At 42.8% G+C, this 71109-nt stretch overlaps 4 protein-coding genes across 8 annotated transcripts; 2 read left to right on the top strand and 2 right to left on the bottom strand.

The window, feature by feature from the left end:
• The first annotated feature begins 20073 nt into the window (after positions 1 to 20073).
• Positions 20074 to 24580, top strand: LOC109872149 (secretogranin-2-like). Its single transcript, XM_020463263.2, has 2 exons — positions 20074 to 20177; positions 22361 to 24580. The coding sequence occupies exon 2, from the start codon at positions 22372 to 22374 to the stop codon at positions 24163 to 24165; it is 1794 nt and encodes a 597-aa protein (XP_020318852.1). The 5' UTR covers positions 20074 to 20177; positions 22361 to 22371; the 3' UTR covers positions 24166 to 24580.
• Positions 24581 to 25794: 1214 nt separating this feature from the next.
• Positions 25795 to 37934, bottom strand: LOC109872393 (AP-1 complex subunit sigma-3). Of its 2 annotated transcripts, XM_020463605.2 has the most exons (6): positions 37412 to 37606; positions 28378 to 28556; positions 28060 to 28168; positions 27728 to 27865; positions 26584 to 26643; positions 25795 to 26395 (listed from the first exon to the last, which is right to left on the bottom strand). In XM_020463605.2, exons 1-5 carry the CDS (start codon positions 37412 to 37414, stop codon positions 26596 to 26598), a joined length of 477 nt encoding a protein of 158 aa, XP_020319194.1. In that variant the 5' UTR covers positions 37415 to 37606; the 3' UTR covers positions 25795 to 26395; positions 26584 to 26595. The 2 variants fall into 2 exon arrangements, with proteins under 2 accessions (XP_020319194.1, XP_020319195.1); XM_020463606.2 differs by lacking the exon at positions 26584 to 26643 and having other exon boundaries at positions 37412 to 37934.
• LOC109872392 (dehydrogenase/reductase SDR family member 12) lies at positions 37591 to 43637 on the top strand. 2 transcript variants are annotated; one of them, XM_020463604.2, is made up of 11 exons: positions 37591 to 37704; positions 37982 to 38141; positions 38679 to 38812; positions 38932 to 39014; positions 39628 to 39723; positions 39869 to 39950; positions 40034 to 40095; positions 40315 to 40419; positions 42440 to 42530; positions 42835 to 42972; positions 43130 to 43637. In XM_020463604.2, exons 2-11 carry the CDS (start codon positions 38086 to 38088, stop codon positions 43279 to 43281), a joined length of 999 nt encoding a protein of 332 aa, XP_020319193.1. In that variant the 5' UTR covers positions 37591 to 37704; positions 37982 to 38085; the 3' UTR covers positions 43282 to 43637. The 2 variants fall into 2 exon arrangements, with proteins under 2 accessions (XP_020319193.1, XP_031662903.1); XM_031807043.1 differs by lacking the exon at positions 37591 to 37704 and having other exon boundaries at positions 37935 to 38141; positions 43130 to 43636.
• Positions 43638 to 43751: 114 nt separating this feature from the next.
• On the bottom strand, positions 43752 to 59206 carry LOC109872391 (cullin-3). 3 transcript variants are annotated; one of them, XM_020463601.2, is made up of 16 exons: positions 58841 to 59206; positions 54822 to 55019; positions 54400 to 54513; positions 53349 to 53509; positions 52615 to 52729; positions 51876 to 52104; positions 48782 to 48927; positions 48303 to 48479; positions 47809 to 47979; positions 46624 to 46731; positions 46208 to 46332; positions 45955 to 46051; positions 45688 to 45822; positions 45325 to 45511; positions 44930 to 45075; positions 43752 to 44295 (listed from the first exon to the last, which is right to left on the bottom strand). In XM_020463601.2, exons 1-16 carry the CDS (start codon positions 58898 to 58900, stop codon positions 44164 to 44166), a joined length of 2301 nt encoding a protein of 766 aa, XP_020319190.1. In that variant the 5' UTR covers positions 58901 to 59206; the 3' UTR covers positions 43752 to 44163. The 3 variants fall into 3 exon arrangements, with proteins under 3 accessions (XP_020319190.1, XP_031662901.1, XP_020319191.1); XM_031807041.1 differs by having other exon boundaries at positions 57593 to 59181; XM_020463602.2 differs by lacking the exon at positions 58841 to 59206 and adding an exon at positions 57107 to 57187.
• Positions 59207 to 71109: the final 11903 nt, after the last annotated feature.

Here is a 71109-nt window from a genome sequence, read left to right as displayed (position 1 = left end):
TGGGGCCCCACAAGGGTGCGTTCTGAGCCCTCTCCTGTACTCCCTGTTCACCCACGACTGCGTGGCCACGCACGCCTCCAACTCAATCATCAAGTTTGCGGACGACACAACAGTGGTAGGCTTGATTACCAACAACGACGAGACGGCCTACAGGGAGGAGGTGAGGGCCCTCGGAGTGTGGTGTCAGGAAAATAACCTCACACTCAACGTCAACAAAACTAAGGAGATGATTGTGGACTTCACGAAACAGCAGAGGGAACAGCCCCCTATCCAGATCGATGGAACAGTAGTGGAGAGGGTAGTAAGTTTTAAGTTCCTCGCCGTACACATCACAGACAAACTGAATTGGTCCACCCACACAGACAGCATCGTGAAGAAGGCGCAGCAGCGCCACTTCAACCTCAGGAGGCTGAAGAAATTAGTCTTGTCACCAAAAGCACTCACAAACTTCTACAGATGCACAATCGAGAGCATCCTGGCGGGCTGTATCACTGCCTGGCACGGCAACTGCTCCGCCCACAACCGTAAGGCTCTCCAGAGGGTAGTGAGGTCTGCACAACGCTTCACCGGGGGCAAACTACCTGCCCTCCAGGACACCTACACCACCCGATGTCACAGGAAGGCCATAAAGATCATCAAGGACAACAACCACCCGAGCCACTGCCTGTTCACCCCGCTATCATCCAGAAGGCGAGGTCAGTACAGGTGCATCAAAGCTGGGACCGAGAGACTGAAAAACAGCTTCTATCTCAAGGCCATCAGACTGTTAAACAGCCACCCCTAACATTGAGTGGCTGCTGCCAACACACTGACTCAACTCCAGCCACTTTAATAATGGGAATTGATGGGAAATTATGTCAAATATATCACTAGCCACTTTAAACAATGCTACCTAATATAATGTTGACATACCCTACATTATTCATCTCATATGTATACGTATATACTGTACTCTATATCATCTACTGCATCTTTATGTAATACATATATCACTAGCCACTTTAACTATGCCACTTTGTTTACATACTCATCTCATATGTATATACTGTACTTGATACCATCTACTCTATCTTGCCTATGCCGCTCTGTACCATCACTCATTCATATATCTTTATGTACATATTCTTTATCCCCTTACACTTGTGTCTATAAGGTAGTAGTTTTGGAATTGTTAGATAGATTACTTGTTGGTTATTACTGCATTGTCGGAAATAGAAGCACAAGCATTTCGCTACACTCGCATTTACATCTGCTAACCATGTGTATGTGACAAATAAAATTTGATTTGATTTGGATTTGGACCATTGTAAATACAACCCATATTTATGTTTTTTTCCCCCTTTTGTACTTTAACTATTTGCACATTTTTACCACACTGTATATGTCTGTATTATTTTGGAATGGTTGTGAGTGTGTGTTTCTCAGTTCATGGTGTGCTACATATGTATGTCAGACTGATGGATAGTCAGACAGGATAGAGTACACAAAAGGATGTTCATGAATATGTTCATCGATGGGTAAGATCGTAACCATGAAGGCTATATACGTAGGTGTCACGCCCTGACCTTACAGAGCCTTTTTATTTCTCTATTTGGTTAGGTCAGGGTGTGATTAGGGTGGGCATTCTAGGTTTTCTGTTTCTATGTTGGTGTGTTTGATTCCCGATCGGAGGCAGCTGTCTATCGTTGTCTCTGATTGGGAATAAGATATAAGTTGTCAGTTTCCTTTTGGGTTTTGTGGGATCTTGTCTTTGTTTGTTGCTTTATGCACGACTAGCTTAACGTTCGGTTTGTGTTCATTGTTTTTTCCCAGTGTTACGTTTTCAAATAAAGAGAGAATGTACGCCTACCACGCTGCACCTTGGTCCGGTCATTTATCATCCGACGACGAGCGTAACAATAGGGTACACACTCTTCAATACCCATGGTCATATAACTTTTCATAGATAGTAAGAAGTCAAAGTATGTGGCACAAAGGTTTACAGATTCAACACATCATCAACGATTGTTTCTTTTTTTAGGATGTTGAAAGTAAAAGATGACAAAGATGACACTGTGCAATTTAGCAAAACAGGTTTAGAATTATTTATTTATTTTGATGGGCATAGTTCGCTGGTTGTCTTTGTGGGGAGGGATTAAGACGATCAAGTGACAGCGTCGCGAGTGAAGCACAATGATGCCTCTAAACTCTCATTTCTTGCATGACAGACTAACTACTGAGTTAACCTATTTTAGCTGATTAGTTACAAAGCTGCGACAGTTTCCAAATGAATTACATCAGTAGAAACAGGACCAAACAAGCAACTTGTTAATTGGCTATGTGACAGCTGAGGTTGAAGTATCGCAAGGGCAACCCAAATTTACCGCCACGCACAACTAGCTAGCTAGCTATAACAAGCAGCTTGGGAAGTTTCCATTGGAATTGCATCGGTAAAAACAAGACCAAACAACCAACTAGTTAGATGACTATATACAGCTAAACACTGCAACTATTTCCATGAAACGGAGAGGAATCATTCAAGTTCCTGCTCCACCGCTGATGTGTTCGCCTGTACCAACCAAGTGATCATGACAGGATTTGCTAATCTGAGAGCTATTCCCCAAGTTTCACAGCATCCAACATCAACAACACCAAACATATATCTGCTGTTTACTTATTTCACTCATCTCGACATCATCGCTTTCAAAGTGCAATGACGTATCCGAATCCGCATCATTAACCAACAAAGATACAGTCAAACTTTTTTTTTAAGGTCAAATGACAGTATACCCTGTTTCCAGTTTCTGGTTGATGACAACAGCCACACGAATACGACAACAGGTTGTTAGCAACTTAGTTTAGCGATATTGACAAAGATATTATTGTTAGAAAAACAAGGCTGTCCGCTGCCCCTATAGTAATTTTAAGAAATGCTGTTGACGGCCATTATGGATTCTATAGGGTTATTCATTTATTACATTTTTGTACTTTTAAAAAAGTATAAAAATATACTGCTTCTTGGGCCCACCGAAGGCCTGGGCTACGTGGCTTCAGCCCCAGTAAGCCCTCGCTGTCACGTTCTGACCTTAGTTCCCTTGTTTTGTCTTTGTTTTAGTATGGTCAGGGCGTGAGTTGGGTTGGGCATTCTATGTTCTTTTTTCTATGATTTGGGATTTCTGTGTTTTCCCTGGTATGGTTCTCAATCAGAGGCAGCTGTCAATCGTTGTCCCTGATTGAGGACCATACTTAGGTAGCCTGTTTTCACCCTTGAGTTGTGGGGGATTCTTTTCTGTTCTGTGTTTTGTGTATTCACCGTACAGGACTGTTTCGTTTAGTTCGTTGTCGCTTTATTGTTTTGTTTCAGTGTTCGATTGTTCTATTAAATCAATATGGACACTTACCACGCTGCGCATTGGTCCTCCTCTTCTTCCACCTCCAACAACGGCCGTTACACCTGCATTAATCTGGCCCTGGGTGGGAGAGAGTCAAGAGAGCTGAATTGTGAGAAGAAGTCACCATGGATACCTTTGTTCAAAGGAAAGTGAACCATGGCAACTGTGTGCCATTCATTCCTCAGTCCTCTCGCTCTCTCCCTCACTCCTTTTTCTCATCCTCTGGTCTACAGAGACGACGAGAGCCACATTAGTGATCAATTCACCCAATGAAAGAGAAATGTAATCTCTCTTTCTCTCTCTCTCTTTCTGTCAACACACATTCAATTTGTTACAAATAAAGGCAGAATAACTTAATAGAACATAATGACATCAGAGACGGGAACCGAGGTCACCACAAATCATAAAAATTTTGCCCGACAAAGAGCTTATACTCCTACCTTGGCTCCTAGGCAGAAATATGAATGTCATGAATCCCAAGAGCTGTGACGCACACACACACACACACACAGTGATAGCAGCAAAAGAGGCCTTGAGCTCTTGAGCTTTATTGTCTGTGCGGCTGTGTGTGCGTGTGTTGTGTGTGCGTGTGTTGTGTGTGCAGGAGCTGACTAATACTCTGTAGGCTGTGACTGGCATCCGAATAAACACTACTGGTGAACCAGTTTACTGTAGAGACTTTGGAGAGCATGATGAAGCAAGTAGATGACAGAGAGAGACGGGGAGAGAGAGAGAGAGGAGGAAGAGAGATGGAGATATGACAGGGCGAGGGAGAGACAGAGGGATATAGATGGAGATATGACAGGGAGAGGGAGAGACAGAGGGAGGGAGAGACAGAGGGAGATAGATGGAGATATGACAGGGAGAGACAGAGGGAGATAGATGGAGATATGACGGGCGAGGGAGATAGATGGAGATATGACAGGGAGAGGGAGAGACAGAGGGAGATAGATGGAGATATGACAGAGAGAGGGAGAGACATAGATGGAGGGCTTATAAAGGGATCAGGGAGAAGTAATGAGAGGAGGTGAGAGAGAGAGGTTGTACAGTAATAATGAGAGCGAGAGAGAGACATGAGGATGAGGTAACTATGTGCATGACACGATGAGCACTTTTCATAATTACACTAATTTACTGTGACTCTCACTGCCATGGGTGCAGCAGCCTATCTGCTCCCTGCACCCCCCCCCCCCCCCACACACACACACGCACACATTTGAAATACTTTTATTTGAATCCACCAATCTAATTTACATTAAAAACACATCTACACGCAAATGCATAGATTTAAATTCCAGAGAATGTATATACATCATTGTGTGTGTGTGTGCCTTCATGCCATTACTATGTGGGTATGTATGGAACATTTCACAGCACAGGCCTGGATGACTCTGAAGAGACATCACAGGCTCAGTCATCAGTTTGTTATGAAGAGGCTTTAAGGGGAACTGAGATGGCAGCTCTATGTTGCACTGGGAACACAGCATATCACACATATCACACTACCATTTTGTATTTCTTAAAAGTTTGTAAAAGCGATTGAGGAATTGATCATATCTGTAATCTGAAGGCAGATATTCTAATGTAAATAATTAAACGCAGATCAACCTAAGAGCTGGCTGATTTGGCTATAATAGAATAACAACTTTAGATATAATTCAGCTAATTAACTCAAACAAGTTTTACTCACACCCCTTGTCACAGTCTTGGGAGTATCCCCTGTGTCGTTGCCTTTGATCCAGTCCGTTTCTCTCTCTAGTAAAGGTTTCTGTAACAAGTCATATTTTATGTGGTGCTGGAGTTGGAGGGTCAGGGACTAATTTGTCTGCCTCTTACCACTTCCCTCACACCCAGCTAGGAGTTAAATCAGTATCCTTGCCGATCTCGACACCAGAGTCCCGATCTCTATCTCCTGTACTCAACTGCTAACCTCCAATCTTTTTGCAACATAAAATCTGTACTTCATCCGGTTCAAAGAAAGAGAGTGCCACTTTCAACTGCTCTTTAACAAATTCTAATTCTCATCAAGCTCCCTTTTTCAAGGTTTTACCGCCTTTTTTAAAAAGATGCAAGTAATGTTTCGAGAAAATCCCTAGCAGAGCAGTCCCTCCCACACACACACTCAGTCAGACAGCTGCATCTGTTACACACACACAGATTTTTTTGTGGACCGGGTGAAAACAAGCTTGTCATGTCAGAGAGAGTCATAGCATCAAACCTCTCCATCAGCGTCAGGAAGACATACGTACGCACACACACACACAGGGGTGTCCTGTGGTCTGCCTCTTGAGGGTCAGAATACCGGGAAAGTGTCATGTTCTGTAAGCTTTGACAACAAAGTACAATACCCCTCCTAATCTCCCCTTACCTCTCTCTCATTCTATTTGTCTCTTTCTCCTGAGTCCCAATTATTCTTCATAAATTAACTCTCAGCCCCTGACACACACACACACACACTTATTTTCAATGACGGCCATCAATGACAGCCTGTTCAGGGGCAGAACGACAGATTTTGTACCTTGTCAGCTCGGGGATTTGAACCTGCAACCTTTTGGTTGCTAGTCCAATGCTCTAACCACTAGGCTACCCTGCCGCCCCTATTGGTTAGGGCATAATGAAGAACTCACATAACATATACATGAGTAATGCAGAAGATTGCATGTTTCCATCACCCCCGTATCACCTAATCTCTGTCCCACTGGATAAAAGCTGTATTTTTATGAATGGAGGGAGTGATGATGTCAGAAACATGATGCGGAGGTATTATACAATCATCAACCTTATCACTCTCTCTCACACACACACACACACCTCCTCCCAGACATAAATAAGAGCCAGGCTGTATGATATTATCACTAATGCCACATCTTTACCAGACTGAAAGTTTAAGCGTGTTGTAGGCTAAATGTCCATGCCAAGTTTCGGTTCTAACTGGTTATTGCTGTAGCCTTACAGAAAATGTTCTTGGTTGTCAAAAAGATAAAGGATCCACTCTCGGATATAAATTACCACTAAAGAACATTAGGACTCACAGTGAGTATAAATGAGTCAACAGTTGAGTCATCTACTTTTTAAATTAGAGGGTGAAGCGTTCGCATCATTACAGCCTGATGCTGCTTGCATCTGTGAATTCAGCTTCAATTGCGCTGCTTTCGTCTATCGCGCTGCTTTCGTGTGTCGCGTTCACAGCGCACAGCGGAGGGGAAGTGTACTGACACACGCCACAGTCCTAGCTAAGCTACTAAAATGTTGCAGTCTGACTTCGGTTTTTAAAGTTGGACGATGAATAACCCAAAAACGAAACACCATGCAAGTGGGAAACATGTAAGCCCGTTACATCTACATTTGAACAGTAGCCTGAAGTAGGGATGACCAGGGAAGTTCTCTTGATAACTGTGTCAACGGAAAATGTTTCCTTTCTTGCTAAGCATTCACAATGTAACTAGTAAAAAGTATATTTTCTTTAGGACAGTGGAAGAGTGGATTCACCATGAAACTGAGAAAAAAATGTCAACGGTTCTGTGCCAAACAGTCAATGTAGGCTCCAAGTCCACAGACACCACAGTAGGTATATTTCTGGTATATAATATAATACAATTAAATAAACCTGACCTCAGTAGATGGAATAATATCCCCAGTTGCTTTAACCGGCAGAATGTATATTATAAAAATGAATATTGCCACGGCAGAATTTCTGCAGTTCCATACTTCCCCCTAATGGCTATTGGGATACAATCCATAGTGCGGTTTCAAAATGTATATGGCAAGGTAAACGCCCCGTAAAAAATGAACACATTTACAAAGAGGGAAAGATCTAATTGACTCTAAGCCACGCTTTAACTGGAACAGAATATGGAAAAATATGACCTTGGCATCTCGTAATCTGAACCATCAATTTATACATTTTAAATTTGTTCACAGACTGTATTTAACACCGAGGAAACGTTTTACGATGAAATTAGCCCCAACTCCCAACTGTTCACTGTGTCCCCTAAATCAGGTAGACACATTCCTCCATATGATGTGGGAGTGCCCTGCAGTGAAATGCAAAGTTACAGAGTTCATTTCAAAGCTCATTCATTTAAATATTCAATGCTTTCCATCTATTATGTTACATAACGACGATAGCCCCTTGAATCTCTAAATCAACCAGAGATGATTACTGATGGCAGGCTGTTGCAAAAAGAATGTGGGCTCTAAGATGGCAACCACCTCGTTCTCTTACATTTAACCAGTGGATACAGTTTCTATTAGATACGGAAGTCCAGAGAGGACATTACGTCGAGATCACAACTTATAGCTAGCTAGTTAGGTAGTCTGGTTAGCAAGCTAGCTAGCTAGTTAGGTCGTCTGGTTAGCAAGCTAGCTAGCTAGTTAGGTAGTCTGGTTAGCAAGCTAGCTAGCTAGCTTGTTATCTCTGATGGCTGTTAACTTGCTTAACTGATATGTGTATAATTGTAAGGCACACTTAATGTTTTATAGATAATATTAAAATGCACAGAGTGAGTGAGCTCAGTCCTTTGTCACCAAAGCCCCATATGCCACCCTCCACTGCGACCTGTATGCTCTCGTCGGCTGGCCCTCACTACATACTCTTTGAAAACCCCACTGGCTCCAGGTCATCTATAAGTCTTTGCTAGGTACCTGGCGAAGCCAGGTAGGAGACCTGCGCCAACTTCCTGTGCTTACCGGGGGGGCTGGAGAGACCGGGCAGGCACCGTGTTATGCTGTGAAGCGCACGGTGTCCCCAGTGCGGGTGCATAGCCCGGTGCGGTACATTCCAGCTCCGCGTATCGGCCGGGCTAGAGTGGGCATTGAGCCAAGTGCCATGAAGCCGGCTCTACGCATCTGGTCTCCAGTGCGTCTCCTTGGGCCGGCTTACATGGCACCAGCCTTGCGCACGGTGTCCCCGGTTCGCCTGCATAGCCCAGTGCGGGCTATTCCATCTCGCCGCACTGGCAGGGTGACCGGGACCACTCAACCGGGTAAGGTTGGGCAGGCTCGGTGCTCAAGAGCTCCAGTGCGCCTGCACGGTCCAGTCTATCCGTCACCACCTCCACGCACCAGCCCTCCGGTGGCAGCCCCCCGCACCAGGCTGTCTCTCCGTCTCATCCTTACAGGGGCTCCCGCCTGTCCAGCGCTGCCGGAGCCTTCCTCCTCTCCAGCGCTGCCGGAGTCTCCCGCCTGTCCGGCGCTGCTGCCGGAGTCTCCCGCCTGTCCGGCGCTGCTGCCGGAGTCTCCCGCCTGTCTGGCGCTGCTGCCGGAGTCTCCCGCCTGTCTGGCGCTGCTGCCGGAGTCTCCCGCCTGTCCGGCGCTGCTGCCGGAGTCTCCCGCCTGTCCTGCGCTGCTGCCGGTGTCTGAGGCTCCAGAGCCCCTCAGCCCAGAGGCGCCTCATCCCAGAGGCGCCAGAGCCCCTCAGCCCAGAGGCGCCAGAGCCCCTCAGCCCAGAGGCGCCAGAGCCCCCACCCCTCTGTCCCGAGCATCCGCCCCTCTGTCCCGAGCATCCGCCCCTCTGTCCCGAGCATCCGCCCCTCTGTCCCGAGCATCCGCCCCTCTGTCCCGAGCTTCCGCCCCTCTGTCCCGATATAATCGATCCTTGGGGTTTCGCCTGCCAAATAGGTTCTGTTATACTCACAGACATCATTCAAACAGTTTTAGAAACTTCAGAGTGTTTCCTATCCAAATCTACTTATACGCATATCCTAGCTTCTGGGCCTGAGTAGCAGGCAGTTATTTTGGGCACGCTTTTCATCTGGACGTGAAAATACCGCCCCCTAGACTTAACAAAATGTGGAAAAAGCGAAGGGGTCTGAATACAACATCGATTGGACTAAATTGTTTTTGGTATCTTGATGTTTTTTTTCACTGTATTAAACTATTCATATTGCGTAGTTGATCTGATGATGCTTAAATGTTTAAGTTGAAAGGGTGCTGAAATAGAGGAGGCAGTGTTCCTGTTGTCTTTGTGCTGACTTGCGTTAACTCTGTGGTTCTAAATCAGAAGGTGTTTAGGGTGTGTTTGTAAATTACCTCCAGTGTGTCAGCGTGTGCTTTTGGTTGTTCGTAAATTCAGAGGGTTATCAGATTGACTGTTTGTAAATTCAGAGCCTTTCGATCTCGGCGTGTTCCGCGCAAACACTGATCCGAGCGTTCTGACCTCAGCTTGGGTGCTTGACAGCCATTGTAACTGGCTAAAGCTGGCTAGCTTGCTAGCTACTCCCAGACACAAACGAGCGAACACCTCACTCTGACCCTTTTACTCGCCCTAGCAGAGCTGGTTAGGCTATTTTCATGTTATCTAGAGCGTTAGTGATAGTAATTGTGCTGCTGGCAACAATTTAATTATGTTTTTTTTGGCGACGTTTCCTGACACCGGTCATATTCAAAGGATGTTGCGTGTTAGTAAACTCAAGGTATTCTACGCTCTGGCACACTCAGATGAGAGTGCTCTGAAAATGGAGTAGATAGCCAGAGTGAATTTACGAGCCCTTAGTAAACTGTTGAAAACATGAACTTGCTTGACCATGCTGTAGGTCATGTAGGCCTAACTGCTTGTTACATGCAATATTTGCTTTGTGGAATTCACGGGACAGACGTTGTTCTCCGGTTTTGTGATGAATCAAACATATGTGTAGTTTTAATTTATTCCGTCACTGAGTGACTATTGACTTTTTGTTGTCTCTGCCTTATTGTATATCATGGTGGCGTATGAAGGAATGGGTTGTTGAGAAGAATGTCATTATGGTTTCAATATGTATTTTTTACTGGTTTGGTTTCCCCAGTTATTTTACCCCCGCACCCCCCCACTGATCAAGACTGGGTGAGCTCTATTCCTGGCAGGCTGATCAGATTCTATAGCAGCCTCAGAGGCTGCCTCGTAGGCTGTCTGCAAGGGGCCGTACATTTGAAATAGCCTAGAAGGCAGCATCCTGATTTATCAACCTCTGAGGCTGCTATTGAATCTGACCAGCCTTCCACGAATAGAGCTCACCCACTCGGGATTATATGTATCAGCCTATAAAGCTCTGACAGATAATCTGCCTGCAAGGAGCTTAACCTATGAAACTGCCTACAATGCAGCATCCTGACTTATTAGCCTCTGAGGTTGACATTGAATCTGATCAGCCTGTCAGGAATGGAGCTCACCCACTGTAAATGTAAATATTATCCACAAAACATGTGTTCCTTGTAATTATACACATATCAGTTATGCAAGCTAACAACCAGCATAGATAACAAGCTACAGTACCAGTCAAAAGTTTGGACACACCTACTCGTTCAAGGTTTTTATTTATTTTTCCTGCATGGTAGAATACTAGTGAAGACATCAAAACTATGAAATAACACATATGGAATCATATTGTAACCAAAAAGTGTTAAACAAATCAAAATATATTTTAGATTCTTCAAAGTAGCCACCCTTTGCCTTGATGACAGCTTTGCACACTATTGGCATTCTCTCAACCAGCTTCATAAAGTAGTCACTTGGAATGCATTTTATTTAACAGGTGTGTCTTGTTAAAAGTTCATTCGTATTTTCTTCTTAATGCATTTAAGCCAATAAGTTGTGTTGTGACAAGGTTGGGATGGTATACAGAAGATAGTCCTATTTGTTAAAAGATCAAGTCCATATTATGGCAAGAACAGCTCAAGTAAGCAAAGAGAAATGACAGTCCATCATTACTTTAAGACATGAAGGTCAGGCAATGTGGAACATTTTGAAAGTTTATTTAAGTGCAGTCGCAAAAACCCTCAAGCACTATGATGAAACTGGCTCTCATGAGGACCGCCACAGGAAGGGAAGACCCAGAGTTACCTCTGCTGCAGAGGACAAGTTCATTAGAGTTAACTGCACCTGAGATTGCAGCCCAAATAAATACTTCAAAGTGTTCAAGTAACAGACACATCCGAACATCAACTGTTCAGAGGAGACTGCGTGAATCAGGCCGAATTGCTGCAAAGAAACCACTACTAAATTACACCAATAATAATAAGAGACTTGCTTGGGCCAAGAAACACGAGCAATGGACATTACACCGGCCTGATGCGTCCAAATTTGCGATTTTTGGCTCCAACCGCCGTGACTTTCTGAGATGCAGAGTAGGTGAACGGATGACCTCCGCATGTGAGGTTCCCACCATGAAGCATGGAGGAGGAGGTGATTTTCTGGTGAAACTGTCTGTGATTTATTTAGAATTCAAGGAACACTTAACCATTATGGCTACCGCAGCATTCTGCAGCAATACACCATCCCATCTGGTTTAAGCTTAGTGGGACTATCATTTGTTTTTCAACAGGACAATGACCCAAAACACACCTCCAGGCTGTGTAAGGGCTATTTCACCAAGGAGTCTTGAAGGATTTCCCACATATACTGAGCACTTGTTAGCTGCTTTTCCTTCACTCTGCGGTCCAACTCATCCCAAACCATCTCAATTGGGTTAAGGTTGGCTGATTGTGGAGGCCAGGTCATCCGATGAAGCACTCCATTACACTCCTTGGTCAAATAGCCCTTACACTGACTGGAGGTGTGTTTTGGGTCAATGTCCTGTTGAAAAACAAATGATAGTTCCACTAAGTGCAAACCAGATGGGATGGCGTTGTAACGGTTCTCTTTAGGTGAAGGAGAGGCGGACCAAAACGCAGCGTGGTGGTTATTCATGTTTTTTAATAAAGACACTAGACATGAATAAACTAACAAAAACAATAAACGTGGAAAACCAAAAACAGCCCTATCTGGTGCAAAACACAGAGACAGGAACAATCACCCAGAAACACACAGTGAAACCCAGGCTACCTAAGTATGATTCTCAATCAGAGACAACTAATGACACCTGCCTCTGATTGAGAACCATACTACGCCGAAACATAGAAATACCCCAAAACATAGAAAAACAAACATAGACTGCCAACCCATCTCACGCCCTGACCATACTAAATAAATACAAAACAAAGGAAATAAAGGTCAGAACGTGACAGGCGTATTGAGAACACGGGATGGCGGTAGGCTATAGCAGTTATTTGTTCAGACCCATAACCATTCAATCTGCATCCTATCCTAGTCCTATATTATTCAAGCATGCCATTATAATGATGAAGATCAGAACACCTAAACATTACATTTAGGCTAACTGCTGAAAGCAAGGAAGCAATGAAGCAACAATGGAGAAAGAGGAGGTTGGCTAATACGCACGTCGCACAACATTTAGGAGAAATATTATGAAAGGTATACCTGCATCAGCCTACTAATCATAAAAATGTAAAATAGGCCCTTGTATATTTCAAATTCGCTAGCCTATAATTGTATCTTTGCAGGCCTCATGTCCTGCACCAGCATCACATGTTGTCACCCAGGTTCATGGTTTGAAAAAGGTGCGTAATTTCAGTCCATATAACACAGTATAATACAATACAGTACATACCCAAAAATATAAGCTTACTGGAGCTTGTTTCATTTACTTACCCAGGAGAGCATAGCTACATCTATGGGCTTTATGTCTTTCTGTTGTGATAATGTGCGGTAGCCTATAATAGGTTATGCATTGGATAAAGGCACAATAATTTGGGGTTGGGCTCCTAGAATTTCTTTAATGTAGGGACCATAAAATGTATTTAATGTATGCTCCGGTAGCATCAGTTTTGCATTTTCATGCCGAACAAAGCTCTAATCATATCCAGACATATGCTTTAGAATGACACATCCAGTTTAGGCCGGAAATACCACGTTAGCCAGGAGAAAATGTATTATTTGGAAAAATATTTAACCCTAATCTGTAGCTTATTCTGCAGATGTTTGGGGATGCTGGTGAACCATGATTGCAGGCATAATAAAAGTGACACTGGACTAGCTCACTTGCCACAGTCTTTAGGTTGTCTAGGTTTCCATCCAATTGGCAACAGATTTATGAAAATATTCTAAAATCTGCATATAAACAATATGAGCATTACAGGGTTCTCTTTAGGGCAATTTGGCGCCAGACAACGTGACCAGGAAGATTTTAATTTACCAGACATTTGACAAATTTACCGGGCATCAATATGCATTCAGATCTGACTTGGCGCAGCCAGCGCCATCAATAAATGAGGGATATTGGCCAAATCAGCCACATTTACATGTCCGTAAAAAATATATATATTGTTTTTTAAGGCTACTTTCCTAAAACAATAATTGTCCACCTCACAGTTCAGCTGCAGGAGATTTGAACACTAAATGCATCAAGGCATTGCATGCATACACCTATAGGCTTAGGTGTCTACTGTAATTCTATAACACAACACAACACATTTCTTACCTCCATTAAGACTTGGATCAACCAGCTATAAGAGGTCCTTGTGATGTCCCAAAGCAGATGATTTGAATTTGATTTCAAACTGATTTGGTCACAGTTGCAAATGAGAACTTGTTCTCAACTAGCCTACCTGGTTAAATAAAGGTTAAATAAACATGTACAAATGTTTGTATGCGTGCACACATGGACCTATGTGTCAAGATATTGAATGTATGACTTAATTTGTCCATTGTTGTTTTATTTCTCCTGAAGGAAGAGAAGCTGGTAGGCCTGAAACATTCTTCCTCACCTCAAGTTTAACTGGCAGAGTCAGTTGGAGCTCCGGTGCCCTCTGTCTTCATATCATAGGCTTTTAGTAGCTACAGTTTAGTAATAGATACACCACACCAAGCCTTCACAAAAGTGTATACACTTCATTAGGGTAATATCAAAGTAAGTCAAGCCAACGTTTATAGAGAATGTATGAGCAGGCTATTATATTGCGGCAAACTCAGCATTACAGTTGGAACTTAAATTGGCCAAAGAAAATTGCTAAACAGCAGCAATTGTCAACAAAGGCAAGTGCCTAGCATTCCCAACAGACCTACTTATAACCCATCTTAAACTAAATAAGGAGCACACAATTAAAAAATCAGATTTAATTTAGCCAATGAAAATGTTTCAACAGAATTAAACAAAACGGGTTTTGCATATTTTTAAAAAATGGTTTCGATTTATAAATATGCTTACAATAATAACAATTATATATAATAATGATAAAACAAATTATTAAAAATGTAAGTTCCAAAATTGAATCCTACCTGAATAGGGAGTTGCACAGCATCCTGCATTTGGCCATGCCACGGGGGTGGCAGTATCATGAATGTGCGCATGCATACATGAGACTTTTGAAGTAGCCTAATCAGATTAAAACATTGTTAATGGTTGTGTTTATGCCACATATAAACGGTAATACATTTTAAAGGTGAAATAATACATATTTAGGCTATATTGAAGCGTTAGGTTCTAGGTGCGCGAAGAATAGCCGCTCGGATTGGAGAGGAGGCAGAGTGCTCATTAAGCTTTCCTGAATAACTGGGCCTGCCGGGAGCATACTCTATGTGGCCACATTATTATAGGAGGACTTGGGAGAATGATGATCTGAAACAGACGGCGCATTCAGTATCAGAAGTAAAAATACAGCCAGACTGACCTGCTAACTGTGCCTTTCTAGACCTTATGAACTGTCAAGAGTAGACCCACAACTGATCCAAATATAATGAAACGTGCAAATCACAGGGCTTTTGAAACGTTATTCAAATGACATTTCCCCTGCAGCCTAGAGTAGAATTTTGTACTCACTTGAAAACAATAATGCCATTATTTATTGCATTGTGGTGTTGTGGGCTACTATAGTCTAGGAAGGATACTCGTATTGTCCCTAAACAAGATCAACAGAGGAGCTTTTTGAGCTGAGTGTTTCATGTCTTCAGTTTTTTCATGCTGAATGATGCACCTGGCTTGTCCACTGCCTATCAGCTATTCCTATTTGTTCTTGTCTATTCATATAGAAAATGTATGCAGCTTTGAATGCTTTTATGTGTGGTATGATTGCTAGTTAGCCTATTGACAAACAATCCACATGCCACTATTGTCACTATAAATGGTGGATAGAGGGCAGGATAGACTGTTAGACTATATTGACCTGTGGTATAGTAACATGTACCAATATGGAAAAGCTTAGTGCATAAGGGAAGTACCAAAACAGATTGATATAGGGAAGGCGCATGATGAGGAAATCTGGCTAGGTGTAACGATCATCGTAGGTAGAAGAAGGAGAGGACCAAGGTGCAGTGTGGTACGTGTTCATGATCTTTTAATTACACTGACCACTAGAACAAAAAGGAACAAACTAAACAGTCCTGTCTGGTACAGAGACAGAGACAGAAAACAACTACCCACAAATCATAGTGGGAAAACAGGCTGCCTAAGTATGGTTCTCAATCAGAGACAACGATAAACAGCTGCCTCTGATTGGGAACCATACCAGGCCAAACAAAGAAATACCAAAACATAGAACAACACATAGAATGCCCACCCCAACTCACGCCCTGACCAAACTAAAATAGAGACATAAAAAAGGAACTAAGGTCAGGACGTGACACTAGGATGGATTGAAATGATATAGTAAAACATGCAAAAGTGTGAATGTTTAATGAAGGAAAAAAAAAACTCACTACCTTCCCCTGTGCCCAATAAAAAAACACACAACCCTCCCCAAAGTAAGAAAAATAGTTTGACAACACTCCCCTATTTTGGACCACCCCTCCCCCCAGTAAATTGTGAATCTGTCCCTTAGGTTTGGTACATTTCCCTGAGAGAAAACATTTTGTTACTTTGTATAATTTCTTTCAAGCATTCAGATGAGAGATGAGTGTTACAAATTGTACAAATCAATGGGTCCTGCTGCACACAGTAGGGCGACCGGGTGCCTATATTAGGCTTATGGCTCTAATATTTTTTTGTAAATTATCAAATAAATGCCTGATCAATACATACAATTCTGAACATATTGTAATTTATAATGCTAATGCAGACGCACCAATAAATTGTCCAGTACACTTATTGTATGCTGTTCTTATGTACATTCCCTTATGCGTAAACTTCTAAGGTGACTCAGGCTTTACTCATTATTGTGATGAAGTGTAACAGTGAACTTTATTCTGTAATTAGCTACAAAACAATATAAATGCAATTGTGTATTGCTACTGTTTGTTTGAATATCCAACAGCTCTGTTGATCATGAGAGCATTTTGCAGAGAAAATGGAATGCGGCATACTATTTAGGCTCAGAATGACATGTGGCCCATTGTTCACCCTGTCATCAATGACGTGGCCCATTGTTTACCTTGTTACATTACATCCTTAGTTTACCTTTCTTTCCGCTGTCAAGTTAGTGTGGTTGTTCCTGATGATCACTAGCAATAGTGGATCATAGGATCATATGAGGCTAACGCATTACAAGTTGTTGTGAGGATAGATGCTGGGAGACGAGAAGTAAGTACAGGGAGTGAACATTTCTTTATTTTATTTATCTGTTATTTTACCAGGTAAGTTTACTGAGAACACATTCTCATTTGCAGCAACGACCTGGGGAATAGTTACAGGGGAGAGGAGGGGGATTAATGAGCCAATTGTAAACTGGGGATTATTAGGTGACCATGATGGTTTGAGGGCCAGATTGGGAATTTAGCCAGGACACCAGGGTTATGGGATCTTTAATGACCTCAAAAAGTCAGGACACCTGTTTAACGTCCCATCCGAAAGACGGCACTCTACACAGGGCAGTGTCCCCAGTCACTGCCCTGGGGCATTTGGATATTTTTTTAGACCAGAGGAAAGCGTGCCTCCTACTGGCCCTCCAACACGACTTCCAGCAGCATCTGGTCTCCCATCCAGGAACTGACCAGGACCAACCCTGCTTAGCTTCAGAAGCAAGCCAGCAGTGGTATGCATGGTGGTATGCTGCTGGCAAATAATTATTAATTTAATAAATAACCGACATAAAACAACAAGGACAGCGTTGGGACAGGGGAAACATAACGACAATAATGCAGACACAGGGAAGAAACTAAGGAATTGACAGATATAGGAGAGGCAATCAATAAAGTAATAGAGTCCAGGTGAGTCCCATGAAGGGCTGAGACGTGTAACGATGGTGACAGGTGTGTGTAATGATGGGCCGCCTGGCGCTCTCGAGCGCCAGAGAGGGGGAGCGGGAGCAGGCATGACACCTGGGCGAGCCTGTCAGACCGGGCCGAGGCGTGGGAGCCCGTCGTGCCGGGCCGAGGTGTGGGAGCCCGACATGCCGGCTGAGACATGACGTGGGATGGGAGCCTGACGAGCCGGCTGAGACATGATGTAGCATGGGAGCCTGACGAGCCGGCTGAGACATGATGTAGCATGGGAGCCTGATGAGCCGGCTGAGACATGACGTGGGATGGCCTGATGAGCCGGCTGAGGCGTGGGAGCCCGAAGAGCCAGCTGAGGCACCCCTGGTTCCTTCGGCAGCGGCACCCGGACCCGACGTCACCAGCCCAAGAAAAAAACTCCCTGATGTTTCCAATAATGGTGTCTGCATGCTGTGGAGGCGCACTGGAGGTCTGGAGCGTAGAGCTGGCACAACGTGTCCTGGACTCCCCATCATTTCCCCATCAACTCACTGGCTGTCTCTGATTCACTCCCTTCACTCCCCTCCAAGTTCACCTTCCTCTCCCAGACTGGCTCTGGTTCACACCTCGGCTCCGCCGACCACCCCGTGTGCCCCTCCCCAAAACATTTTGAGGCTGCTTCTTGGGCCTACGCCGTGGCCGCGAACCCCGGTGTCGTCGCTGACCTTCCTTCGCTGCTTCAGCCTGCTTCCATGGCAGGCTTTCGCCTCCTGCCATTACTTCCTCCCAAGTCCAGGATACCTGCTCCTCCTGGGCACGCTGCTTGGTCCTGGGGTGGTGGGATCTTCTGTCACGATCGTTTGTAGAATTAACAGACCAAGGCGCAGTGTGCGCAGAGTTCCACATGTTTATTAATTAATGAAACTCACCAAAACAATACAGAACAAACGAAACGTGAAGTCAAATGCAGTGCTCACAGGCAACTACACACAAACAAGATCCCACAACAAACAGGTGGGAAAAGGCTGCCTAAATATGATCTTGAATCAGAGACAACGATAGACAGCTGCCTCTGATTAGGAACCATACCAGGCCAATATAGAAAAAACAAAACTAGAATGCCCACCCTAGTCACACTCCGACCTAACCCATAATAGAGAATAAAATATCTCTAAGGTCAGGGCGTGACAACAAGGCAATTAACCCACTGTTCCAAGGCCATCATTGGAAATAAGAATTTGTTCTTAACTGACTTGCCTATAAAGGTTTTTAAAAATATTTATATCAACCACTGAGAAGTGTGTATGAAAGGTATGATTGGGTGCTGGTAGGTCAACATTTAATTCAGATCTCTATGTTCCATATCAATTGCCCTTTTATTTCTCTGCTACTATACACTGAGTGTACAAACCATGAAGAACACCTTCCAAATATTAAGTTGCAAACACCCCCACCCCACTCATAATTTGGAAGGTGTTCTTCATGTTTTTTACACTCGGTGTATAGTAGCAGAGAAATGGAAGGGTAAGTGATATTGAGCAGAGAGATCTGAATTAAATGTTGACCTACCAGAAGTCACAGTATAGCAGTATAGCATCACCCACTTACCCCAAGGCGGTTCAACTTACCCTTCCCTATGCCCAATTTACCCCGGGGTAAGTTGTGCCAAGAGACCAAGCTATGTTTTCAAAACTGTTATGTTTACATGAGTTCTGATTATTTTCAGGGATACACTTCCTGGAAAAAATGTATACTGAACAAAAATATGGAACATGCAACAATTTCAACGATTTTACTGAGTTCATATAAAGAAATCAGTCGATTTAAATAACGATCCCACAGGTGAAGAAGCCGGATGTGGAGGTCCGGGGCTGGAATGGTTACATGTGCTGCCAAAACTGTACATTTTAGAGTGGCCTTTAATACCCAGCACAAGGTTCACCTGTGTAGTGATCATGCTGTTTAATCAGCTTCTTGATAAACCACATATGTCAGGTGGATTCATTATTTTGGCAAAGGAGAAATGCACAGGAGGAAAATAAAAAATTGTGTGCACAAAATTTGAGAGAAATAAGCTTTTTGTGTGTTGGTCCCATGTTTCAGTTCATGGAACCAACACTTTACATGTTGCGTTTATATTTTACCGGCATCGCTCCTCCGCGGGGGGAGGAGGGAGGTAGAGAGGGAGAGAGAGAGAGCGAGAGTGAACTGCGATAGCGATTTCGGCGTTCCTCGGTGGTGGGTTCAGTGAGTGAGTCATCGCTGGGGATTTAACCCCTTGTCTCCTGAGAGGGACGGATACAATAGGATAGAATGCGACAACACCCTTGTTGTTCTTGTAATCCCATTAGTGCAAATCATTGCAATGGATGTCAATAAACAAGCTAATTAGTTGCTGAGTAAATGTGTGCCTCATTAGCAAATACAAGATTTGCAATCTGAATGGGGTGGTAAATGAAGCCACACAATTAAATGCTATACGAAGTGTTGTCAAATTGATAGTTATTGGCCTTCACAAAGCTAATTGGTACAAGCATTTTCCCAAAAATAGCCCACCACTTTTTCAATGGGAATTATGAATAGGGCTTAGATAAGAATTGATACAGCTAGAAACAGACAACATCCATATATATTTTTAGCACATTAGCAGTCTTAGCATGCCATATCATAAGCCTAAATACTGTATAATTATGGATTTCCAAAGATTGGTTATTGCGTGCGTGCTGCTGTGATGACGCGCGGATCAGGTGTTGCTTCATATATCGCTGGGAGCTGTCCTGGTGCTGAAAACAGAACCGCTCGTCCTAAGACTGGGAGGAGATGCTATTATACACGTTCACTACTGCGGTCTGAGCATCTTGCCAAAGGTAAAAAATTAATGCGTATGACTTGTAGCATGTCTCAAACAAAGACTAAGATGTTTTGTAGGTTCATGTGTGGGCTTTCTAGCATTCCATGTTTTGATTTTGTCTCTCCTCAAGTTCTCATCTCTTATCAGATCTCGGCAATCACTTGGAATTTATTTGAATAAGTGATAGCTGTGTGTTGTTGTGATGAATGTCAAATAGTCTATTCATGTATTTTGTTACTGGGCAAAATTGCGATGTGAAGTAATTTTGATTCTATCCCTCGCGAAATTGGTTTATTAATATGGGTTTTAATAGAGATTAAGGTTTGGAGAAAGGCAGCCACAAGCTAAAGGTTGCCCTGACAACGGCCAGTGACTCATCCTGTGATGTAGGCTATAGTCATTTAAAATAGAATGATTCGCAAATATAGCTGACTTCTCCAACTTTGTATAATTTGTGCATTGAAAAATCCACTTATAGTCTATGGGTTATCAATGAACTGAGATTCTGCTCAAACATTGGGGACATTTAATTAAAATGCAGCCCATAGGGGGGTTTTCAGATGTTGAATTAATTACTAAACTTCATTTTTAAGCCCATGTTTTATCATCATTACTTATAAAAAGATCTGTCAGTGTATTTTGGTATTTTGCGGAGGGGGCACACCCTCCCTAGTAAGTGGTTCCTTCCAAGGCGCACCATGGAGCAAAGATATGCAAGACAGGATGCTAGATACTCTAGTGCATACAGACAGTATCATCAGTGGAGGAGCGTTTGATTTGATTTAAGCTGCTGGTGATGGGCAGGACTTGCAGGATGTATGTTTGTAAATTAATTTGATCAAGCTATGCAGTCTATTTATTCCTTATTGATGAATAAATACAAACTCTGTTTTGTTGTTTCTTTGTAATACCAGCCACCTAGCAATTTTATGAAGTTGGCTTTAGCTAGCCAGCTAGATAGGTTCCCAATCTCCCAACATCATAACTAGCTACCAAGCCATTTCAAACTATCAATCAAGTTAAAATAGCTTGTCTAAGTACAGACAACTGCCCAAATAAAGGAAACACCAACATAAAGTGCCACCAGAACAGCTTCAATGTGCCTTGGCATAGATTCAACAAGTATCTGGAAATCAATTGGAGGGACGCGACACCATTCTTCCCGAGAAATTCCATAATTTGGTGTTCTGTTGATGTGGCAGAAAACGCCATCTCAGGCGCTACTCCAGAATCCCATAAGTGAGATCAGGTGACAGACAGACACTTTAAACCCCCTATGCTCCTTTGAGACCACTCTTTCAAATTCACAGAGATCTCTTCTTCTAGCCATGGTAGCCAAAATAATGAGCAAAAGGGCATTGTATACATGACCCGACTGAGCATGATGTAATGTTAATTGCTTAATTAACTCAGGAACCACACTTGTGTGGAAGCACCTGCTTTCAATACACTTGTTTTGCCCTCATACACAAGTGTTTCCTTTATTTTGACAGTTATCTGTATCTTAGCTAGCATGCCTTCTGGCAAGGCTGCTAAACTTCAGAAAATACAAAAAATGCTTTAATTCGTGGGCTGTGATACAATATACAAGTGTGGCAGTTGTACTAAACTCCTAAAGCATAACAGTTCTTAACTGTACTGCAGTGGGCTAAATCAGGGTCTTAAACAAATCTACTTTGAAACAAAAGTATACACCTCACACACATGGTTATGGGCTTACAAAAAAGAAGACACCTGTACCATGTCATATATAGGGTTGAAATGTATTCCATTTTGAGTTTGCTTCCCAATATTACACTTTATATACATCACAGAAGACTGAAATATAACAAAACCGTTTAAAATATAAACACTGGATTTTCGGCGGGTTTTTAATTATGAAATTATGAAAAATTGAATAACATTCCACCCTAGGTAATTTGACTGCAGGAAAGGGCTACAGAATCAATGTGCATCATTTATTAAAATGATAATTGAACAGGTAAAGAGGCCTGCTTAGATAACCTATGCAGAAAAATAATGATTATGGCTCTCGATTGCAGGAAATAGCTGTTTCAGGTGTTGAAAAATGCTAAATTCTCCAACCCCCCCATCTTCAAATACTTTGTGCCCCCTCTAAAATAATGGGTGCCTGACGCCCCTGTGTTCAGGCATTTCATCGTATTGAACTCATCCCTTTGTCTCTCTCTCTCTCTCTAGGCTGCAATAAGATGCTGTCACTCTTTAAACTATCCACAGGAAAACCTGTTGTTCTCGCTTTCCTCCTCCTCCATGCATTCTCTGTGCAGGGCGCGTCCCGCCCTCGCCACCACAGGCTCAGAGGCGGGGAGGCCGAAGAACTGCAACCCGCCGTCTACCCGCCCAGCTCCGACATGATCAAAGCCCTGGAGTACATCGAGAGCCTGAAACAGCGGACAGACGGGGGCCAAGAGAGAGAGGAGCCAACAAAAGACTATGATGAGGTCGAGAAGTTCCGCATCCTCCTGCAGCTCACCTCTCTCCAGGGTGAAGGCACACCCGAAAGGCAGTCCTCCCCGCCGGCCCAGAGGCAGCAGGACATCCCGGCTGAGCAGTTGGTGAGAGCCTTGCTCAGGACCCTCCAGGAACAGCTCGCTAGTCCCCCCAGACCCGCCCTTGTGGTGCCGGGGAATGACCGCCGCGTGCACAGGCACCCCTCAGCAAACACAGGCAGCCCCGTGAACACGCCTGCCTACAGTGGCTTCCCGAGGCCGCACAAGAAGTACCCGCTGATGTTCGAGGACGAGGAAGATAGAGACAGCCCCAAGCGCGCCACAGAGGACCTGAAGGAAAAATACACCCCTCAGAGCCTCAACAACCTGCGATCCATCTTCAAAGAGCTGGGGAAACCATCCACCTCCAACAACCAGAAGCGCCAAATCTTTGACGATGATGACGATTTATTCAGTCCGAGGAACCTGGCCTACGAGGATGTGGCGGGTGGGGAGGAGTGGATTCCTGTAGAGGAGAATGTCGAGACTGAAGAGGTGGTGAACAGGAGCCACGAGGAGTTCGACAGGGCTCTGCAGCAGAACTATGACGAGGAGGAGGAAGAGAAGGACGACGGAATGCAGATGCAGCGCAGAGCTGGCCAGAATAAAGAGGACCCAGAGGAAGATACTAAACCAGTAGATTATTACCTGTTGAAGATTCTGGGAATGAGCGAACATGAGACAGCCAGGAGGCAAACCGAAGAGCAAAAAAAGAGACTAATCCGTCACCCCATGGTGGACCCCCGGGCCCTAAACGAGCTGTTAAAGATCTCCCTCAAACTCCACATCCCCCCTGAGGATCTTATAGACATGCTGATCATGGAGGAAATCAGAAAACTAGACCATCACCCACAAGCCATCCCCCGCTACAGGACCAGCAGCAACCCGAAGATCAGATACTACAGCCGGAGACTGCCAGTCAAAAATGCTCCTGAAGACATGGACGAGGAAGACTTCCTGAATATCGTAGAAATGGAAACCATCAGTAACGACTATCCTGTGAGTCGGCGGCCGCTCAAGAGTGCCCCTTCCCCTCCCAGAGTTTCAGCACCACCCGCCCCGGCGAGAGTTTTAGCACCAGCACCGCCTCCCGCGGCTGCTCCAAAAGTCCCATCCTCATCCGGCCGAAGGGAAAACTTATTTATGTCGGAGCTCAACAAGATGCCTTTTAAGAGAGAATCTGACAACGATGAGGCGGACGAAGATGAGACAATGACATTTCTGGCGGCCAAAATATTAACTAAGTACCCCAGCACGATCAGCAAACGCAACACCCAATCTCAGGCGAACGGACAGTTTCCTTACGAGCTATACGAACAAGCCATGAAAGATTACTTTGACCAAGCGGACACAATGACAAAGAGAGATTCAGAGGGTAATGAGGTAGTGGAGCCCGCGGAGATGCAGGTGAAAGATCAAGTTCCACAGGAGACCGCAGCTCCAGAGACGGAGGAGGAAAAGGAGCATCACGGAAAACCGGTTGCTGGAATGTAGGTTACGCCATGAAGACAAGCGACTTAAGACATCCTCTACTAAATAAATGTTTATGCTATCAATAACCATTCTGCTAGTTTACATAAAGTGTATATATAGTAAAGGAAATCATATATTATATATATCGTATACAAGTGTGCTGGGCTGGAGGCAGTGTGTGTGTCGTGTATATATCTGGGTTTGTGAGTTCCCCATCTTGTAACATTGTGAAAATGTCATTCCCTGATATAGGCTAGAGATTAAGATGTCACCATCCTGCCTTCCAACCCCCTGACGCTGCAAGCGCTGTAATTGTTGGACTCTTTCGGTTGTCGTGGTATATATATATATACGCTAATTTCTAAACCATTTTGGACATGTTCAATAATGTGTGACAAGATGGAGACTAATAAAGCATTAGCGTATTATTTTCTTCTTGCTGCGTTCTGTTGTCTTATTATAATACACTGATCACTAGACCTACATTGATGATTAGATACATAGTTGAAGTCAGAAGTTTACAAACACCTCAACCAAATACATTTAAACTCAGTATTTCACAATTCCTGACATTTAATCCTAGTAAAAATTCAATTTTAGGTCAGTTAGGATCACCACTTTATTTTAAGAATGTGAAACGTCAGAATAGTAGAGAGAAGTATTTATTTAAGCTTTTATTTATTTCATCACATTCCCAGTGGGTCAGAAGTTCACATACACTCAATTAGTATTTGGTAGCATTGCATTAAATTGTTTAACTGGGGTTGACCGTTTCAGGTAGCCTTCCACAAGTTTCCCACAATAAGTCTGGTGGATGTTGCCCCATTCCTCCTGACAGAGCTGGTGTAACGGAGTCAGGTTTGTAGGCCTCCTTGCTTGCACACGCTTTTTCAGTTCAGTTCAGCGGTATGACGGCCGCATGGTCACATGGTGTTTATACAGAACAATGTTGTACCTTCAGGCATTGCTCCTAAGGATGAACCAGACTTGTGGATGTCTACAAATGTTTTTCTGAAGTCTTGACTAATTTCTTTTGATTTTCCCATGATGTCAAGCAAAGAGGCACTGCGTTTGAAGGTAGGCTTTGAAATACGTCCACAGGTACACCTCCAATTGACTGAAATTATGTCGATTAGCCTATCAGAAGCTTCTAAGCCATGACATAATTTTCCAAGCAGTTTAAAGGCACAGTCCACTTAGTATATGTAAACTTCTGACCCACTGGAATTGTGATACACTGAATTTTAAGTGAAATAATCGGTCTGTAAACAATTGTTGGAAAAATAACGTGTGTCATGCACAAAGTAGAACAGACTTGCCAAAACTATAGTTTAACAATAAATTTGTTAAATGGTTGAAAAACGAGTTTTAACGACTCCAACCTAAGTGTATGTAAACTTCCGACTTAAACTACATATGGATTCCACAAGCTCATGTTCTTTTTATGCTTCTCTTCCTTCTAGAGCAAGCTTGGACCTAAATAATGTTGAGGCAGAATTAGATGTACGATTAAAGTGTCAGTGGCAGCCTATAAATTTAAAATATACAGATAAATGTGCTTGGTTTATCAATGCTCATCGTGCGCTTAAGTGAAATAATGACAAACATTAAATAGTCTAGCCGATAACAGAAATACAAATCCCCAGAAGATTCAAGTATCAAAATGCACTTTAATTCCAACGTCGTCAACATTCATAATCAATAATTCGTTTTATAAAAAACACACCGTAACATTCGCCCAGATAAATAATCCCCTTTCCAAAAAGGCTAGTCCCAACCAAGATTATACAAAACAAGGCTAGTCTAAATACATATTCTAAAGAGGCACTTCTTCAATTTCCATATAATCTTACATGCACAACATGTCATTGAAGAAATCAAGAATTGAAAAAAAAAAGCACTTTGTGGTGATATATTAGGATTGTTATAACCCTAGTTTTCAGTAACTACTTCAAGGATCCAGGGGGATGGGTGATCATATCAATAATAACAGCTAAAGTCTCGTCCTTACCTTACGAGGAAAAATAAAGCCGTATTTAGAACACAACAATCCAGGATAAAACATCCTGGCCACCTCAGCAGACAAATTCCGTCATAGAAATAGAATTCTGGAACTCGTAATTCCATGGATTCTGTACAGTAGGAAGACTTCCAGTTCTGGAATGGTCCTGTGTTCCACATTCCTTCTTGTGTGTGTAGATCCCCGGTTCCAGTATTAGAACGCAGGCTTGCTCATGTATTCCTCCATGGTCTGGAGAGGAGAGATGGACAAATTCATTGTGTGATCTCCATATCAACAAGTCTTGTTTTAATGTCATGAATATTCCGTCACACCTACATAACATCTTTGTATGTAGCTCACATCCATTAAGACATAAGCATAGAACGTTTACACACGGCACTATGCTACTAATAGAATCACAATCATTAGCCTCTAACCTTTGTCCAAATTCAAGGCCATCCAAGCTCCAGATCATAATCACTGTTGTCAATCTCAGCCTAAAGCAATGATGATGGTGATGAAGAATCAAATGAGTGATGATGCAACTGTTCAGATAGCATGCAATAGAGACTAGGATCAATATGTTAGTTGTATTTCCTAAGCAAGCAGATAGTGAAACTAGGGATGGGCGTAAGTACTCGATTCAAGGTTTGTATTTGTTTGTTAATAGCCAAATAAAAGTTCAACACTTACAATGCAACTATTTAGCAGGTGGAATTTATAAGCGCTGACAAAATGTCAAATTCTAAGATTAACTTATAGTTTGTTGACCATGTCAAGTGCAGTAAAATAATGTTACATTTCCTTTTCAGTTGTATCAGAACAACCAGTAATTGGAACGACCAATAGCAAACGTCTTCCCCATTTCACAATAACATGCCGAATACGAGTTTTCAAATGCCCATCCCATAGTAAAACCAAAAAGGACCATGCAGAGTGTCGCTTAGTGCCTATAGCGCCACAGAGGCTGCATGGATAGTACAGAGAGTAGACAGCTCCTGCCAAAGCAGACCTACAGCAATGAGAGAGACAGAAGAATCTAAGTTGGGTCAGTCTCTCATGACAGACAGAATGAGGATAATAGGCCCATAAGTAAACCAGTTAATATGGGTCATGTAGGGAAGCCTATTAGCTATGAGACAGGAGAAGAGAGCTCATCAGGAGTCAGTCAACAGCACTGCAGAGTCAATCCATGAGACATTAACACCATTTCAACAGTCCACTTTCATCAGGTTTTTACTAAGGAATTATAGGGTAAAATAGGTACTTTTCAGTACCTACTTTAAAGAATTCGTTAAAATTGGTAACTACTTGTTACTAAATGGTGCGTTCAATCCTAAATAAACATTAGGTTAATTATTATGTAACTATAATAATTGTACCAGGTAAATCATATGTAGAAAAACCGGTCAAAATCAGACCGTAAGATAAAGCATTTACAATGTTGCTTCTAGACACTGATCTAAGGTCAGTTTTTGCAATTCTCCCCCAAATAGTCTCAGTTAAGATTGGAAGTGGAAAACACTGATCCTAGATCTGTGTCATGGGCAACATCTACCTTGAGCACGGTCTCTCACTCACCTCCTGTAGCATGTCTGAGGCCTCGATGGAGCGGGATACGACCTGTTTGGACGTCTCCTGTACCTCTCCCCCCAACAGAAACTCATCCAGGATGAAGTAAGCCTTTTCAAAGTTAAATATTATGTCCAGCTCACATACCTTGGGAGAGGAAGAAAAAATTACCCAAGGTTCAAGAAGTAGAGTCCAGTCTAGCACAAATCAGTTTACGGTGTTAAATACATACTATGCAGGCAATGCAATTCGTTGAAAAAGATAAATAGGGGGAGGGAATTGAAGGGGGGAGAGAGAGAGAGAGATCAACACAAATAGAGTGCTATGTGAGAGAATCATACATTGCCAAAGTACTTGTCCAGCAGCTCCACATAGCGATGCAGCACCTCTAGGGCTAGCAGCTCATTCTCCTCAGCATCCAGACCACAGCAGAAATACAGACTGGCATACCTACCGTACCGAGAGAGAAAGCGGTAGAGAGAGTGAGAGCGGGAGGGTGAGCGAGAGAGGATTAACAGAGTAATACAGTTAGAGTTCTGATTATTGAATATGAAGAAGGAAGCCACTTTAGTCTTCTGATAAGCAACCTTAGGAGAGGAGAGCACACCGCTCGCTATTCATCTCCCCTCCCCCTCCCTCCTGTACACTCCCCTTCTCACTTCTTGTAGACGATCTTCAGGTCTTTCCAGTGCAGGAAGTTGCAGGAGCGTGGTTTCCGCCCCAACACCATGGTGGTCATGTCCCTGACGATCTTCTTCTTCTCTCGCTCAGGGATGGGCGTGAACCACTTCTGGAGGCGGAGCTTGCCTTGGCGACTGAAGAGCAGCAGGAAATGCATCTACAGGACAAGATGCACCACAAGGTTAGTAATATAACAATAACGTATGCCATTTAGCAGACGCTTTTATCCAAAGAGACCTACAGTCATGCTTGCATACATTGTACGTCTGGGTGGCCCAGGGAATCAAACCCACAATCCTGGCATTGCAAGCACAATGCTCTACCAACTGAGCCATACAGGACCGCAGTGAGAGCATAGAGAGGAGAAAGAGAAATATAGGCCAGGAAGGATGCTGGGTTCCAATATTTTGAGAATGCATCCTTCCTTCAAGTAAACACTGACAATTCAGCAATAACAGCATGCAGTACACCAACCCTGTCTTGTCAGATAGTGGTTATCAATGAGTAGTGCCAGACTGAATCTGTGTTTATTTCAAAGAATATGTATACAAGTATTCAACTGAAAATCACACACACAGCGAGTCACTGAATGACACCTGACTCAAGCTGTATACAAGGCCCCCTGTATTAACTCTCTTCCCTGGGGCCCCATCAGCACCATGCATAGACCTTTGGTAGTGCTGCCCCCCCCTTCTTCAATTCTATTCATACTTTCTTACCGCTCCTGTAGCCAAATTCTGTTTTATCATGGGCCTTAATTTTCTGCAAAAACAGTCACACATTGTAGGCCAAGCAAGCTAAAACCAAAGATAAAAGGGAATTAGTGAAGTATCTTTGCTAGAAATACTAATGGGGTGTGATCTGATCATCTCTAATGTAGGCTAGATGAATCAGCTAGGATATTCGGTCAAATATCCTAGCTAATATCCTGTCCCTGACTGGGAGACAACACATGCTAGCAATCCAAAGTAACCTACTACTGGCAGTATTCATTTCAAACTCACCGCTCGTTGCCGGTGGACAGTTCGCGCATGTGACGAAGACGAGTGCAGCAACGCACTGCCTCACTCGCGGTGGCTAAAGGACTTTTTCCCAAGAATCACAAGTTTGAGAAATTATCTAGTTTGATAGGCAATTTGTTGCATTTAAAAGCTACAAAGCATTTAAAAGCTACAAGTGAGAAGAGACCAAAAATAAAATAAGATCAGTAAAAAAATAACACCAATTAAAAGGCCATGTTTTACAAAGGAGAGCAAAAGGGCACCCCAAGGGCTCTGAGGCAGTCCAGTGAAGATGTTAATTTACTATCCTAACAAGACAAAGGGAAGAGAAATTGAGAAAAAGGCAGAAAGGGAAAGAGGGGGAGGGATAAAAGGTACCTCAACCTGAGATGAAAGAAGAAGAGGGGAGGGGGGGGGGGGGGTGGAGGTAAGCAGTGCTAGAGGCATCACTACAGACCCTGGTTTGATCCTGGGCTGTATCACAACCGTTCGTGATCGGAAGTTCCATAGGGCGGCACACAATTGACCCAGCGTCATCCGGGATAGGGGAAGGTCATTGTAAAATAAGAATTTCTTCTCGAAACTGACTTTCCTAGTTAAATAAAAACATTTTAAAAAGTATGCAGATAAACAAAAGAGGTTGGGTCTGATGCTATGGCTTTGTTTCCCAAAAGAGTTGAGGAGATGTATTCATACTGTTTAGAGAGTACATTTCCTTGTTTTGTTCAGCTAGATGTCCAACGTGATCTTTGTTTTAGGAGCTGAGTGACTAGGGCAAAAGGCACTCTGGTTTCATTTTCCTGCATTTGTTGACTTGAATATCTGGGCAATGTGTATTATTGTCAACTGTTTAAGTGTTCCACCTGGCAGCACCAGCAAAGCCATTTATATTCAGGGACATTTGATCCATTCTTTGGTCTGACAAGAACAGAGTACGTACAGAATACAAAATAAAGTTCAAGTTAATTTCACAGAGTAAATGTTTTTTCTCAACCTTGCACTGCAGAGATGTGTATTGTTGTCAATGAAAGGCTAAATAAAATATTCATATTTCAGGGACTTTTGAGGGATTCTTTGATTTGACAAGGAAGGACAGACTGGGGAATATATTATTTATATCTACGCTAAGTTTACTCAGAAAAGCAAGGTTTTCTACAATGAAAACGCCATACCCTTCTACATTTTCATTTGGAGATACTGTATATTCAAAGACATTGAAATGTCACGGCAGATACTTTGTGCAGTGTCCCAAATAGGCTACTCCCAAGTAGCACAAAACGTTCCTGGAACCAAAACCAACTTTGGACTTAGGTTGTATATTGGTGTTGCAAAAACAAAACATAACAATGTTCTCCCAACATTCCCAAATAAACATATTCCAAAGTTGCCTATAGGTTGAGATTTGGCACTGTTTGACACGTATGAAAGGTAACTCTTGGCCAATGTTTCTAAACGTTGTCAGAAGGTTTCAAAATGAATGTATTTGAAACCTATTCCAACATAGCCAGTAGGTAGGGATTTGGTACTGTTTGCGGAATGCCGATACGCACGACCACTTGATTGCCAAAAAGGCGCTATTTTTTCAGTCACTTGAGCTTATTCACTGCAGTAACTTATGTTTGTTCCTTATATAATGACAAACTGGGGCGTAGGTTTAACTACTTTTAATGAACATATACTTCAGCTAGAAAACTCCATGTTTAGCCATTCTTTAACCATCCGAATAGCCTGCTGGGTAACGTAGTCTAAATGTTATTAACACATAACACAGTAACGTCGTCGGGTCATTTGTATGTGTGATAACATGTAACATTATATTTTATGTAATCAGTGTTGATGTTCGATTATTAAACAACTGAATGCTTGGAGTTAGCTAGCTAATATTAACGTAACCTTACCCAACTCCGTTGACTCACTTAACGTAACGCTAGCTAAATTGACTAACGTTAGTCAACTAGTCTTATTAACACTGACTTTACCGTTCTCCTAGTTAACCAGCCGGCTGACCAGCCGTAACGTTACTCGAATCATCATTCTCCTGGATTTCTCAAGCCAAGCTCCAGGTGTGTTCAGTGATACAGATGTTTCAACGTAACTTAAATCAAGTCAGTTTGCTTTGAAACATGGCAATCTCTGTTCTCTGTCTCCAGTTACAGCCTGCCAACCAGCCAGCTGTAGTCCTTGGTAACTTACTCTTCGTAAGAGTCTTCCTCCTCCAGCCAGCTAACACAAGGCGATTATCTGAATTATTGAAATGAATTAACCCACCCAATTACTCAACTAAGCACCCCACTAGCCACTGTGTGTGTGTGTGTGTGTGTGTGTATATAATCTCAGTGACACGACCAATACATGCAGCAGTAAATTGATTATACACCGACTATATTAACATATGTGTAGATCCGATGCTTATGACATATTTTCTGTTTTGTACCCAACAGCTGATATAGACGAGTTCTTTATGGAACCCTGCATTCCAGAGAAAACTTTGTTTATCCCTACCGCCCAGATATCAGGACAAAGTGTCTTATATGGAAAAATTATTTATGATTTCACAATGAACAGAATTTTTGCCCAATGCAAAAAATTAATAAAATCATGCTTCTTATGATTTGTAAGTACCCAAAAGATATCCCGCGAAAAGGAAAGGCCTACAAAGAGTTACCAACATTTTGGACAGTGGCATACACTATGTCCAAAAGTATGTGGACACCCCTACTAATTATTGAGTTCAGGTGTTTCAGCCACACCCATTGCTAACTGGTGCATAAATCCAGCTGAGCCTTTAGCTCCAGTGAAGGGTCATTTTAATGCTACAGGATACAAATACATTTTAGACAATTGGGTGCTTCCAACTTTGTGGAAACAGTTTGGGGAAGGCCCTTTCCTGTTCCAGCATGACTGTGTCGCACAGACACACTCCAAAATCTTGTGGAAAGCCTCCCCCGAAGAGTGGCAGCTGTCATAGCCACAAAGGGGGGCCCGACTCCATATTAATGCCCATGGTTTTGGAATGAGATGTCCAACAAGCTCATATAGGTGTGATGGCCAGTTGTCCACATACTCATGGCCACAGTGTATATAGGATATCATCAAATTAAGCCGTCACATTAATTTAAAATCTGAGGTGGAGAAGTACAGATTAGAGGTCAACCGATTTAAATCGGAATGGCCGATTAATTAGGGCCCATTTCAAGTTATCGTAACAATCGGAAATTGGTATTTTTGGGCGCCGATTTTTTTATATACCTTTATTTAACTAGGCAAGTGAGTTAAGAACACATTCTTATTTTCAATGACGCCTAGGAACAATGGGTTAACTGCCTTGTTCAGGGGTAGAACGACAGATTTTCACCTTGTCAGCTCGTGGGATCCAATCTTGCAACCTTACAGTTAACTAGTCCAACGCAATAACGACCTGTCTCTCTCGTTGCACTCCACAAGGAGACTGCCTGTTACGCGAATGCAGTAAGCCAAGGTAAGTTGCTAGCTAGCATTAAACTTATCTTATAAAAAACAATCATAATCCCTAGTTAACTACACATGGTTGATGATATATTACTAGATATTATCTAGCGTGTCCTGCGTTGCATATAATCTGACTGAGCATACAAGTATCTAAGTATCTGACTGAAGGGTGGTAGGCAGAAGCAGGCGCGTAAACATTCGTTCAAACAGCACTTTCGTGCGTTTTGCCAGCAGCTCTTCCTTGTGCGTCAAGCATTGCCGCCGTTTATGACTTCAAGCCTATCAGCTCCCGAGATGAGGCTGGTGTAACCAAAGTGAAATGGCTAGCTAGTTAGCGCACGCTAATAGAGTTTCAAATGTCACTCGCTCTGAGCCTTCTAGTGGTTGTTCCCCTTGCTCTGCATGGGTAACGCTGCTTCGATGATGGTTGTTGTCGTTGTGTTGCTGGTTCGAGCGAGGAGAGGGACAGAAGCTATACTGTTACACTGGCAATACTAAAGTGCCTATAAGAACATCCAAGGTTAATGAAATACAAAATGGTATAGAGGGAAATAGTCCTATAATAACGACAACCTAAAACTTCTTACCTGGGAATATTGAAGACTCATGTTAAAAGGAACCACCAGCTTTCATATGTTCTCATGTTCTGAGCAAGGAACTGAAACGTTAGCTTTCTTACATAGCACATATTGCACTTTTACTTTCTTCTCCAACACTTTGTTTTTGCATTATTTAAACCAAATTGAACATGTTTAATTATTTACTTGAGGCTAAATTGATTTTATTGATGTATTATATTAAGTTAAAATAAGTGTTCATTCAGTATTGTTGTAATTGGCATTATTACAAATAAATAAAAATCGGCATCAGGTTTTTTGGTCCTCCAATAATCGGTATCGGTGTTGAAAAATCATGATCGGTCGACCTCTAGTACAGATCTAAAGTGTGTGTCACAGTCCATTTATCTTCGGTGATGACTGTAATAGCATATAGAATTCACATACTGGAGTTTTATCCAATCTTCAACTTCCTACAGGCCTACCAGCCAAAACAACAACTGGCAGACTAGCGTTACCTGTAGCATCCAGTAAGAATTTTACATATCTGTTACAGAACACAGTCAACCTCCCTTAGTAGTGCCCAACAGTATCGACACATCCATCTCTATTCTTCCCCTCAACCAAAACCGTTGTGTTTTTCTGAAATGTCACAATGCACTGTTAAGAATGAATGAACTGCTTTACGCTAAACCTCCTATCAATCCTCATAGGTCTCCAACAAAAGGAATCTGCATCCACAAGTGCTGTTCAGTCTCAGGAGATAATTGCAATGTCTTAATCTGTGATTTAACAGTGCTTTTGTCAAAATAGCAACTCCCCCCTCCTTTCTGCTAAAACAGCTAGTCTAGGACCCAATTATGTGTCTCCGTTCTAATCAATGTTGTCGTCTTGTTAAGCCTTCCAGACACAGGTACTGATGAAGCTAGACATTATAATTGAGAACCAGCAAGAGCAACTGAGGCTCCCTTTATGCTACAAGGCCATCGACCATAGAAATCACATTCTGCAATCACTGTTAGACTCTGTGGCTGACCTGAAGCCTCTGTGTAAGCGATGTCAACAGATGAGATTTTTCACAAACAATTGGTATGCTCTCACTGCAAGTACTTCTTCAACACAAAAAGATAAACACCGGCCGCTAAAGTATTATAGGGCTACTACTGTAGGGCACATGTTTTTCATTGGTTCTGTCAGACATACCAGGAATCAAATTCTTAATTACTCGACATCCTATCTCAGTATGTATGGGTTCAACACAGTGGGGAAGACTGTGGAGGCTGATAGGGTGCATTGGGACCAGCATTGGGACCAGCAGACTGTGGCCACAGTTCAGTATGAAAGGGAAGAAAAAAAAGTTGCCATTGGAAGTTCTAACTCTTTTAAGAGTCACAACGAAGTAGATGCACATTAACACCGGACACCCTAGTAGAACCTTTATTATTTATATCTCAGAAGACAACCAGCATCTATTTACCCAGAATCCATTGGCCTCCTTGTCCTAGATCTACATTATAATACCATATTGTGCTGCTTTACTAATAATTCAACAGAAGTGTTTCAATCTCATTCAGAGGCCTGCAGCAGATGCCACAAAGAGGGGGGGGGAAACAAATACAGATCAAAGGTAGGACAGGTGGAGTTCCTCAGATATGTTGTGTTCATTAACAGTACGCAACAAGTGTTTTACTTACGTAAAAATGTTCATTGTAATTTCTCTAAATAATTATTTTGAATAATTGACTCCGTCGTAGCTCGCTAATACAACAGCTGGATGTTTAGCCTAGTCTAGCTAAATACCGCAGTAATCTATGAAGCAAAACATTAGCAAAGTAACAGCAGTAGCTATGCCTAACTATACATTAGTAACTATACAACCTATTAAGCTGTCGAAGGGTCTACTTTATGCGTACAGCCATGTTTGTTTACTTCAACACTAATGCTAGGTAACTTCGAGTTCATTGGTGTCCACATCAACAACAAACTAGAATGGTCCAAACACACCAAGACAGTCGTGAAGAGGGCACGACAAAGTCTAGTCCCCCTCAGGAAACTAAAAAGATTTGGCATGGGTCCTGAGATCCTCAAAAGGTTCTAAAGCTGCAACAGAGAGCATCTATACAACCTATTAATTATGTAGATGACTGGTTGCATCACTGCCTGGTACGGCAATTGCTCAGCCTCTGACCGCAAGGCACAACAGAGGGTTGTGCGTACGGCCCAGTACATCACTGGGGCTAAGCTGCCTTCCACCCAGGACCTCTACACCAGGCGGTGTCAGAGGAAGGCCCTAAAAATTGTCAAAGACCCCAGCCACAGGCTCTTCTCTCTACTACCGCATTGCAAGAGGTACCGGAGTGCCAAGTATAGGACAAAAAGGCTTCTCAACAGTTTTTACCCCTAAGTCATAAGACTCCTGAACAGGTAATCAAATGGCTACCCAGACAATTTGCATTGTGTGCCCCCAACCCCTCTTTTACGCTACTGCTACTCTCTGTTCATCACATGCATAGTCACTTTAACCATATCTACATGTACATACTACCTCAATCAGCCTGACTAACCGGTGTCTGTATGTAGCCTCGCTACTTTTATAGCCCGTCTTTTTACTGTTGTTTTATTTCTTTACCTACCTATTGTTCACCGAATACCTTTTTTGCACTATTGGTTAGAGCCTGTAAGTAAGCATTTCACTGTAAGGTCTACTACACCTGTTGTATTCGGCACACGTGACAAATAAACTTTGATTAGATATCTTCTTCTGTAATGTTACTTGTCGAAATTGACACATCTGAGAAGAGTCGCAGATAAACAGAAAGAGCTCCGTCTGCCCAAATGGTGTGAGAGAGCACGAGCTGACTGTGATGACAATGATGAGTTAACACTCAGTTACTTTGTTTCAGTCCACAGCACCTGAAAGAGACAGAAGCCCAAGACACAGAAGGAGCACAAACGACCCTAATGCTTTTTGACTAAAGAGGACATTTTGTAACCAGTGATTTTATTAAATGTGTCCAGTGGTAAATAAAAAAAGGAAATAGTAATGTAATTAGTTGCTAATCCAATTATAATTCATCAATAGTTAGTAATTAACCGTTTATATTGTATTTCCTTGTTGGTTGAATACAATGTTATCTATAATAGTCCCCTTTTCAGTCATGTAAATAGTTACCAATCCAATTATAGTTCATCAATAATTAGTCATTAACAGTTTTATATTGTATTTCCTTGTTGGTTAAATAAATAAAATGTTATATGTAAGTCCCCTTTTCAGTCATGTAAATAGTTACCAATCAAATTATAGTTAGTCAAGAGTTAGTAATTAACAGTTTTATATTGTATTTCCTGTCTTTATTAGCTGAAGCAATGGTCGCATATAACATCTATTACCAACGTTTGCTAAACATTGGACGTTTGAAACCCAACCAACGTCGTAAAATACACCTACGTTAACCAAACGTTGATGATACCTATGACAAATGTTTACAAAACGTAACCTGTCCCCTACACTTCAACCAAAACCGAACGTGTATCTGAATACATACAGAATGTTTAGACAACCAATCCAACACATAAAGAACCCACCTATTTTTGCTACCTGGGTGACGCCTAAGGCGCAGTGAGCCTGTACAGGCAAATACACCTGAACCAGCTTTCAACTGTCACTATGGCTGCAGAGTCACCAGCCAAGCGACAAGTGTCGAAACCTGTTCCGCAGAGGAGTGCAGTTCGAGGAAATACAACTTACTTCCGACTGTCGCTTCAGCAGAAATACTGTACCCAACACACCTAACATTTAGAAATAAACTATGCAATTGTGTCAAGATAATTATGGTGTATAGAGAGGGCAAACGATTAATGACAAATACCAATCCGGTATACAGTTTAAAATGACTCTGCGACAGGTGCAGTCCAGTGGACTGTCGGAATAGTCTGACTCATCACTAAATTAGAACAACGGGTCGTGTGCCTGAAAACGAACTCACCATTTTGAGGATAGGTTGAGTCAAATTCCAGTCGTTAAAGATAACTAAAAGTTAGTCCAATACTTTCACCCTTGCACAGCGGGTCAGACAACTTGAAGAGCGCATAGCTGTAGTCGTTTCACCCTGGACGCTGTCGTCGAGCAGAGAAAAGAAAACCAGGAGAACTGCTCTGTCCTGAACGTTGCCCGCAGGACTAGACCAGTGGAGGCCACCTCACCAATTATCTGCCTCTGGATTGGTTGACAGCGTTACACCTGTTCGGAAGTCCTACCGCGCCTTTGATCATATCTGAGGTGACTACCGTATTATGCTTGTAGCCTACGGATGCAAAATGTGCTCAATTAAAAGTGGTAAAATGACATTGCCAGTGTGGCTACTGAGGTTAGTATGCAGTTTAGTGTTAGTACTGATCATGTGCAGAGCACACGTAGGCCTATCCCTTTTACAAAAGTAGACAAAATAATCAACCAAAGATTGTGTCATCTGACAAAGTGTTTTATAGGCTGGTGCAGTTGTTGTTCTCAGAAAAGACTAGAGAGGGCAACACTAAACTCTGAAATGAACTTGTAGGCACACGTGACGCTTGTCTGTCACAGTCCATGCTACAGTGGGCTTGGTAAACCGGCCACAACTCAACGGGCTTCGGAGGAGAGAGCACTTGATCATGAAAAGCAATGTCTTTCTATCGCAATATCGTCTGGTTTCTCAAAGGAATTCACGAATACACAAGGTCAGTGAATTGCAAAACGACACAAATCTGTTGCATTTGGCTTTTTTAGGGATATGAGAAAGTTTTTTTTGTTTTGAAGGTGGACTTTTTTTGTGGGTATTTGAGGAGGTAGTTGGTAGAGACACTGTTTGCAAGTACCCATGTCTCAGAGTATTCTATGCTGCTCCTGGTTTATAATAACGATCAAATATGTGTCTATTTGATCATCATCTGCAAGGATATTACTCTTACTGTTACAGTAGGCTATATGCAAATGTAGATCACTGTATGGCACTACCAGCCACACACACAATCCCTCTTTTCACTCGCATTACAATAGTCCCTTTGACAGATGAAGTGTCTTGTCATTTGAGGTCGCCTTCTCCTTCAGTCACCCCAACAGCTGATTAGTTTTTATAAGAGCTGACGGAAGAATCCTGACTTCAAACTTGCTCTTTGGGTATTTATGTCATTGCAAAGAAAAGGTATGTCTACTTCAACATACAATGTGATGGAATTGTTGCATTAGACTGATTGGTGTGTTGTGTTTCCCAACAGGAGTGGCTATGAGCAAGCAGCTAAACACTTTGTGGCCAAGGAGCTGGATGTGGCTGTGGTAGGAAGGTCCTTCATAATAACAGGAGCTAACAGTGGCATAGGGAAAGCCACTGCCACGGCTATAGCTAAGAAAGGTACGAAACCAGAGATTGGTCAGGAAGGCAACTCAACCACGCTTGCACTGTGTAATGGTGTCTGTCATACAGAAGAATCATGATTCTGTTTTACCAACATTCCCTCTTTGGTTTGCCAGGTGGTACAGTCCACATGTTATGCAGGAACAAGGAGAGAGCTGAGAAGGCCAAAGAAGATATTGTCAGGGAGACCGGAAACACGGTAAGCTTGACGTGTTGGTGCGCATCATTGGCATGTCCAAAACATTTAAAATGGGGTGGCCAAGGTGGGGCACAGACCCAGTTTCGGGGGGCGATAACATTTTGAACCTTAATTGATGCAAGGTGGAATTAAAAAAAATACAATTATGATTGTTCAACATATTAAATTAGGGCTCCTGAGTAGCACAGTGGTCTAAGGCACTGCATCTCAGTGTTAGAGGTGTCACTAGACAGCCTGGTTCGAATCAAGGACGTATCACAACCGGCCGTGATTGGGAGTCCCATAAGGCGGCGCACAACTGGCCCAGCGTTGTCCGGGTTCGGCCGGTGTAGGCCGTCATTGTAAATAAGAATTTGTCCTCTAAGACAGAGGGGCGCTGTTTCGTTTGCCTGAAACAGCGCCACAGCGGTTTTGCTTTCAGTGGTCAAAATTATTAATATATTCAGAGACGACCTATCAGATCTCAGAATTTCTGGTGTGGCTACGAGTGTCTAATCAGATTTCTGGATACGCCACTGATGTGCATGTGTTTGTGTCAAACTCAGCTATATACACTATAATGAACAACATCTGGCCATACCGCAATGGTTTATTGTATTACTTTTCACTCCAGGAAGTATACGTTCACCATCTGGATATGTCTGAGACACACAAGGTGTGGGAGTTTGCTGAATCCTTTAAGATGCAATACCCCTCCCTCAATGTGTTGGTAGGCACCACAGACTTTTTCCTCTCCCTCTTCCACTTTTTAATAGCTTTTTGCTAAACTCCATTATGGAGCATTGAGTGTGTTGTGAATATTGACTAAGGAGTTATTATTGAGTGGGTTACGCTGTTTCTCTGTGTTGGTTCAGATTAATAATGCTGGGTGTATGGTGAACAAGAGAGAAGTGAACGATAATGGTCTGGAGAAGAACTTTGCCACCAACACACTGGGTAAGACTTACTGTCTATACAGAGTGATCAATGAGTTGTACAGGTATAATTATCTTTTTCCTCCTCTACTCCCTTCCATTTAGGAGTGTATCTTCTCACCCAGAGCCTCATTCCACTACTTCAGAAGAGCAGGGATCCGAGGGTGGTGGGTATAGGCACACTAGGATGGATAGATCATCTTAATTTACAACCAAACCAATGGTCTGGATATTGCGTGGGGGTACACCGTGGGAGTTTCTACCATAAAAATAAATATCTGTCAATATTGGCCAATATCCTGCAACATTGTCTCTTTTGCCCATTCTGGCATAGCCATCTAGTGATGACCCCCCTCTCACCCCGTTCCCACCCCCCGTCCTCCCAGATAACAGTAACATCAGGGGGCATGCTGGTCCAGAAACTCCAACCTGATGACCTCCAGTCTGCAAAAGGTTCCTTTGACGGCACCATGGTCTACGCACAGAATAAGGTAGGAGAGGAGAACAGGGTTCCAATGATGGTAGGGCACAGGAGGTTGGTGCGAACTTAATTGGGGAGGACGGACTCGTGGTAATGGCTGGAGCGGAATTAGTGGAATGGTATCAAACATATGGTTTCCATGTCTTTGTTGCCATTCCATTTTCTCCGTTTCAGCCATTATGGTGAGCCGTCCTCCCCTCAGCTGCCTCCACTGTAGTAGGACACCTTGCCTGGGGTTGCATGGCTGTGTAATGTTGTACAGCACGCATTAAGATTGTATTGCATGTACAGTGGGGCAAAAAAGTATTTAGTCAGCCACTAATTGTGCAAGTTCTCCCACTTAAAAAGTTGAGGCCTGTAATTTTCATCATAGACACACTTCAACTATAACAGACAAAATGAGAAAAAAATCCTGAAAATCACATTGTAGGATTTTTTATGAATTTATTTGCAAATTATGGTGGAAAATAAGTATTTGGTCACCTACAAACAAGCAAGATTTCTGGCTCTCACAGACCTGTAACTTCTTCTTTAAGAGGCTCCTCTGTCCTCCACTTGTTACCTGTATTAATGGCACCTGTTTGAACTTATCAGTTTAAAAGACACCTGTCCACAACCTCAAACAGTCACACTCCAAACTCCACTATGGCCAAGACCAAAGAGCTGTCAAAGGACACCAGAAACAAAATTGTAGACCTGCACCAGGCTGGGAAGACTGAATCTGCAATAGGTAAGCAGCTTGGTTTGAAGAAATCAACTGTGGGACCAATTATTAGGAAATGGAAGACATAAGACCACTGACAATCTCCCTCGATCTGGGGCTCCACGCAAGATCTCACCCCGTGGGGTCAAAATGATCACAAGAACGGTGAGCAAAAATCCTAGAACCACACGGGGGGGCCTAGTGAATGACCTGCAGAGAGCTGGGACCAAAGTAACAAAGCCTACCATCAGTAACAAACTACGCCGCCAGGGACTCAAATCCTGCAGTGCCAGACATGTCCCCCTGCTTAAGCCAGTACATGTCCAGGCCCATCTGAAGTTTGCTAGAGAGCATTTGGATGATCCAGAAGAAGATTGGGAGAATGTCATATGGTCAGATGAAACCAAAATAGAACTTTTTGGTAAAAACTCAACTCGTCGTGTTTGGAGGACAAAGAATGCTGAGTTGCATCCAAAGAACACCATACCTACTGTGAAGCATGGCGGTGGAAACATCATGCTTTGGGGCTGTTTTTCTGCAAAGGGACCAGGACGTCTGATCCGTGTAAAGGAAAGAATGAATGGGGCCATGTATCGTGAGATTTTGAGTGAAAACCTCCTTCCATCAGCAAGGGCATTGAAGATAAAACGTGGCTTGGTCTTTCAGCATGACAATGATCCCAAACACACCGCCCGGGCAATGAAGGAGTGGCTTCGTAAGAAGCATTAAGGTCCTGGAGTGGCCTAGCCAGTTTCCAGATCTCAACCCCATAGAACATCTTTGGAGGGAGTTGAAAGTCCGTGTTGCCCAGCAACAGCCCCAAAACATCACTGCTATAGAGGAGATCTGCATGGAGGAATGGGCCAAAATACCAGCAACAGTGTGTGAAAACCTTGAAGACTTACAGAAAACGTTTGACCTCTGTTATATACCCTTTTGCAAATAAATTCATTAAAAATCCTACAATGTGATTTTCCAGATTTTTATTTTCTTCTCATTTTGTCTGTCATAGTTGAAGTGTACCTATGATGAAAATTACAGGCCTCATCTTTTTAAGTGGGAGAACTTGCACAATTGGTGGCTGACTAAATACTTTTTTGCCCCACTGTATATGTTAGAGACCTGTGTGATATCTCTTTAGTGGGTGTCAGTGTGCTGCTCTACCAACTGTTTGGCTCAGTAAGTAAAGAATGGCTCTTGCAACGCCAGGATTGTGGGTTCGATTCCCGGGGCCACCCATATGAAACATGTACGCATGCATGACTGTAAATCGCTTTGGATAAAAGTGTCTGCTAAATAGCACATATTATATTGTTGTCCCCTGTAGAGACAGCAGGTGGTGCTGACAGAACAATGGGCCAAACACCACCCAGCCATCCACTTCTCCGTCATGCACCCTGGATGGGCCGACACACCAGGTACCATGGGGAGGCATAGGATAGATACAGATAGACCACGGGGAGACAGGGATAGACAGACCAGGTACCATCGGGAGACGGGGGGGAAGGACAGACCAGGTACCATGGGGAGGTCAGGGGGATAGATAGAATCAGACAAAATAATGTGTAGACACATCAAATCATGTACCGTATATTAGGGTAGACACTGATTGAAGATCCTTTTATACAGATTAAGTAATGTGCTGTAAATTGCAAATATTGATTGTAAATATAAGATTGTTAGTTATTTGGTGCAGTCAGATGTCATCTCTCCTCCCCCCAGCGGTTTCTACATCTATGCCTCAGTTCCACCAGATGATGGGGGAAAGGCTGCGTAGTGCAGAGCAGGGAGCTGACACTGTGGTGTGGCTGGCACTGACCCGTGCTGCTGGCAGAACACGTAGCGGAAAGTTCTTCCAAGGTGGGCACCAGTGTGTTTTAGTACCAGTGGTGTGGGGATCCCCTAAAATGTTTCATTAAATTGATTTGGGTTTACTTCATTTAATCAACTAGGGCTGAGCAGAAAATGGCAATGCACACTTACTGCCAACACTAATGGGCTGGGTGTGATTTCTCAGATCGGCGGGCGGTCCCGGCCCACCTGCCCCTGGCCTGGACCCACAGTTCCCCCGAGGAGGTCCGGTCCTTCATGACCCAGCTGGAGATCTTGGCCCAGGCTGCAAAGCAGCCTCGCACTGACGCGCAACACAGTTTTGACCCAACTTATTGAAAGATCTTGTGACCCACCAGCACCAAAAGCGTACATATCCAGTCTCAAGCTGCAACCCCAATGTAACCAAACAACCACTTTGATAAACTCTTACCTAACCAATTATAATTGATTCAGCTCTTAGGAATCCTAACTTCCACTTCTAGTGCATTGATGTCAATGGACATCGACCCTTAGTGAAAAGTACTATAGTTAAGGTTCAGTATGTGACACCACAGACCTAGAGGTAGGTAGCTCATTCTGACGTTACAGTTCGAAAGTTATAAATGATAGTATTCATGGTTTCTCATTTGACTCAAGTATTCCTAACCTGTCCTCAATGTTTTTCGTTGGTATTAAAGGACTTGAACCCAGATTATGTATCTGTCTGAATCTTTCAGGACACACGCTTAAGAATTCAACGATTTTGTAGCTAGCCTGAAGGATCAGGCTAAAATTACCATGTTTCAAAGTGGGTAATAAAGCCTCAATATTGAATATTTTTTTATTTATTTTTGTAGCAATCCACATTTGCCGTTTTGTTTAATATTTCATTTTTATACAGTATTGAAAACAAAAATAATGTGGTGCATTCACATCTTTCCCAAGGGATTCTTTAAGGTTGATCTCTACAAGGGTAAAACAGTGAAAAGCCTGAAGCTGGAATCCATACATGTTGAAGTTCTCACAGGGAGTAAGAAGAGTAGTGGGCCTGATTTTTAAAATCTACAAGGCTTCATGGATTTTGTTTGTACTTTTTTTGCCATTTACTTTACATTTTTAGTAAAGGGAGGAGTCAGCTTCCCAGCATTTCTTTTAAAAGGAACTTCCCAGTCCATGCGAACAACAGTCCAAAAAAACACCCCTCCATCTCTCCTCATCCACAATGCTCCTCTCCTCCACTTATGCAACGTAGGTGTAGACTTTGCGGTCCTCGGGCGTCCGTGCCAAGTATTCTCTCTCTATAAGTCCTTCAATGCGCTTCTTAATGACCACGGGGCTGGGGAGGAACCGGGCCCGCAGCTGCTGGGTTACCTTGGGAGAGAGGAAGTACAACAGCACCATTAGACATTTCTCTGGTTCAAAAGATAGGACATTTCAGCACAAACTTCTGAGGAATCATAACATGATTAGTTGGTACTCGTGTTCAACGTTAAAAATAACCACCTCAAAGTAAATACTCCAAGATGCAAATTCCACGTTCATAAAAATGAAATGAGAAATTAAGTCTAATAATCAACCAAATTGCCTCAACTCCAGATTTGAATAAAAAACATGGCTCTTCCACACCTGGCTCAGAGTCAAGAGAAGTAAAGCTAAAGGCAGAGTTCTCTGCGGGCAGTTTTCCCAAAACAGATTAGGCTTAATCCGGGACTAAACATTTAATGTATATTCTCCATTGAGCTAGTTTTTTTTGCCCAGGAAGTTAAGACCACACCCACCTTTGCTACCAAAATATTAAGACCTTTGTTCTTAGTTTAACATTTGTGTTGCTGATCATGTCTATTAGTGTTCTGTATTTTGTCATGTTTTGTGAGGACCCCAGGAAGAATAGCTGCTGCTTTTTCAGCTAATGTGGATCAAAATAAAAATCACCACGCCCACCTCCGATACCAGGATCTAAAGGCCACGCCCACCACCGCTACAAAGACGTCAAGGCCACACCCACCTCTGCTACCAGGACGTTATGCTGCATCTTCTTCCTGGACTTCATGATGCGGACGATGGCTGCTTCAATTTCGTGCTTCCTGTCGTCATCTACCTTCTGCCGCGTCTCTTTTCTCTCAGGGTCAGACTCCCCCTGCTTAGCAGCGACTGGAGGGAGGGAGGGAAAGAAATGTTCAGTACAGGTCATCAGGGCAAAGTCAAAGGTCAACATGCCTGGAGGTTAAATGAGGAATAGCTAAGAAGTTGACCCTAACTGTGGCCACAAAAGCCTTTAGCTCCCCAAACCAGAGTGGGAGACCAATGTGATACGGCCGGGTAGTTTTCAGTTGAATCAATTAAATCTCATTAGAATAACAGACAGAATATAGATCAACATCTAAGGCCCATACTACACACCTGTCTGTATTTTGACTCTGTGCAGCTTGGAGGTAAACTGATCGTTGACTGTAAACACGTGGCCGTTCTCGATCTCCTTGGACTTGGGCTCCTTGGTGAGGACGCGCTGGGTTGGCTTCCCACAGGCCAGCGACTGCAGCGCTCGCACCAGCTCCCTCTCCGGGATGTCCGTCTCCTGCTGGATCTCCTATAGTGGGGACGGGAGGGAGTAGAAAAGAGAGAGGGGAAGGATGAGAAATAAAAGGGAAGCAGAGTGGAGTAAAACAATACATGGGAGAGGAGGATGAATGGGAGAAATAGAAGATTGCATTTCTGATTTCTGTGATTGAGACTGACAAGCCTATACAAGTGTCTGGCTCTTACCTCAAAGGTGGACTTTTCTCTGTTGTTGAAGAGCATGAGGATGGTCATCTGGAAAGTTGAGACCTGCAGTATGTGTTTCCTGGTGTTCGAGCCTGTCACCTGAGCTCCTCCCACTCCTACCTCCGAACCATCCTCCTGAAGCGGTAGGCAGGTAGAAAGGGAGAGACGAAGAGAAAGTGAGACGGGGTAATAAAAGTTGAGAATTGCCATTGTACAGTTTAGGAAAGCTAGCCCCTCCATCCATGTGTGGCAGGCAGGGCCCTTTACCTTCTTGATGAGACCGTGAAAGGTGGCATTGAGGTCTGCTGAGCCCATGTGGTGCTGGAGTGTCAACTGTCTGCCGCTGTGTTTGGCCAAGTAGAACCTGAAGGGGGAGGTAAATAACTGGTTACAAACTATACTTTTCATCAACCAAGGAATTGGTTTATCTAGTAGTTGCATTAAAGAGATGCCTATAATGCAATTATACTGTATTGTTGTAATTGAAGGTGAAAAACAGCAAAAAGAGAATGAATCCTACCTTCTAAAGACCTCAAAGGCATGTCTGGGGGAGGGGGGGATGGTGCACTTGGGCGTGGCCGACTGCGTGGGCCAATAGCCAGTGGTGAGTACTCTTACTGTGAGGTCGACGCCCCCTAGAGACACCTGTAGGAAAAAGCAGACACGGTCACAAAATGAAAACGAAAACCAAGCCACAAAAAGGAGTCCAGGGTTGCATTTATTAAACATAAACAGGAGAAGATCAGACGCCTTTTATATCAATGTCAGTCTCGCTGATGATATAAAGAGGAATTGTATGCATCATATCTTAAAACCTGTGAACTGTGAGGTGTGTTTTTGAGTGATGCCTTTGTACTACCAGGTGAGTGTTTAGAAATGTGTACGATCAGGTGTGTGAGGTGAGCGGAGAGGTATAGTAGTGCAACACAGTCTTACCCCCGTGGACTGTAGGTGTTGTCTGAACTCGTCCATGGTGGTGTTGGAGATGCTCATATCTCTGAACATCCCTTCCAGTTTAGAGGTGAACTGACAGCCACACTCAGTCTACACAGAGAAGAGACAACATACTGGTTTAGGGATGGGATCAGCACAATACGGACATTCAGGTCAAACAGCTACAAGTCCATTTTAACGCTAAGATAGAAGATTTAAGAACATCCTAAATTCCTGATTAATAATAAAAAGTAGAATGTAACTCTTCATTATTAATTAAGGAGGGCTGAACACCGATTCAACGTTTTTCTGCTGCTCATTAAGAAAAATTAGATTAGGGTCTTGGGGGTGTGGTTCGATGTGGGTGTGTTAGGTTTGCATAGCGTACCCTGGCAGTTACTGGTGTTTGTCCCTCTTGAGACACCGTAGCAACAACATAGCCACGATCACTTCCTCAAAATAGAATTGATCTAAGATAAATCAAGAAATCTGTAATAAATTGACGTTTTTGCAAATGTCTTAGTCAGGCAATTTTACATCTAACTAAGGTGTTTGGTGCAGAAATTCAAGTAAAAAAACAAGTCAGTGTACTGAGTATCAGTCTCAACTTCATCATCAGCAAGCTGACAAACGATGGCCAAAATCACTAGCTAGCTAGGTTCCATCTCTGGGTTTGTCAATGAAGCTAGCTAGTAGTAGCTAGCAGGCACATTGAGCAGGCAGGCCACAGACCAATCAGCTCATCAAGTCACTGGCAAGTGGCGACGTGTAACTTTAACTGTAACTTCATAACTTTCTCACTATCTATTACCAGAGTGTCTGTCTGGCAGTGGTTCATGGTGAATCATGTTGCGGGACAAAAGATGCTCACGAATGGGTTTACAATGTTGGAATATGTGCACATCGTCTCAATTCAAATTCCCAAAACAGTGGCTGACCCTTAGTTCCACAAATCTAACAAACTCAGTTTTTGAATATGCTGACTTCATGACCAGAATGATCCCACTTACCCTTCTTAGTCAATTTTGGCACTGGAATAAATGTTTGACTAATATTGATGCCAGTTTCAACTAGAGAAGTTGGTTTTTGCATTCAGTTTCTCTTTAAAATCTAATTCATGAATACAAAATTCACTGGATAAAAAATGTCAATGTAATTGACAGCGGACTTGACTCGCCCTCTCCTCACCTTCAGCTTAGAGATCATGTTCTTCTCAGAGTCATCGGAGACACTCTTGTTGGTGAGCAGCCTCCGGGCCAGGTGCTGTTTGTAGTACCTCTCAAACACATCCTTCTCCTGCATGAACCGGAAAAGCACCATGGCCTTGTCCAGGATGGACTCCACCTCCTGCTCTGTCAGCTGGAGATCATACCAAAAGACAGAGAGGGTTGGGATATGTGCTTCAATAGTTTGAAAATGGCATATTTCTTTTACCTTTTTCAAAAAGTACAAAAGCATATTTTTATGTTATTGATACAAAAAGGATGTGTGTTAAGGCAGCAACAGATGCACTTCATGATACCCAAATAGTGCACTGTGTGTGGTTCTGGCCAGAGCCAGTGCACTGTGTGTGGTTCTGGCCAGAGCCAGTGCACTGTGTGGAGAATAGGGTACCACATGAGATTATCCCATTGAAGTGTAGTGACATAAAATTTATAAGATTGAACACTACAGTGACATACCCCTTTGACTCCCTTCTTGAGCTTGTCGTCGATGAAGAGGGAGAGGTATTCGGGGGAGCGGGAGTTTAGGTTGAGGAAGTACTCAAAGTCTCCGGCGATGGTCTGCTTGAAGAGCCGGTCGTTGTTGAACGACTCCAGGAGGAAGCGGTCGAACCGCGTCTTCAGGTCCAACAGGCCCTATAGGAGGGGAATCAAATCCAACTTTATTTAAAAGATAAATCACAGCACACTTTAACATAAACACAGATACTATTAGAGTCAGTGGTTTGTGTGTCAACTCTTGGGGATGCTGTAAAAGAGTGGTCTGGAACATTAGCTTCAATGCTTATGGGGGTAGTTACTCATTATTTTAAACGCTTTAGATTTTAGACTTTTAAGTCCTGACTTTTTCCTGGTCAGGAAATACTCAGTACCCTGATTTGTTATGGGTATGTTTTGAATTTGACAATCTTTGATTTTTGAGATTAGGCCCAGCGTACCTGGATGTAGTCGACAGGGTTCTTGCCCTCTCCCTCCTCCGACACCAGAGCCTTGCCCTGCTCCCTCAGGTAGGAGCTCATACACTCACACATAGTCTTCAGGCCGTTAGGCACACGGCTAAACAGCTTGTACATGCAGCCCAGGTCTTGAGAAGTGGAGAGAGCGAGGGAAAGGAAGAAAGAATAGATGGGTTATGAAGGTACTTCATAAATATACAGATCTACACTCAAAATTGCAAAGATACATTGTTTAAGCACTGTCAAATATGCACCGTCTGTCTGTCTAACTCAGTGTCTGGCTTTGCCACGGTTACAGCATTCATTTGTCAGGTGAGCATGCAGAGCTCAAGAGATGCATTTGAAACTGAACCTGTAAATGCCCGAGTGAGAGAAGGTGTCCAAACATAACTGGTACTGTATATAAAAAAAATATTTGCTGAAACATTGAATTTGGCATTAGTGCCATTAGCCCATAGAAATGCATTGAATAACAGATTCACTACAAGGAACAATCAAATTAAAACATCAAAAGACAGTTTGTTCAGGCCTCCCGGGTGGCGCAGTGGTTAAGGGAGCTGTATTGCAGCGCCCAGCTGTGCCATCAGAGACACTGGGTTCGCGCCCAGGCTCTGTCGTAACCAGCCGCGACCGGGAGGTCCGTGGGGCGACGCACAATTGGCCTAGCGTCGTCCGGGTTAGGGAGGGCCGGTAGGGATGTCCTAGTCTCATCGCGCACCAGCAGCTCCTGTGGCGGGCCGGGCGCAGTGCGCGCTAACCAAGGTTGCCAGGTGCACGGTGTTTCCTCCGACACATTGGTGCGGCTGGCTTCCGGGTTGGATGCGCGCTGTGTTAAGAAGCAGTGCGGCTTGGTTGGGTTGTGTATCGGACGCATGACTTTCAACCTTCGTCTCTCCCGAGCCCGTACGGGAGTTGTAGCGATGAGACAAGATAGTAGCTACTAACAATTGGATACCATGAAATTGGGGAGAAAAAGAAAAAGAAAAAAAAAAAGACAGTTTGTTCTGACGTGTCGGTCCTATATCTGAGACAAGAAAGATCAGGAAACTATGATTTATGTATTTATACCCTTATTTTAGGCACTAAACTATCTCCATATATACTTCCATTAATTACTGGGGATCTTCAGACAAGTCTTGTGAGAAGACAAGATTTTTCAGGATGTCTCATGGTCTGACAAACACAGCTCTAGCTCTGCTAGTATTAGGTTAATTAGATTTCCAGGGCAGTGAAAATTAAGGTCATAGACCCGTGTTACATTTAGCCCCATTCTCCCCTATGCACTCAGAGAATTGTAGAGCCGTACCGTGCTTAAATCATGCCGGTTTAAAATAGTGCAGATTCCCCTCTTTTTATCAAATGCCATTAAAACTGCCGTTTTCCCACAACGTCAGAACGCATGTTTCCCTCCCTATGGCGCTCGCAACTTGAATGCGCCTTGAAGAATATTTCTCACATAGAACAAACAAGCCGACCAGGTAAATAGATGAACTATTCTACTATGGGGGTTCCATTTTAGGAGGGATTTAGACTGAACCATTGCATTTATGTTCAAAAAGTTGTATCAAGTCTGCCCAAATGTGCCTATTTGGTTTATTGATACATTTTCAAATTCACAACAGTGCACTCTCCTCAAACAACAGCATGGTATTATTTCACTGTAATAGCTACTGTAAATTGGACAGTGCAGTTAGCTTAAATTCGTGTTAATCTCTTTCTGCCCATATCAGATATGTCTATGTCCTGAGAAATTCTCACGCTAATCACATTAGCACACGTTAGCTCAACCGTCCCGTGGGGGTGGGGGGTGGGGGTGTGTGTAAACTAGAATAGATATACTATTCTACTCATTACTTGTTTTGTTTGCAGAGAAAATAAATGTTGACTTTTCTAGCATCTTCAAAGTGCGACTGCAGAAATATTTTCACGGTCCATATTTTTGTGGGCAAGGCGGCAACGATTTTGCAGCTAAATTACTGCAGTGGAAACACTGCCTCGCAGTTTCTCTTTCACACACACACCTCTCTACTCTAAAAACGCTAGGCACCAAACAGAATCTGGTGCCTAAGGCGCAACAGAAAGATATCCTTTTTAAATATAGTTTAGACTTACATTAATTAGGCTTATATGAACCCTAACTTTGAAGCACATCTCATGAGTAGCAGACCAGTTTCCTTTCTTACCGTGCCAATCAAATTTGCCTATACCTACTGTGAAGCTAACAGTTTCTTAGATAGCTATACAACATAACTGAGCATTGTTGTTGGTTATCAAACCAATAATTAGCGACCCGGGATCAGTTTAAAACGGCCCGAGACGTGTTTTGTGAAATTAAATTAAATCAGAGCGAAATCAGGAATAGTATGATTCATATATATTTTCTTCCGGTTTGAAACGTGCTCTTTGCTGTGAAGCTGCAAGCATGCCTGTCACGAAGCTGTGCTCCATGTTCCTCTCGGTCACTCAGAGGCTGCGTGACAGAAAATTTGCAATTGCAAAGCCTAAGCAGACTGCCTGTGCTCTTGTTTATACCCGGCGATGACTTTGCACGCTCTGCGAATATAACATCAGGGTCTGCATCCCCCGCTCGCCATTACGGCTGAATTATATATATTTTTAAACTGGAGGAATAGATGCGCAGGAAGAGCGGACTGAGAGAAGCAGGTGAGTGATGGTTGGAAGGGGATGCAGCTGGTGGATTACAGCTGCTACAAGTGAGATGCGCATGAAAGTGAAGTGTTGGTATCATGATGTTTTGGTACCGTGAAATACCATTGGATAACATGCCTGACTCAATCTTATCAAGCTAACCCCTCAGCCCAGGGTCCATATTCACAAAGTCTCAGAGTAGGAATGCTGATATAGGATAACTTTTCCCCTTTCGGATCATAATGAATAAGAAAATATGGACAGGAGAAACTGATCCTAGATCGGAAGTCCTCCATTGAGACGCTTTTTGAAAATGGGCCCAGGTCTCCAGAAATAATTCAACACACGTAGTTCTCATTAGTCAGGATTATAACACAATTCAGTCTTCATCTGATGCCTGTAAAACAAGCATGTCTTCCTTGTTTACCTTCGGTCTTGCCATTCTTGAGCATGTGGACCAGGCCAGAGTTCTCCATCTCCACGATGGTCTTCATGTGTTTGGAGATGAGCTCCCGCTCCACCACCTTGACGATGGGCTCTTCTGTGGATTTATCCAGGCAGTGCAGCACCCGCTCTATCTCCTCGTTGATCCTGGCCTCCACCTTCTTGATGTACACACTGGCACTGTTCTCCGCTAGGAACTTCTGGCTCTCCATCTAAAGAGGGGATAGATTAGCAGAGCATGTTTGAGGATCATGATGTTGGGGTTATTCAGCCACTCTTGGAGGACAGAAAAGAAGATGATAGAAGGTATGTGATCAGGGCAGGAAAATCTGTTTTTACTAGGGAATAGGGCAGTTCCCATATAAAATGGCAGATAAATGTCAGAAATGCAGGAAATCACATCCACACACATCACATCCACTAAGCCCGCAAAGAATGTAGTCAGTGTGAAAAGGATGCATCATTAGGCCATCAAGATTTACATGACCCCAAACAAAGATATGTCACACCTACATGTTGGAAAATCACTATTTTGGGTTAGGATAGTGTGAAGTGTCACTGACTTAATGAATCTGAATGTTTTGTAATAGCTTGGTTAAGTTTTTGTTTTGTTTTAGCACCCATGACAACAAACAATCTCAGCAGATTTGTCCATTCACAATGACAAAATAACAAAAAAAACACACAAATTTTTTTTTTCAGTTAAGTGTTGCCCAACCTACCTGGAAGAATTCTGCAGACATTTCTAAGAAGGGGGCCTCAAAGTCTTCCTCGTAGACAGTCCTGCCCTCCAGGCCGAGAATCATCAGCATCTGACAGGCGTTCCTGATCGCTCCCCTGTACACACACACACATTTTAATTTATTTTTAAAGCGATAACGCTCGACTCAACTACATGAGCAAAAACCATCTGTATAGCACTTTGTGACATAAATACATTTAATTTGATAAGGATGGAGTTTTATGATTTCTTACACAAACCACATAGATTCTTCAAAAGAGATCACATTGACTCAACTACAGATTAAAAACCATATGCCAGACCGTTCATGGTGTGGGTTTTCATGCATTAGGTTCGGCTGCGTATCTCCCAAGTTGAGAGTATACAAACAAGGTCAGTGCTCTATGAATAGGTTATTCTACTGCCCTTATGATAGGCTTACATATAAAACAGTCAAAGAAAGATATGGAGCAGTGTTAGAGCTTAAACCTTACATCACACAGCCAGCCATTGTCACCCAGCACATGACCTTCATACACAAGCCTCACCAACTAGCCACTACCCGATAAACAGTGGCAGGACTTCTATTCACAAAGCATTGAGTAGGATCAGCCCCCCCCCCAACATACTCATCATGATCTGTAAGGAAAAACTGATCCTAGATCAGCACTCATACTCTGACAATTTGTGAATAGAGGGCCAGGTCTTTTTGTTAGACCCTGGAAGCGTCCGTACCTATCCACCACCTCTCCCTTCCTCTCGCGTGCGATCATGTCCAGCAGGGTCTGGCGGAGGTGGTCTCGGATGCAGCCGTAGCGCACCACCTGGTCTCTGAAGATGATCAGGCCCAGGTTGTACACATTCTCCACGTTGTTCTGTTGCACGTACACACGGTCCTGGAGTAGAACACGGAGATAAGTTAGAATGGAACACATTTGACTATTTCATTGTCCTCCAAGGAGAAAGTTATTTGCAGTTAGCCAGAGCTTACTTTACGCAAATTAAAAGTTCAGGCAGGGGGAAGAGATGAAGGAATCAGAAGAATCTCTTGTTTTCTGCTTTGAAAAGCCATATATGATACTGGATAGGCAGGTCAGTTTGGTCACACTAACCAATGCAAATCTATACTCTGCCTGTAATACATGAGAGAAATAGAAGAAATATGCCTGAAATCTCAGTTCTGAGTGAGAGGAAGAGAAACAAAAGAATCCCCTTAGAGAACTCTGCACTCTCAAATGCCCCCCCCCCCCCACCTCCAAGGAGCATGCGCTCTCACAGTAAACACACACCCTCGCACAACCACTCACAAGGCCTTACTGCTACAGTAAATCAAGCAGAGTTCTCAAAATGGATAGATAAAACAATAGTAGCTCTTTGTTCTGCCCAGAGCAAACAGCTACCAGAAGGCTGAGCCTGCCCGGTGCCTGGCCACCGACCCGCCATGAGATGTAGAGGTGAGGGGAGTCTGCCAGGGTTATGCCATCATAAGAGGAAACTATTATTTACACTTCAAGGAAATACTCTAGACAGCTTTCTAGAAAATCAATAGTACTGATTAGGCCTATCTGAGGTTTTTAACATCTTCAGAATCATTCAGGACTAGAATTCAGGAATTCTGCAGATTCATTCAAATCATGCATATTTTTCCAGCATGTACCCGCTAATACAGACCGTGGTTTTCCTTCTTGGCAGGGTTGCTAGAGCACTCCAATTCAGTCTCACAACAAAATGGTTGATCTTTCATGGTGAAATAACCATACGATAAGACAGAAAGCAGGCCACCTACCATGTACATGAGGATGTCTCGGATCATGACCATTGCCGTCTGGTGATCATTCCAAGCTTGATTTAATGTCTGCAGGAAGTTATTGTTTAATGAGTTGAGGACATCTTCTCGTACCTGTGGAAAGACATAAGTATTGATAATGACAGAAGCTATATCTTTGCTGAGACTATGTTGAAGTTGCCCATAGACACTGATCTAATATCTGTTTAATTTACTTCCACCAGATGCCATTCATGAAGATCTTCAATTGTGTTCTCTTTCTCGTACGTTTTCGCACTTGAAAACCATTCAAAAATAATGAGAAAACTTGGTAAGCTACAAGGCGGAGGTCACTTTCATAATACACTTTCATAGCGTATTATGGGAAATGCTTTTCGATAAGATAAATACAGTAGTGCATTGTGGGAAGTGTAGTCCTTTACTTTGTTGACGAGGTGCTCGGTGACGACCTCACGCAGGCCTGTGTAGAGTTTCTCGCCGTGTTTGTGCAGCACCATTGTGTAGGCGTTCCTGTAGAGCTCCTCGAAGCTCAGCCCGCTGTTGTTCTTCCTCTGGATCTCCTGGATGGCATTCTTCAGAAGGTCCCAGATGTTGTTGACATACTTCTCATCCATTGTCATCTAGGGGAAAGACGGCAGTAGGACACAATGGCGAAGAGAAAATTATAACAGAAAAGTTCAACCCTTTTCACGTGTGTCCGTTCATTCTTACAAAGGTGTTGTTTCCTCGTGCTGCAAATCTGCTCAGATGAGATTTAGTCAATTGTTTCATAAAAAGGTGTTGAAGGCTGTGAATAACAAATCACCCACAAGATGGACCTGCGCTTAAAACTTGACTGAGTGGCAATAACAGGGGGAAAAAAACAGCCCATTTTGGCTTCACAGTGACTTAATTGTGGCAATTGGAGCAAACTTTGTCTGAACACATTTAAAACAAACAATGCCATTCGCCAATTAGGGATGTCTGTGTTGCTCATTGGAAGAGAAAGTGAAAGAAATTAAAGGTTTATGCAATAGAACATCAAGTGACTAGGCTAATTGTGGTCAAAACATTTGTATTAGGCATTTTGTGTTGTGACAGTACAACAGAAGTTAGATACAAATAGCTTGATGTAAGCCTAGGCATTTTTTTTGTATTGGAAATGATCAATAGCAGAATGTGCACAACAGGAAGTTAAATATCTGCATTAGCCTACATGAAAATGATAATAAGCGATGACATTATTAATACAGAAATGGTCCATCACTACAACAAAGCAGTGGAGTTGTTATGCTAGCCTGCCCAAATAAACACATTAATTCAGGAGAGAATGTGTTCGGGAAAAGTGTCATGTCATTTAATAGTTAGGTAGGTGCAGAAGAACTCCAGCCACAACCATACACCTAGAGGCTAGCGCTGGAGGTTGTAACTTTGACTTCATTGTTGGGCTACCAAGAGATGGCTTTCCAACTCACAATGACACATGAGGAGTAATGGGGGGGAGAGCCATTCCATCAAGTCTCTCCTCCACACTGAGTGCCTCCCCTTCAAAAAGCAACAAAAAAAATCCATCCCATTATTTTGGGGCAAACAACTGAACAGGATGATCCAACAAGTGCCAAGGGGAAAAACTGCCTAAATAGTACAACAGTTTTTCACAGCAGCTTCTCCCTACTTCTAAACTAGGCCTAATCCTCATGCTCAGTTATTATTCTCAGTGGGGCTGTGGCAGGTTAGTCTGGCTAAAACCTAACTCTTCAAGTCCTCTGAACTTCAGAGTCTGTAATGGCTCTTTGATGTTGTGGTCGAGTGTGGTCACAGCTCTCCCCGCGCTTTAAGTCACGTGGCTCGCGTTAGCCAGGCTAGCTGCAGGTATGCAGCCAGGCAAAAACTGTATATCCCATACCCTGGCTACATGTCCAGGTACACACAGACAGTGTGGGATCACTAAGGTTGCAAAATTCCAGGAACTTTCAATAAATTCCCTGGTTTTCTATAAATCCTGGTTGCATTGATCTGGATTTCCTGCTTATTCCGGGAAGCCTCCAACCAGGATTTCCAGAAAACCAAGGAATGTATTGAAAGTTCCCGGAATTTTGCAACCCTGGTGGTCACAGATGCCGCAGTTATTCCTGCAGCATTCAAGCTGTCAGAGTGTAACACTGTGTGAAGGAGCGAGATAAAAGACAGAGAGCAGAATTCAGGGACTGGGATGGAGTACACTTCTGGCTAAACCCAGGGCCCTGACTGCAATGTCATTCCTTCACATATGCTGCCAAATTCTGGCATCCAACAATGTGAGGCTCCTCTCAAGAAAAAAAATGCTTACTACAGCATATAGCTCTCCATGTTTACCTAGTTCTGCAACATAGCAGGCCTATTTTTAAATATCTATAAATAGCCACCTCCAAAAAACACCTAAGAAACTTTGACAAATGGGCAAAGGGAAAATACTATTTGATCACCAAATAAAAGTACTCAGTAAGAGAACCAAACTCCACTCCGTAAGCAACGTTGTGCAATGCGTGTCTTGATCAACAAAAGCTGTTGACAAAAAATAACCAAACCACTAAGTAATGTTAACTAACGTTAGTAGTTATCTGTGCTCCTCGATTAGCTAACGTTAATAAACCGTTTCAAAGTAGGCCAAGATAAAGAATTGGTTCTGACAGACAAGAGATTAGTGGCAGCTAGCTAGCTAGCTAGCAAGTCAAGTAAAATACTTTACATTTCTGTTGCTGACTAAACTCAACGATTTCCGATGGAGTTGAGTGGTGATTAGTGTGCGCGGACAGCAGCGGCAACGTCAAGTTTTTACACTGGATTTTATGTGACGTCGGAGCTCCAGTCCGCCCACACTAGTCACCGCCCAACTCCATCATAAATCGTGGAATTGTCTGCTACCTTTAGTCTTTTTCGGCTGGGTAGTTAGCTAGCTGCACAGCTAGGGAACAGTCAAGATTTACACATGGGTGTCCTAGAAGTCTACCAAAGCAAAGTACATGTCTAAAGATTACTTTTCAGTATTGCCGGATCCGGAGTGTTCCCACTACTTAGAAAAACCTAATATTGTGGCGCTGCCCCTTTTTATGACGCTGCTAGCAGCCACGAGTGAGTGCTAGCTAGCCAAGCACCACAACACAAGCATACTATACAACTACTACTGGTGAGTGGAGTTACAAACGGACTATACTAAACAAGTTAAATGTCTTACCTGTGATTTAAAATGCTTTCCCACACACACAGCTACGTGTAGCCTACTTCTACACCGATTTACGTCATTTCCCATTTCGAAAGCTTGAAGCCAAAGGACTCTTCTCGCAGGCTATGTGGGAGCATTGCGAACCATAGGTCTTGATTTTTGACCCGGTTATATGTGCATTGAACAACACAGAAGCTTTTCTGCATGTTTTGTTATTTTTTATTTATTTTTAAACTACAACTCAGTTGGCTCTTTTACACTGGGGGTCAATGGGAAAGAATGCGGTTTCCCCAATTTGTGGGCGTGGTCGAGGGAATTCCTTATTGTGTGAGGAAGAGGAGAAGACTTACTCCGCCCAAAACAAGACCACAGTGAGGAATATTTGTATGGAGGTCAATGCGAGTGTCAAATGTCTTGTAATGGTTAGGTTGCTACGAATGCACTGATATGTGGACGCACGTGGGATTTCAGCAAATTTGGAAAAAGCTACTTTATATTGGTGGGTCCACTGTCAATATAATAGATAATCTGGCTATGTTCAAGGCAACTCGGAAATGTTCGACTTATAAAAACGTTGTAGAAAGATGAGGCCCGAGTTTCACTCTTGGATAGTACGTTAACTTTAACTCGGAGTTCCGAGTTTCCAAATGGTCATGAATGCACCATATCTATCATCGCAAACTGGCTAACTAGCTTAACAACTAACGTTAGCTCAGGCTGAATGATAATCAAAACAACCTTCGCTAGCTACATTTTAAGTGACATTTCTCGAGTTAGCTAGTTACTAAGACTGGCGAACTTGGTAGGCTAGCTAGCTAGCTATGTATCCAAGTTATGTATGGTTAACCTGGCAACTTGTTTGCTAGGTACCGTTAAATAGTTGACATACTGTAGGTTAGTTAGCCAGCTAGCCATGTAGGTAGCCAGTTAGCTACGTTAATCGGAGAACTAGTTAAGTTAGCTAGCTGGCTGACAGGTTTGTCAGCATCACTGCACGTTAACGTAAACTAGTAGCTAGTTAGTGGATATTTTCCAGTTTGCACAAATAGCTAACATAACTCGATCGACTCAATGCTTATCAGGCTAGCTAGCAAGCCAACTGGCGATTATTAATCAACGAAATAGTACGTTTAGCTAGTTGTTAGCTGACAGTGAAACGCATTTGCTCAGTTAGTCTGGCCTATCTATAGCATCAAACAGCTAGCAAGTGACAACCCCGGTAGTCGCGTCTCAGCGTACCCGGCCAATAACGTTACTTACAGGAAAGGCTCTTATCCTCATCTTGGTGTCTTTCTTGACGCCGCCTTTGAGGTTGGACATGATTAGTTAGTACGTCCGTCGTCTAAGTTAACATGAAATATTATTTTAGGCTGCAACAGGGAGGACTTAAAATGCAAAGTGGTAAAGATCTCCCTCGACCTTCCCCTTGGGTTTGGGTCCGTCTCTCTGCGCTGTTGTTGTCACACTTCTCTCAAATTTTGCCTAGCTTCTCTTGCAGTTATGGCGGACAACAATCTTCTACTGCGCCGTGTTAAACGGCGCACCGAAATCACGCGAGATTAACTGTCGAAAAATTAAGTCACAAAAAGATACAGAACGTTCATCCTCCTCATTCAACAAGTTTCAACTATGTCCAATTTATGAACTATGTCCAATTATAAACTGGGTGGGTTGAGCCCTGAATGCTGATTGGCTGACAGACATGGTATATCAGACCATATACCATGGGTATGACAAAACATGTATTTTTACTGCTCTAATTATGTTGGTAAGCACTTTATAATAGCAATACGGCACCTCGTGGGTTTGTGATATATGGCCAATATCAGTGTTGTAAAAATACATGTTTTGGGGTATCTGTTCTTTACTATTTTTTTTATTTTTGACAACTTTTACTTTTACTCCACTACTTTCCTGAAGAAAATAATGTACTTTTAACATTTTCCCTGACATCCAAAAGTACTCGTTGCATTTCAAATGCTTAGCAGGACAGGAAAATGATCCAAGTCACACACATCAAGAGAACATCCCTGGTCATCCCTTCTGCCTCTTATCTGGCAGATTCAATAAACACAAATGCTTTGTTTGTAAATGATGTCTGAGTGTTGAAGTGTGCCCCTGGCCATCTGTTTTTAAAAAAAGGAAATAAAGACAATTGTGCCATTTGATTTGCTTAATATAAGGAATGTGAAATGATTATACTTTTACTTTTGATACTTGAGTATATCTTAGCAATTACATTTTCTTTTGATACTTAAGCATATTTAAAACCAAACACTTTTAGACTTTTACTCAAGTAGTATTTTACTAGGTGACTTTCACTTTTCCTTGAGTAATTTTCTATTAAGGTATCTTAACTTTTACTCAAGTATGACAATTAGGTACTTTTCCACCACTGGCCAATATACCACGGCTAAGGGCTGTGTCCAGACACTCCGCGTTGCATCATACATAAGAACAGTCCTTATCCGTGGTGTATTGGCCAAACACCACACCCCTACTATGATGAGATGGCCAATAGGCTACTGTCTCAATCACATAACCGATCTCCTATTTTGTTGCGTTTAAGTAGGCTACCAGTGTGCATGTACAATGCATATGCCTACATACAAGACACTGTGCTAATGTAAACTGAGGGGTATTGTGATATTCTTAGAGCCAATAGTATGACAGTGTAGGATCTGTAGTTTCTGTCCATGTTTCCCATGGGACCCTAAACCAGGATTGGGGAGTAACTGATTACATGTAATCCAAATACAAAATAACTAACTATAATCAGTTACTTACCAGCTAAAATATTTTTCTTAGAGAAAGGCACAGTCTGTTTCTGTAGAGAAAGCCAACTTTAAATCTTAGCTTCTTAACCAGCTCATCTAGATGTTTTTTAAACATCAAATCCATATCAATCCAAATGTTGTTGTCATGTGGTGTTGCTACCATGCTGTATGTTCATGTGTTGCTGTCATGTTGTTGTCATGTGGTGTTGCTGCCATGTTGTTGTCATGTGGTGTTGCTACCATGCTGTATTTTCATGTGTTGCTGCCATGTTGTTGTCATGTGGTGTTGCTACCATGCTGCATGTTCATGTGTTGCTGCCATGTTGTTGTCATGTGGTGTTGCTACCATGCTGTATGTTCATGTGTTGCTGCCATGTTGTTGTCATGTGGTGTTGCTACCATGCTGCATGTTCATGTGTTGCTGCCATGTTGCTACCATGTTGTTGTCATGTGGTGTTGCTACCATGCTGTATGTTCATGTGATGCTGCCATGTTGTTGTCATGTGGTGTTGCTACCATGCTGTATGTTCATGTGTTTCTGCCATGTTGTCATGTGGTGTTGCTACCATGCTGTTGTCATGTGGTGTTGCTACCATGCTGTATGTTCATGTGTTTCTGCCATGTTGTTGTCATGTGGTGTTGCTACCATGCTGTATGTTCATGTGTTTCTGCCATGTTGTTGTCATGTGGTGTTGCTACCATGCTGTATGTTCATGTGTTTCTGCCATGTTGTTGTCATGTGGTGTTGCTACCATGCTGTATGTTCATGTGTTTCTGCCATGTTGTTGTCATGTGGTGTTGCTACCATGCTGTATGTTCATGTGTTTCTGCCATGTTGTTGTCATGTGGTGTTGCTGCCATGTTGTTGTCATGTGGTGTTGCTACCATGCTGTATATTCATGTTTCTGCCATGTTGTTGTCATGTGGTGTTGCTACCATGTTGTTGTCATGTGTTGCTACCATGCTGTATGTTCATGTGTTTCTGCCATGTTGTTGTCATGTGGTGTTGCTACCATGCTGTATGTTCATGTGTTTCTGCCATGTTGTTGTCATGTGGTGTTGCTACCATGCTGTATGTTCATGTGTTGCTACCATGTTGTTGTCATGTGGTGTTGCTACCATGCTGTATGTTCATGTGTTGCTACCATGTTGTTGTCATGTGGTGTTGCTGCCATGCTGTTGTTGTCTTAGGTCTCTCTTTATGTAGTATTGTGGTGTCTCTCGTCGTGATGCGTGTTAGGTCCTATATATATTCTATCCGAGCCCCCTCCCCGCCGTTGCCCTTTTGCAGGCCGTTATTGTAAATAAGAATTTGTTCTTGCCTAGTTAAATAAAGGTTAAGATAAAAAAAAATGTATATGCAGGAAAATGTTTGATTGGAGAACCATCTCATGAGTGAACATGTAGTTCATCTGAAATATTCTTCAGAGAGTTTGAAAACACCATGTACATAATTTGGTTTTGCCTGTATTAAGCACAAGTTTTAAATCAGCAAGGTGTAACGGCTGTTGGAAGGAGAGAACCAAGGTGCAGCATGGTAAGTGTTCATATTTATTTATTGAACACTAAATACAAAAATAACAAGAGAATAAATGAAACCGAAACAGTCCCGTAAGGTGCAAACACTGATACGGAAAACGACTACCCACAAAACCCATGTGGGCAAGCGCTACCTAAGTATGGTTCTCAATCAGAGACAACGATAGACAGCTGCCTCTGATTGAGAACCACACCCGGCCAAACACATAGAAATAGAAAAACAGAATGCCCACCCCAACTCACACCCTGACCAAACCAAAATAGAGACATAAAAAGGATCTCTCAGGTCAGGGCGTGACACAAGGGATTCCTGCATAGCTATAAAATCTGACTGTAATTTTGATACAGCCAGATCAACAGTCGGGGCAATAGCATATATAATAGTATCATCCGCATATAGATTAAAATGACAATTTTTAACAGATTGACCAATGGTGTTTATATAAATAGTGAAGAGAATAGGTACCAAAACTGACCCCTGTGGTACACGTTTATGTAATTCAAGAAATTCTGATCTCACCTGAAACGAGTGTTGTGTTTACAGTACCAGTCAAATGTTTTAGAACATCTACTCATTCAAGGGTTTTTCTTAATTTTCACTATTTTCATTGTAGAATAATAGTGAAGACATCAAAACTATGAAATAACACATATGGAATCATGTAGTAACCAAAAAAGTGTTAAACAAATCAAAATATATATAGTATATTTTAGATTTTTCAAAGTAGCCACCCTTTGCCTTGACAGCTTTGCACACTCTTGGCATTCTCTCAACCAGCTTCATGAGGTAGTCACCTGGAATGCATTTCAGTCAACAGATGTGCCTTCTTAAGCCGAGACCTTGACACGGAGATATCTTTTGTTCTCAAAACAAGGTCTGGGCGTACTGCCAAATTGCAGCTACTGATAGTGATGATTCGTTCAGTCAGCGACTCGCATGAACATAGAAATTGGTTTATAGAACAGCACATGAATAGAACACAGAAATTAGTTTTAAGAAAAGCAAATGTATGACATTTCCATCACAAGATTTTACACCCTATTATTTTCTTACAATTTAAATGTGCTGACCACATTATTTGACCAACTCAGGCTACATCTGTTTTTAAGAGCTTTAAACTAAACCCCCCCCCCCCCCCCTCCTCCTCTCCTCAACAAACCATGCAACGTGGTTAGCCTTCTGGCTGGTGACCGTTTTCATTGCCCTGGGCTCCAAACCCCACTCATACCATGGCGGTCACCCCAGACAGAGAGAAGGGCGAATGGTAGGCCTATCTGAAATGTACAAGCTGCATTTACTGAACACCTTGAGCCTTTAATAAACTTTTAAAAAATCCATATCTGCCTCATACTGTTTCCCAATAAATGGGCCTTTCTGTCACGGCTGGCTGAAGGACTGGACCAAAGTGCAGCATGATAAGCGTACATTTTCTCTTTATTAAAAAATGACGCTGACAAAACAAAGAACAAAACCAAACCGTGAAGCTTTGGGCTATGTGCCCTGAACAAAGCCAAAGTTAACTTCCCACAAAACAGGTGGGGGAAAAGGGTACCTAAGTATGGTTCTCAATCAGAGACAACGATAGACAGCTGTCTCTGATTGAGAACCACACCCGGCCAAACACACAGAAATAGAAAATCATAGAACATAGACTGCCCACCCAAATCACACCCTGACCAAACCAAAATAGAGACATAAAACGCTCTTGTTCAAAAAATGCAAATAGCCAATGTTGGCCACATGCATGATAATAAGCCTCCTCTGAAATACAGTGAATCCTCACAAGAGGGTAACGTTGCGCTCCTATCAATCCTAGGCTATATGAGGGACGGGATGAACAAAACAACAAAAGAAATGTCACATTTCACATTATGCTGTCCACCGTGCCTCCGTCAGAGCGTTATTCCAACTCTCTATCTGCACCCTCGTCACATTAAAATGTCCTGGCCCTGGGTGATGATGGACCAAGGACTGGAAGATGGAATATCTTCTCACAGTCATGATGCTGCTCTCTGAATAAGACAATGGACAGTTACTCAAACACTAACTGTCCCATGCAGGGGCAGACTGGCAGATTGGGCTGGTCCATTTTTTTTCTCAGTGGGCGTATTCAGCCACTAATGTAGGGGTGGGTAGCATTCTTTCGTAACTTGTTTCCAACTCCTCAGCCTCATGTTCTCAAACTCCAATTTTCTGATTTCCCACAGCCTTTCTCTGATCACATTCCTGAGCCTCTGTTCGCTCTCCATGTTGCTGAAACGACAAACGTATGTCTGCGTGGAAAGTAGTGCCATTTGGGATAGAATATCTAATCGCTAGCCACTTGCCTAACCTAACCTGGTAAATAGATACCATGATTTCCTCAACTTTTTCCCCCCTACATACATACAGTTGAAATCAGTTTACATCCACCTTAGCTAAATACATTTAAACTCAGTTTTTCACAATTCCTGAAATTGAATCCAAGTAAAAATTCCCGGTCTTACGTCAGTTAGGAGATCACCACTTTATTTTAAGAATGTGAAATGTAAGAATAATAGTAGAAAGAATCATTTATTTCAGCTTTTATTTCTTTCATCACATTCCCAGTTGGTCAGAAGTTCACATGCACTCAATTAGAATTTGGTAGCATTGCCTTTAAATTGTTTAACTTGGGTCAAACGTTTCGGGTAGCATTCCACAAGCTTCCCACAATAACTTGGGTGAATTTTGGCCCATTCCTCCTGACAGAGCAGTTGTAACTGAATCAGTTTAGTAGGCCTCCATGCTCGCACACGCTTTTTCAGTTCTGCCCACACATTTTCAATAGGATTGAGGTCAGGGCTTTGTGATGGCCACTCCAATACCTTGACTTTGTTGTCCTTAAAGCCATTTTTCCACAACTTTGGAAGTATGCTTGGGGTCATTGTCCATTTGGAAGACCCATTTGCGACCAAGCTTTAATTTCCTGACTGATGTCTTGAGATGTTGCTTCAATATATCCACATAATTTTCCTGCCTCATGATGCCATCTATTTTATGAAGTGCACCAGTCCCTCCTGCAGAAAAGCACCACAACATGATGCTGCCATGCCCATGCTTCACGGTTGGGAAGGTGTTCTTTGGCTTGCAAGCCTCCCCCTTTTTCCTCCAAACATAACGATGGTCATTATGGCCAAACAGTTCTATTTTTATTTCATCAGACCAGAGGACATTTCTCCAAAAAGTACGATCTTTGTTCCCATGTGCAGTTGCAAACCGTAGTCTGGCTTTTTATGGCGGTTTTGGAGCAGTGGCTTCTTCCTTGCATAGGCTTTCAGGTTATGTCAATATAGGACTCGTTTTACTGTGGATATAGATACTTTTGTACCTGTTTCTTCCAGCATCTTCACAAGGTCCTTTGCTGTTGTTCTGGGATTGATTTGCACTTTTCGCACCAAAGTATGCTCATCTCTAGGAGAGAGGCACTGAGTTTGAAGGTAGGCCTTGAAATACATTCACACCTCTAATTGACTCAAATGATGTCAATTAGCCTATCAGAAGCTTCTAAAGCCATGACATCATTTTCTGGAATTTACAAGCTGTTTAAAGCCACAGTCAACTTAGTGTATGTAAACTTCTGACCCACTGGAATTGTGATACGGGGAATTATAAGTGAAATAATCTGTCTGTAAACAATTGTTGGAAAAAATACTTGTGTCATGCACAAAGTCGATGTCCTAATCAACTTGCCAGAACTATAGTTTGTTAACAAGAAATTTGTGGAGTGGTTGAAAAAAGAGTGTATGTCAACTTCCGACTGTATGTACACTATTTCAGTCACATGCCCCCCCCATCTCGGTTATCGATGTAATAGTCGGGCACCTGGTTTGTGATCCATGTGGAGCAAAGTTTTCTTCCTTTCTCCCTTTATTTATAAACAAAACAAAAACAATCGCATGATGTAGGCCTTCTAGGAGAGTGTACTTTTCTTCCCTGAGACCCGATGCCTCCCACCTTCTCTGCTCGAGTTTAAAATGTATCAGTTCTCTCGCTCTCTTGTTTATTGTCATCTATCATTCATCTGCATCTGCATGGTCTCCATCTGGTCCAATCATTGAAACTAGGCCTATTTTTCAGAATGAGCTAGACCTACTTAGGTGATTCATATAAAATGTCTACACACTTTCTTAGACTTTTCTAGACATGTCTTATGTAGGCATAGAAAGTCTCTGTTATCACCTTTTAAAAACTCTAAAATTAGACCTAGGTCAAACTCCCTCACCCTTCTCTTCCCATTTAGTTTCAAAATTGATGCTTTAGAAGTCAAACACCTTTTCCAGTTCCCACGCGGTTATCCTTGGGCTCTCTTTGTTGTCCTGCAGTCCTGCAGTCACTTAAAGCCCTGCTACACAATAGCTCCAAAAACTCAGGGAAGATGTGTGTGTGTGTGTGTGTGTGTGTGTGTGTGTGTGTGTGTGTGTGTAAGAAAAGGAGAGGGAGAGAGACAGACAGGAAATCAGTTTAACAGTACATTTTAGACATTATGCTCTATGTATGCAATGTTGCTTGTTGATTCAAGCCTGTTGTTTTGCCAAATTACAAGGTACCGAACTGTCGTATACCAAGAGTAGTTTTTGCCACACACTTTACACCTGTGTATGTGTATGGCAGGGCTTTACACTTTTGGTTCTGCTCTTCCCCATGACTGTGGTCTCTCAGAACCAGCCTCAGGACTGCTCAGAGGTATATGACAATAGCTTCATCCACAGTGGAGTGTTTACCATCTACCCTGTTGGCCCCACGTCTGCTGTCTATGCCTACTGTGACATGGACACTGACGGAGTGAAATGGACTGAGAGACAGATGGAGAGAGAGAACAGTGAGAGGAAACAGAGAGAGAGAACAGAGGGGATGGGGTAAAGTGAAGACTGTGATTTGTGTTTGTTTCCCAGTTCTTCCAGAGACAAATGGATGGGTCTGTGAACTTCTACAGAGACTTGGACCTCTACAAGAATGGCTTTGAGCATGCTGCAGGAGACCACTGGCTGGGGTAAGGGCTTTTTATTGATGTGGACTGGGTTGTACTGCACCGGATATGTGTAAGTTATGTTCACCACTGACTGTAAAGTTCTTACTAAATCCATTACTTGTAGTTTATTCAATTTACTAAATTGGGTTGCCGGTTTGGAGACCCTCCATCACCTGTCCAGGGTAGGAAGACAGAGCTGAGGGTGGACATGGAGGACTTTGAGCAATTTGGGGAGAAGGGCCTTGGTCAGGGAGGTGACCAAGAACCCAATGGTCACTCTGACAGAGCTCCAGAGTTCCTCTGTGGAGATGGTAGAACCTTCTAGAAGGACAACCATCTCTGCAGCACTCCACCAATCACTCCTCAGTAAAAGGTACATGACAGCCTGCTTGGAGTATGCCAAAAGGCACTGGTCTGATGAAACCAAGATTGAACTCTTTGGCCTGAATACCAAGCGTCACGTCTGGAGGAAACCAGGCACCGCTCATCACCTGGCAAATACCACTCATACCATGAAGCATGGTGGTGGAAACATCATGCTGTGGGATGTTTTTCAGGGGAAGAGACTGGGAGACTAGCCAGTATTGAGGGAAAGATGAACGGCCAAAGTACAGAGAGATCCATGATCCTTGATCTTGGGCTCAGGCCCTCAGACTAGGGTGAAGGTTCACCTTGCAACAGGACAATGACCCTAAGCATACAACCAAGACAGGCTCCGAAGCCACTCCTAGGTTGTCTCTGAATGTCCTTGAGTGGCCCAGCCAGAGCCCAGACTTGAACCCGATCGAACATCTTTGGAGAGACCTGAAAATAGCTGTGCAGTGACACTCCTCATCCAACCTGACAGAGATGGAGAGGATTTGCAGAGAAGAATCTGAGAAACTCCCCAAATACAGGTATGGCAAGCTTGTAGCGTCATACCCAAGAAGACTCGAGGCTGTGATTTCTGCCAAAGATGCTTCAACAAAGTACTGAGTAAAGGCTCTGAATACGTATGTGGGGCAAAAAAGTATTTAGTCAGCCACCAATTGTGCAAATTCTCCCACTTAAAAAGATGAGAGGCCTGTCATTTTCATCATAGGTTCACTTCAACTATGACAGACAAAATGAGAAAAGAAATCCAGAAAATCACATTGTAGGATTTTTTTATGAATTTATTTGCAAATTTAATTTTGGTGACATTGAAAAGAAACCTTTACTGTGTCATAGTTGCATATCATATATTGTATGTTTAGCACATTAGTAATATATAATTCGAAATGGGTGATGGACAGTCACAAATTAATACATACCATATAAAACGTAACATATCATACTAAATGGAGTATCTCAGATTTACATACAGAATAATACGAAATGCTCTGAGACCAGGTTGAAAGAGCAGGTGTTGTTAATGTTTTGTATACTCCGTGTATATCTATAGACCCTTTCCAGTACACATCACACTGATGTCAGTGACTCCTGTCGGCAGTAAGAAAGATATCGCCATCTGTGCCCATTCAACATAGCCTAGATGTACTTTTTTGGGTTCTCATACGCTTACAATTATGTTCTCATAGCTTACAATTTTACCATTGAAATTTGACGTTTTTTTAAAAGAATAATGCAGCTGTTTTGCGATGACGACACAAACATTATATTAAGCAGGACATTCATACGAGCCTTAAAATCCAAGTATGATCCGAAAGTAGTGTGAAATGCACTCATGTAGCATGAGCAACATGTAAATCGAGGCTCTTTTTACAGACGTTCTATATGAACTCCTCCTTGTTCTGCCACCTACTTGCGCGCATCGCCCCCGTGCGGCAAGTTTTGTAAACACAGGAAGGGGTCTATAGAAAATGTAGTCTTTTGTTTTTAAACTGAAGTAACAATATCGACCTGCTGATGTCAGTGTCGTGTCGCGTGCTTTTTTCTGTTGTTGCTGTAGTGTGGGCCGAAACCTGGCAATATGCTGTAAATTAGCTAATTGAGGAGGAGACAGCAATTCAAAGTCAGGACAGACAGGTACGTGAAAAATGTCAACGTTTGTGCGTTTGTTTGTTAAAGTTTACGATGAAACGGTAGATGATCGTTGTGGTGAAGGCAGCACAGTCATACCTGTAGTTTCCTCAGTAATGCTGAAGTGCTGTGAACGGCTGCTGTTGATTTCTGCTGATTTCCAACGGTCACGTTGCACAGCCACTGGTCCCAAAAGCGCTGACATCAAGGAAGGCCAGGGAAACAAACGCTGCTTACTACCGTATCCCTGTTTCATCATTTTAGCCAGGTCACTTTTGTCTGTGTGCCAACATCACAACATTGGAGGACTAATTTAATCCCTTACTTGTGTTGACCTTGAAACCGTGTATGCTTCACATTGGCTACTGAGAAAATATCAAGGGATATATTTAGGACAACAGGGATGAGATGTATTGCCATGTTGCCCACTGTATAATGGTCACGAGTTTCTCTCTGCACCTCTGGGCTTCTGTGTTGTAAATTCTACCGTGTACTGTGAAAGTCAATACACATTTTTTTTGTTTACTTTCATATACAAGGGTTGGTGCATAGAATGCATACATAGTTCGTATAACTTCAGTAGGCCTAGTACATAAATAGAGTTGAAAACACCCCATATCAGGCACAACAAGAGAAAAGAGTTGCTAAGCCTACTTAGTACATTAGAATAGGTGTGCCATGTCAGTCACAAGAGTATTCAAGTTTCCATTGACTTTGGATGAGGGAAATCACAGTAGCATTACAGAACAAAGTGAAATGCATGGTTGGAGTCCGAGAGACATCACACTGAGGTTCAGAAAGTGGCACCACTTGGAGTGTGAGCTGCCTAATGAAAGTGAGAGGGAAGGCAGCAGACATGTAGGACACATCTGTTTTATAATCTGATAACTGCCAAAGGCATCTCAGTGCACTTGCATCAGTCACCATTTCTCTTTCTGATCACTCGGGATATTACAGTGTGGTTGCCGTAACTATTGGATCATATGACATTGTCACATGGGTGTAATGTTATGGCTGCATCAAGAATGTAATGACCGTAGTAGACCAGGGAACTGAATTCCTGGAGTAGGAGGGACTTCTGAAATGTGCTCAGGAAAAACAAAAACAGTAATCATTGCCAAAACAGATTGAGTGTTGAGATGCCAACGCCCTGAAATGATAAGCAGGGCTTTGGAATCTTTGGAAGGGCGTTATTACACATTAAGAGTCTTCATATACACCTCGCTAACTCTTATCTTTCAGCACCCACCCAGCATCTTTAGAAAAAGATCTCTCCAACAAACCATGTTGTGATGTGATAGTAACTTTGGCTGCAACTTCTTGCCCCGTCAACAGTGACACTGTAGATAACTGGTGAAAATGTCTAGGGGGGGGGATTCAATATTCTTCAGAAAATCTATAGATAGTTCCCAAAGGTTCTAGGGCCGTTTTGCAGAACTCTGTATTAGCTGCCAATAGTCCACAAGGCAATTCATCTTGAAAATGTTTGATATACATAGAAGATCTGGCCATTGAAAACCATTAGTAACTATAAAGCAGTCTTGTCATAGTTGTAAGCGTTTTTAATCACTGCCTGTGACTGTTTTGAAACCCTGAAAACGTATGTTGGGTCATTCTTATGCATTTCAAATGATCAAAGAGTCTACCAGTGTTTGAAATATTGACATATAAGGCCATTATGCTAGCAAGGACTTTCAACTGCCAATGTTTTTCGGGCCTTAGCCCACTTATCATCGCCCCTGCATGGTTATGACTCAGTAATCATAGGCTATGTCTGTTTTTCTTGTCCCTCCCTCTCCCTCCTCTCCTCTTTCTCTCTGCTAGGGGAAGCCAGTATTGAGTTAATGACGCTACTGGAGAAAGTATTTGTTGACTTTTGTGCCCAGACTGGAGGTCAGTAAGGGAGTTCTGTGTTATTAATGGGGCGACGTGATTGGCCAAAGAGGGATATAAGTATGCATGGCACGCTGGCTAGCTAGTCCGGGAAATACAGTAGGCGCTGTGTGAAGTTCGCCGGTTACTAGGCGACAAAGTGGTGAGTCGTCTGAAAATGTTTTTAAAGACTCGAGGTGCTGTGGCCATGTCCCACTTCCCTGGTTTGCCCCCAGATAGATCCATCCACCCATGATCCCCCTAGGTATTTTAACTGTGGTGCTAGCTGTCATCATGATCCATTGGAGGGATAGTTAATCTCCATGGAATTTTATGTTGCCAATCTTTC

This window comes from Oncorhynchus kisutch, linkage group LG27, assembly GCF_002021735.2.
Source record: "Oncorhynchus kisutch isolate 150728-3 linkage group LG27, Okis_V2, whole genome shotgun sequence".
Classification (NCBI taxonomy): Eukaryota; Metazoa; Chordata; class Actinopteri; order Salmoniformes; family Salmonidae; genus Oncorhynchus; species Oncorhynchus kisutch.
This window is presented reverse-complemented; position numbering and strand designations above follow the sequence as displayed.

What these genes read in the sequence shown, in the direction of transcription:
- LOC109872149 (XM_020463263.2), top strand. Translation starts at nt 22,372, where the DNA reads ATGCTGTCACTCTTTAAACTATCCACAGGAAAACCTGTTGTTCTCGCT.
- LOC109872393 (XM_020463605.2), bottom strand. An exon ending in TGGACAAGTACTTTGGCAAT is followed by an intron (nt 27,866 to 28,059) that starts GTATGATTCTCT and finishes TCCTCTCCCAAG; the next exon opens with GTATGTGAGCTGGACATAAT. An exon ending in CCTCAGACATGCTACAGGAG is followed by an intron (nt 26,644 to 27,727) that starts GTGAGTGAGAGA and finishes TCATTGCTTTAG; the next exon opens with GCTGAGATTGACAACAGTGA.
- LOC109872392 (XM_020463604.2), top strand. Translation starts at nt 38,086, where the DNA reads ATGTCTTTCTATCGCAATATCGTCTGGTTTCTCAAAGGAATTCACGAA. An exon ending in TCAGGGAGACCGGAAACACG is followed by an intron (nt 39,015 to 39,627) that starts GTAAGCTTGACG and finishes TTTTCACTCCAG; the next exon opens with GAAGTATACGTTCACCATCT. An exon ending in CTTTGCCACCAACACACTGG is followed by an intron (nt 39,951 to 40,033) that starts GTAAGACTTACT and finishes CCTTCCATTTAG; the next exon opens with GAGTGTATCTTCTCACCCAG.
- LOC109872391 (XM_031807041.1), bottom strand. Translation starts at nt 57,667, where the DNA reads ATGGGAAATGACGTAAATCGGTGTAGAAGTAGGCTACACGTAGCTGTG. An exon ending in CCGAGCACCTCGTCAACAAA is followed by an intron (nt 54,514 to 54,821) that starts GTAAAGGACTAC and finishes GTCTTTCCACAG; the next exon opens with GTACGAGAAGATGTCCTCAA. An exon ending in AACACCTACAGTCCACGGGG is followed by an intron (nt 46,333 to 46,623) that starts GTAAGACTGTGT and finishes TTTTTCCTACAG; the next exon opens with GTGTCTCTAGGGGGCGTCGA.